The sequence below is a fragment of the Mercenaria mercenaria genome, unplaced genomic scaffold (assembly GCF_021730395.1).
Source record: "Mercenaria mercenaria strain notata unplaced genomic scaffold, MADL_Memer_1 contig_2187, whole genome shotgun sequence".
Taxonomy (NCBI): domain Eukaryota; kingdom Metazoa; phylum Mollusca; class Bivalvia; order Venerida; family Veneridae; genus Mercenaria; species Mercenaria mercenaria.
Window position 1 is genome coordinate 5276 of NW_026460228.1, and position 61925 is coordinate 67200.

General features: G+C 33.2%; 4 protein-coding genes across 5 annotated transcripts in view; 2 read left to right on the forward strand and 2 right to left on the reverse strand.

Annotated features, from left to right (window-relative positions):
- The window catches only part of LOC128552231 (vesicle-trafficking protein SEC22b-like), an 11762-nt gene extending 3905 nt beyond the window's left edge, over positions 1-7857 (forward strand). Inside the window, exons 3-5 of the mRNA XM_053533262.1 lie at positions 3281-3441; positions 4390-4536; positions 6106-7857. Coding sequence (XP_053389237.1) covers positions 3281-3441; positions 4390-4536; positions 6106-6260 — 463 coding nt within the window. The 3' untranslated portion in view covers positions 6261-7857. The remainder of the gene's footprint in view (positions 1-3280; positions 3442-4389; positions 4537-6105) is intronic.
- Positions 7858-29904: 22047 nt separating this feature from the next.
- Positions 29905-33785, reverse strand: LOC128552233 (uncharacterized). Its single transcript, XM_053533264.1, has 6 exons — positions 33731-33785; positions 33500-33560; positions 32861-33010; positions 31677-31766; positions 30793-30976; positions 29905-30056 (listed from the first exon to the last, which is right to left on the reverse strand). Exons 2-6 carry the CDS (start codon positions 33557-33559, stop codon positions 29971-29973), a joined length of 570 nt encoding a protein of 189 aa, XP_053389239.1. The 5' UTR covers position 33560; positions 33731-33785; the 3' UTR covers positions 29905-29970.
- A 5364-nt stretch (positions 33786-39149) lies between these two features.
- Positions 39150-44206, reverse strand: LOC128552232 (uncharacterized). The gene is made up of 6 exons (XM_053533263.1): positions 44072-44206; positions 41866-41916; positions 40837-40988; positions 40066-40221; positions 39428-39477; positions 39150-39241 (listed from the first exon to the last, which is right to left on the reverse strand). The coding sequence occupies exons 2-6, from the start codon at positions 41907-41909 to the stop codon at positions 39206-39208; spliced, it is 438 nt and encodes a 145-aa protein (XP_053389238.1). The 5' UTR covers positions 41910-41916; positions 44072-44206; the 3' UTR covers positions 39150-39205.
- A 678-nt stretch (positions 44207-44884) lies between these two features.
- LOC128552234 (uncharacterized) lies at positions 44885-49592 on the forward strand. 2 transcript variants are annotated; one of them, XM_053533265.1, is made up of 6 exons: positions 44885-44972; positions 45221-45281; positions 46265-46414; positions 47106-47195; positions 48258-48441; positions 49295-49592. In XM_053533265.1, exons 1-6 carry the CDS (start codon positions 44965-44967, stop codon positions 49378-49380), a joined length of 579 nt encoding a protein of 192 aa, XP_053389240.1. In that variant the 5' UTR covers positions 44885-44964; the 3' UTR covers positions 49381-49592. The 2 variants fall into 2 exon arrangements, with proteins under 2 accessions (XP_053389240.1, XP_053389241.1); XM_053533266.1 differs by lacking the exon at positions 44885-44972 and adding an exon at positions 44983-45046.
- Positions 49593-61925: the final 12333 nt, after the last annotated feature.

Genomic DNA, 61925 nt, shown 5'->3' on the forward strand with positions numbered 1-61925 from the left:
AACATGCTTTTGTGATCATTCCCTGTCTAGCATCAATTTATCTACATTGTGTTCATCATCTTCTCAGAGACTAAGATTGTAGATTTGTCAAAAAAAAAAAAAAAAGCATGGCAGCTAGGTAGCATAATCATTCATATGTTTTACTGGAAACTTTTCTAGTCTGCATGCTTGATTTGGAAGTCTAATATGCTTGTCTCTGTTAAAACACTCTTACGCTAGAATGACGTCACGTTAACGTGCCGTGACGTCAGTGTTTTTGTTGCGACAAAGAAAGTGCTTTTATATTGTATCTGCTGTTTCAGATTAAGGGCATATTAGAATCGAAATAATTTATAGCACAAGCGTGTTTTAACACTATTTATACACTCGGGAGGTAATACGTTGTACAAATAATTTCATTCGGGCTGCGTCCTCGTGAAATTATTACGCCCGACGTATAACCGCCCATCATGCATAAATAGTGTTAAAGCACTCTTTTGCTGTAAATAATTTCTTAAATATTTTCACAGAAATGTTCCTGCTGTGAGTCCCTCTAACAAGATGTTCAAATTATTTCTGTATGTCAAGAAACATTGCTTGGAGGATTTGTAACATTTCTGTGTACATATACACAATTTACCTAAAACTATGCAGCACAAGTGATTTCTTCTGTAAAATCAGCGTTGTTAAAATGATAAAAATGCAAAGTATGCTTTATTTTATCTTTTGCAGATTATTGTACCCCCCGACAACAAAGTTGTAAGGGGGGGTATACTGGTGTCAGGTTGTCTGTCTGTCTGGCCGTCTGTCCGTAGATGCAATCTTGTGCGCACCATCTCTCATTATCCCCTTGACAGAATTTAATGAAACTTCACACAAGTGATCAGTACCAACAGTAGTTGTGCATGGGGCATGTTAGGTTCTTTTAGAAAAAAAATTTGCAGAGTTATGGGACTTTGTTTTTTTGTTACTATATTATATACAGAGACACAATCTTGTGCGCACCATCTCTCCTCATCCCCTTGACACAATTTAATGAAACTTCACACAAGTGATCAGTACCAACAGTAGTTGTGCATGGGGTATGTTAGGTTCTTTTAGAAAAAAAAATTTGCAGAGTTATGGGACTTTTGTTTTTTTGTTACTATACTATATACATAGACACAATCTTGTGCACACCATCTCTCCTCATCCCCTTGACACAATTTAATGAAACTTCACACAAGTGATCAGTAACAACAGTAGTTGTGCATGGGGCATGTTAGGTTCTTTCAGATAAAACATTTGCAGAGTTATGGGACTTTGTTTTTTTGTTACTATACTATATACATAGACACAATCTTGTGCGCACCATCTCTCCTCATCCCCTTGACACAATTTAATGAAACTTCACACAAGTGATCAGTAACAACAGTAGTTGTGCATGGGGCATGTTAGGTTCTTTCAGCAACAAAAATTGCAGAGTTATGGGACTTTGTTTCTTGTTAACATTCTATGTACATACATGTACAGTCTGCATATGCAATCTTGTGCGTGCCTAATCTGCCAAACCCTTACACACAATTTAATGAAACTTCACACAAGTGATCAGTACCAACCCTAGTTGTGCATGGTGCATGTTACATTCTTTTAGATAAATATTCTGCATAGTTATGGGACTTTGTTTTTTGTTACTATACTGTATACATATAGTCTATATACATACAGTCCACATAATTATGCAATCTTGTGTGTGTCAAATTGCAATGTACTGTGTCAGTGCATGCGGGGGGTACATTCATCACCTTTAGTGATAGCTCTAGTTTGTTATGACAGACATTGACAGAAATTATTATTATACTTGATATATGTGACCCGCCCGCTTAGCTCAGTAGGTAGAGCGTCGGTCTACGGATCGGGTGGTCACGAGTTCGATCCTCGGGCGGGGCGTATGTTCTCCGTGACTATTTGATAAACGACATTGTGTCTGAAATCATTAGTCCTCCACTTCTGATTCATGTGGGGAAGTTGGCAGTTACTTGCGGAGAACAGGTTTGTACTGGTACAGAATCCAGGAACACTGGTTAGGTTAACTGCCTGCCGTTACATGACTGAAATACTGTTGAAAAACGGCGTTAAACCCAAAACAAACAAACAAACTTGATATATGTAAAAGAAAGTAACGTATAAGTACTTTTTTCTGCAGGAACTTTATTTCTGCGTTTTCTGCGGAAGACAATAAGACCGTAGATATAAAATCCGCCAAAAATTTTGTCCTGACATGCCATGATACGACGATACAAGCCGCCATAATAATCCGGTTAAGTATAAGACAATGTCTGATAGCGTTATCGGCTTTTGTCCCACATGTAGCCGAATACCGACTAAGTAAGTTGAAAATTTAGTATTAATGGTAATATAATAATTTGCTGTTAAACCGTAATAAAAAACATTGAATTTGTTTTGATTTCCGTTCACAATTTAGCAGTCAGCTGTCAGTTTCATTTTCTTTAATTATGTGCATGACAAACACAATCCATTGTATCCTTTGTGTCTATTGTCAACCGATCTGTCTGGCGATGGTCATGTTTACCGTTATTTGTATGGGACTTGAAAAAAGCGTGATTAACAAAAATTATCAACAGTTACAATGCACAGATAGGAATGTTTGCAAAATATAGATTCAGGCATTTTTCGTGTCTGTTTGGCATGATCGTATTCATAAAATTCCTTGCATTTAATCATTAACATTATGTGATGATGAGGTTGTTTCATCAGTATCCGTCAACTATTCTTTTCAAACCGGAAGTCAAAATAACTGTCAAAATAACAACAAAATACGTACCTGTCTATTTGAAATTAATAAAACAACCGTAGAATACAGAACCGCAGAAATAAACCACTTCAACGTGAGAAGAAAGACACCGCAGAAATAATGTACGCAGAAATTTAATACCACCTCATTTTTTAAAAAAATTGCAGAATATTCAACCCGCAGAAATAAGTACCTATATGGTATGTGTACTATTACTGAGATTATTGTTATATATATTTGCTATATTTTCAGCTACTACATAGAGAGAGGAGTGTGTTATTTAGTGCTATGTTATATTTTCAGCTACTACATAGAGAGAGGAGTATGTTATTTAGTGCTATGTTATATTTTCAGCTACTACATAGAGAGAGGAATGTGTTATTTAGTGCTATGTTATATTTTCAGCTACTACATAGAGAGAGGAGTATGTTATTTAGTGCTATGTTATATTTTCAGCTACTACATAGAGAGAGGAGTGTGTTATTTAGTGCTATGTTATATTTTCAGCTACTACATAGAGAGAGGAGTGTGTTATTTAGTGCTATGTGATAAAACATTCTCAAAGAGACTTGCATACTCATTTCTCGAGGATCTTCAAACAGAATTTGCATCAAATTACGGTTTTAAGGTTGAAACTGTGTCTAGACCATACAGCTTTATAGAATTTGGTAAGTTTTTCTTCTTTGTAATATTTTACCTCAGTGATTTTTCTTTTGTTGAGATGATTACCATTTTAGCATCTCCCAAACCATAGGTTTAGGGTAAGCTGTTGTGATGGCACTCTATCTGTTGTCTGCTGTCAGAGTTCTGGTGTAAGCTTTTTACTTTAACCCTTACCCTGCTGAATTATTATAATGGACTTGTCCATCTTTCAATTTGGACAGTACTGTTAACTGTCAAAAGGGCTGTTTACCAAAAAGATACTGATTGAATGGCCAACAGTGCATATCATGAGCAGATTGCACAAATGTGCAGGCTGATCATGATCTACACTGGTAGCAAAGGCAGAATCAATTGTGTCCAGCATGATAAAGGTTAAGCTACTTTTTCTTATGAAGAACATGATGGATCATCACCAAACTCGGTCAGAAGCATCTTGGCATTGATCTCTCTCATTTTCATTCAGATGGTTCCACTTTGCCTGATTTAGGGCCTACTGGAGCTAAAAATAGAAGACCTTTAAAAAATCTTTTCTCATGAATCACTCAATGGATCTTTACCAAACCTAGTCTGTAATACTCTGGTAAGGTCCTCTCATAATTTTGTTCAAGTGATTCAACTTGTAGTTTTTAAGTTAACAATGGTTAAAAATAGAAAAAAAAGTCTTGTATTATGACACATAAAAAGTTCAACGATCACAATCAGAGTGAGTGACTTAGGGCCACCATGGCTGTCTTGATAGATATTTACACAAGCTCCTCTGTAATATCTGTACGTTATCATGTTCTAGTTACTTGTGTTTTTGAGTAATGAGTTTTGTCCTTTAAAAGTTTTCTTCTTGTTCATTTCAGCCTTTAAACTCTCTTTACGTATCTCCATATTTTGATTTTGACTTCACTGATCTACTGTTGAAAAATGTGACCATTGTGCATTAAATGGTGTATACATCATTACAGATACATACATACAAAAAGTTAGGAAGAACTACATGGACTCGAGAGCCAGGAAAAATCTTTCCTCGATAAACACAGAATTGCAGGATGTTCAGAGAATTATGGTACAGAATATAGACGATGTTTTACAGAGAGGAGATTCCCTGTCAGGTATGCTGTGATAACTTAATTTTAAGATTTAGCCTACCTGTTTAGCACAATATAGAACACAAATCTTTGGATCATGGGGTCTTAAATTTAATCACCAGGCAAGATGTATGTTCGCTATGATAATTTGATAGAAGACTGTATGTCTGAAATCATTGTTGCTCCACCTCTGATTATTGCCGATAAAATCACAGTTAATCATGGAGAACAGGTAAGTGATGGTACAAAATTCAGGAACATGGGTTACTTTGAATGCTTGTTACATGACAGAAATACTTGAATGTACTGTTGAAAAACTGGGTTATGGTATATTTTTGGTAACAACTTACATCTTTAGAAATGACGTCTGGCATCACAATCGTTATAGCATCTGTAATATATATTCCCTGGTCCTAGATCTTGCTGAAAATTGCCTTTACCATGAAACAAATCACGCCATGATATGGTTGATCCAAACTTTTAAAATGATTAATTTATTTCTATCCGCCTGCTGTTAAACTAATTTAGGTATCTTACAGTTAAAGGGGTAAGATCAGACTGATACAGAATTTGGGCAAAATTATATTCTTTAGGAGACCATTCAAACACATGTTTACCTTTAAGGTATTGGACCCCTTATAGTAATGTTTAAAAATGGTATTTGCTTGGTATATGCTTAAAGTTGACCATGTTTCGCACTGTATTGCAAATTTTAAACAACTTTTACTGTGCCATTCTTTGTAAATTTTGTATAATTTATGATATTTCCTCAAGCTCAAGTAAAGACAAAGTTCAGTGTGATGGCCACTATCTAAAACGTTTGCAGAGAATTCATTACAACATTAATTTTGTTAAAAGAAACATCAAACTATTGTCAACAAATTATAAAACACAAAATAAAACTGTAAATATCAGGTTTTTCTAGGGTGCCTCAAGTAAAAGATTTCATGAGACAGAATTCTAACTCCAACATCGAAAAATTAAGGTCGAATCCTGTGGGTCTGTTTTGAATTTTCCCCACTTCATTTTAAAATAACCTTGGGGCAGAAGTAAAACCTACCTGCATTTCTTCCACAATATGTAATGTAAAGAAGGCAAAATAGAAAACTTTTACCGCATGTACCGTAACTCAGTCTTGAAAGAAGTAAAAACTTATTAGAAAATGGAAAATATGGAAAAAATTATTTTGGTCCCAGTGGGGCTTGAACCTACGCCCCCCTGAAAATTGCAGTCAAAGTAGGATTATGGTAGGAATTGAATACTCTTCAAAAAGGAGGTACTCTATTACAGGTCCAATACCTTAAACTCATAGATATTGTAATGTAGTAGCAGTTTTGCCTATTGAACAGTTACAGTATTAGCTTTTAGCTTAATTTCATGTTATTGTTTAAGAATCAGAATCAGAATTAGTGTACAATGAAAAGTTTTTCAACAGTCACATCATGGAACATTTATTCAGGATATGACAACATCCCCATCTTTCAATAAAAGATTTTAATTCTCTATTTCTTCAGTTTTTACAGGTATCAGAAAAATGAGCACTTATAATTTAGCCATGTTTAGTAACATGGATATGTTATTTTTAAATTTCAGTATTGGACACCAAGGCCAGCAATTTATCTACGTTGTCATCAAAGTATAAAAAGGATGCCAAATATTTAAATTTACGTGCATCGTATGCTAAAATAGCTGCAATAGTTGCCGTGGTAGTTGTGTTCCTTCTATTTATTAGGTATTGGATTTTATGAATTGAAAAAACTATGTGAATTTTTGAAACTAGAACATAACTTTTTTTGTTAATGATGTACATATACATTGGACTGTCTGTCTGTGCTGAAGCTTTTTCAGTATGCAAGCCACATGTTTAATTTTAGGAGCTTCATACTGTATTGCAAGAAAAAGTGCTTGTTGCTAGAAAACAACAACTATTTTGCTTATCAGAAATAATTTTCCCGTAATTGAATTTTGAAATTTTAAGTTTTATCTGCTTTCAGTCCAAGGCATTTTATTTTTCATGGAAAAAATATGTAATTATTTTGATCACAGCATTTTTGATGAAAATAGTATGAGAAAGATCATCTATTTAGACATTAGGCATTTTTAGCTCGACTTTCCGAAGAAAAAGTAGAGCTATTGCACTTGCCCCTGCGTCAGCATTATCGTCGCTGTTTGTTAAAATTTTTGACAAAGTCTACACTAGGAGAAACAATCTCCATAACTCTGATTTGAATTTTGAGAGTTATGTCTCTTTTTAACTTAGAATTATCTGGTTAAAGTTTTATTAAGTTTTAACTGGCAGAGCTCTAATTCAGAGTCAAGCACCGAGAAAAGTCCAGCGTGCTGTCTTGTGGACAGCTCTTGTTTAACTGTACAGTTGTATAAGAAGATGTACATTTTAGCAAATTTATTACATGTAAATGTTAAAATTTCAGTTTATGAATACATTTCAAATATGTCTGTTAGAGAACATATCTTTCACAAAAATGAGAAAGAATCATACTTTACAGATTTACATTATTGCTCTTCAGATTTTGAAAATTGTATACTTCACTGAAAGATAAACGAGGACATTATGAACAAGAAGAGTTTTGAAACAGATATAAATTTTTTGAAAAGCAAAAAATTAATCAAACTATTTTTTTCTAGTCAGTTACATATATATATATAACAGTTTTAATATGGCCCCAAATTTGTTGTAATTGTAATCGTATTTAGACTCATTAAGCTGAAATGTAAAGCTCAGTATCCTTGAACTTCAGACGTAGTACAGGGGTTGTTGAAAATCCTGTAAAAATAGCAAAATTGATATACAAAGGTGTAACAAAGTGCTGATATTCTCATGTTTGCCAGGACTCCTTTGATGGAGAAAACTTTTATCATCAAGAAAGTTTCAGTATACATTGTACCATGGAAGGAATGCTTTTCATGTTTACTGGTAGCTTCTATGTCTGACCTTTACAGATGTTCGATGTTTATATTTCTGCGTTATTTTACTGGAATGAAAATCTTAAGGTAAGATGAGATGGCAGATAATTTTAGTGCCTGACAGGGGGAGATAACTCTTCATTATCTGATCATAAAGTTTGCAATATTTAATTGTTCATCGTTTCATAATAAACTGCTTCATAGAAACTTGCAGAAGACATGATTTCTTTGTTTACTTTGAATTTTGTTACTTTCGATAAAAGTTTCTGAAATAATCAGGAACTATAATTGTCCATTTTTAAGCTGTTTAAAACATTTTTGTCATGTGTAATGTAGTAAAGGCATTCTGTTAGAGAGCTCCATTCAAATGTAATATTAACATGCAAATATTTATTTGAAAATAAAAATGGATTATACATGTATTTTAGTTGTGTTTTCTTGCTGGACATAAAACATACAACAGTGTGATAGGAAGGGTTTTAATTAAGGTAGTGGTCTTTATACGCCTATCTCTTATAGAGTGGGGCGTATTATGTGAACACTCGTGGCAGCGGTGGTCGGGCAGCGTCCAAAGCATGTCTGCTATCTAAGTCGAACAGTTTCCATCCGATCAGACTTGCTGACAATGTTTGTGGGCATAATATCTAAGCCAAGTTCGATAACCAGCTAAATCGCCCAAGGCATTCTTGGATTATCGCCTTTGAATTACTCGAAAAACTGAATTTAGCCTTGTCCGCTCTCTAAGTCGAACAGTTTTCATCCGATCTTCACCAAACGTGCTGACAATATGTTTGTGGGCATAATATCTGGACCATGTTTGATAACCAGACAAATTGACCCAGACACTCTTGGATTATGGCTGTTGAATTACTCGAAAAACTGATTTTTGCCTTGTCGGCTCTCTAAGTGAAACAGTTTTCAACCGATCTTCACCAAACTTGTTGAAAATGTTTGTGGGCATAATATTTCGGCCAAGTTCAATATCCAGCAAAATCACCCTAGGCACTCTTGGATTATGGCCCTTGAATTAATTACTCAAAAAAGCGAATTTAGCCTTGTCCGCTCTATAAGTCGAACAGTTTTCACTGATCTTCACCAAACTTGCTGACAATGTATGTAGGCATAATATCTCGGCCAAGTTCGATAACCAGGCAAATCGCCCTAGGCACTCTTTGATTATGGTCCTTGTATTAGGCCAAGTTCGATGACGGGCGTATTTTGTGACAATCTGACACTCTTGTTGGACGTTGGTATTATTCATAACATAATTCTCCTCTATGCAGTCAGTTCAATCTGCATGCATAACTTTTGCCGTGTAAAAGTACTGAATAACCATATGAAAAACATCTATTTCACCATATGCGAATTAAATATGATGCACCTGAACATGATCAGCTGTCACTTGGTCTGTAGTATCATTATGAAGTCTCCAAATTCTTTTTTCAAATGGGGACAAGTGGTCCCATTTAGGGTTTGCTAAAGTTCTTCTCATGAACCACTTCGTGGATATGCTCGCCCGCTTAGCTCAAAATTGGCTCATGTTGAGCTTTAAGGCTTGTTGGGTGTCCGTCGTCCTGCTGCTGTCCACAATTTCTTCCAAGAACATCTAGTAAACCGCAAAAGCCAATTCCAACCAACTAGCACCCTTAGCTCAATAGGTTTAGCACTGGTTATGGATTGCATGGTGAGTTCAAACCGAATGCTTAAAACCTCTGATTCATGGGGAGAAGTTGGCAGTTATTTGCTGAGATCGGGTAGGTTCTGGTTCAGAATTAAAGAACTCTGGTTACGTTCACTGCTCGCCATAATAACTGAAATACTGTTGTGTTGAAAAACGGCGCTAAACCTAAGATAAACAAACAAAAATGACAGACTGATCCGCAACTGTTTACAAGTATCGCGGGTGGCTTTTATAGAAAGATATACTAAAACATGGAGTAGAGTGGAGTGTGATAGGACAAAGTAGCATATACTTAAAACCTTTGTGTTCTAGAGTTTGTTAAAGGAGATTTATATTCAAAGATGTTAATGACTAATATCGCTCTTATATCTTTTTATTTACAGTGTTATCGAGGACTTTCTTATAAATGCTGTGGTATGTGTCCTATATAGAATATGATGTTATATATTTTCTGCATTGCTTTCATGCTACAAGTAATTGATACCAGTGTGATAAGAGTATGTCTTGACACATTTCTCGGGGCCAAGTCTTCGAGTTCAAGATCACAGAGCCAAGTCCTGATTTTTTTTGTCTTGGTCATACATGCATCTTTGCCCAAGTCAGCATTTATGTTAGTAGTACTGGGGTCTCTTTGGGGCCAGGTATGCGCATGCGTGAGAATGGCCATTTTGAAATCTAGTTTTAGAATGACATCACCTTTCTATTTTAAGAATGACTTTACAATGTTATAGATAGAAACGACAGTAATAAACCTATTTTTCATACCAAAAATGACTTTACGTTCTATGAATAGAAATGACTCCCTAAAGTAGATAGAGCCGACTTATATACCTATCTAGGGCGTGTTCGCGCACATTAAGGGTCAGCCCTACACGTGGAGATAACACGAAAATAAAATATTACAAGAAAACCAAATAGAATATTAATTATATTTAACCATATAAATTCATCTCAGACCTAAATGAACAAATACATTTCTTTTAAATCAAAACAGATTATATTACAAAGTAAAGAAAGTAACTAATCTAAAACAAAATATTCATCACATTAAAACTAAACAGTTATAAAAAAAATTAAAAAATTTACTATTAGGCATTGTTTAAGATAAATACATGTTTAAAGAAGCAAGTTTACTGAAGATTACTTTTTTGTCCATGATGTGTACCCTTCGGCGTCCACTAAGTAAATGACTATGTATTCGTTTTAACAAGAGGTCTTCAAATGAACTTCATAGTCTAATTTTAGAATGAACTTACGGCGTCGGTGCAACTATTTTTAGGTATGTATGCTCATAGCGGTGGTCATTAATCAAACGAGTCTTTGATGATCAATCAGTTAAATGCCACGCGTTCTCTTCTGCATCTTACCGTCAAATGACAACGGTAATCAAAGTCTGAATACTGATCAGAGAATATAATATTTTTGACAGGCCTAAACCCGTACACCGCCGCTATAGTGTACAATACGATGATTTTAACAGCAGGATTCGATTATGGGCGCAATAATATAATTATAGAAATAATTACAATTTCTTTAATAAAACCCGATACGATATACAATAGAATAATTAACTAAATTATTCATACAACTTACCAGTCCGGACCAATTCGTCTAATGATCACTCTGTAGATGGTTGAATAGAAATATCGTTTCACTACCAACAGCCAATCGGAATGCAGTATTTTGACAAGCGGTAACACTTTTCCAATAAACCTGACAGGTTAAGACCCTTATCTCTTTCTCCGCGCTACATATATATTGATTTTTGAAGAGCGCCGTTAACGCTTTATGCATAAGTATAGAAATGATTATAGCAAAATGTTATTAATTTCCTTACTTTACCTGATACTAAAATGAAACAGAAATATTTAATTTAATCGTTCATACAGCATAAACCGTGATATACGCTCTACCAGACCCTTTAACCGAACGATATTTACCTGTAGAACTTCAGTATAGTATATAACACTTCGCTAACTACAACCAATCAGGAAGCAGAATTTTGACAAGCGATAGCACGTAGTTTAACATTTGTCCGCATTATTGAGCGCGTTTTATAATTTCAGTGTATAGCTTTTACCTCTTTCTTCTTTATAAATACCAACGGAATTAAAAAGCTTGATTATTGAGTTTATTTATTTCCTCTAGCGGTTTACAATATTTTTTAATGTAATAATAGAAAGGAATGTTTACTTTTCTTTAATACATATATGAATAACATAACTATTGGCACGGCAGTCAATTAAGCACGATGGTTGTCTTACCTTACCTATCTGTTAAAAAAAGTAAAGTACAATATTTCTCTATTATACTTGGAACGACTTTAGCAGTGTTTGGTATCAAATGAAAGGTTTTGACGAGGACTATTACGTTGTATACAGAATTTGAATGCGTGGTCACTCCTGCGTAAAATTGTATGCGTTATGGAAGAAGGCGTTACTGCATATACCGACAACACCTCTTCCTCCTCTCCTTCTCTGATAACTTAGGCATGTTGGGTATCTAACCGAATGTCTCGATAAGTACTATAAGGCAATAAACTTAAACCGGAAGTCAAATCACTCATGCGAGAAATACGCCAAGTAACTTACACTTTGATATCCAAAATGGCAGTGAATGAATTTACAGGCGAAGTATAATAAATAGAGCCAAAGCAACGTTCTGATTAGTCAGTATAGCTTAGCAATGCTCTGATTGACTAGTGATACGACGCATTCTGATTGGTTTATTCCTCAAGGAAAGGCTGGCTTACATGATAAAACTTATCATTTATACGTTAGTTTGGTTCAAAGCTGTTCCAAACTGGAATTTCAATGAAATCACTCCCCTTTTTACATAAGCCTTGCTTTGAAAACTAGCCCTTCGAAACGTGTATATTAGAGCACGCTTTTAGTTATCAAATCAGTCTGACTTTATAACGTCAAAGCTTACAGTATGGAAAACTCTCGCCATTCAAATGTCATCATCAAAACGACAAAAAGCAATCATCATAGGCCCCGTTATACTTATTGTTATATTTACCTTGCCTTTCGCTTTAGCGTTTGCGACTAGGAATTCAACTACATACGTAGATTATGATATTAAAGTGAATGAAAACAAGACTGCCTGCCACTATATAAAACATTCGAGATACAGCAAAACGTATATATTACCGTCTGCAACAAGATAGTGAAATCCTAGTGAATTTGAGACGTTTCATAAATCACACCGCAAGTATCAGCAGAAATACCTAATTTAATCGTTCATAACAACTTACCTGTCCGGATAAATTCGCCTAATGAATCAAATCTTTAGATGGTGAATAGAAATATCGTTTCACTACCACAGCCAATCAGAATGCAGTATTTTGACAAGCGGTAACGTTTTTCCAATACACCTGACAGGTTAAGACCCGTATCGCTTTGCGTCTACTCCACACTATAGTGTACATATTTATTGATTTTAAACAGCGCGTTAACGCTTCATACATAATTTAGAATGATTAAAGCAAAATGTCTTTAATAAACCCGATACGAAAAATGAAATAGAAATATACCTAATTTAATCGTTCATACAGCATAAACCGCGATGCGCTTTACTAGATCCTCTAATCGAATGATATTTACCTGTAGAACTCCGTATAAAACACATCACAACCATCAGCCAATCGGAATGCAGTATTTTGACAAGCGGTAACACGTTTCCAATACACCTGGCAGGTTAAAAATACGTCTACTCCACGCTATAGTGTACATATATATTGATTTTAAACAGCGCGTTAACGCTTTATGCATAAGTATAGAAATGATTATAGCAAAATGTCATTAATTTACCCGATACGAAAAAATGAAATAGAAATACCTAATTTAATCGTTCATACAACATAAACCGCTGTGTGCATTGTACCTGGATCCTTTAATCGAATGATATTTACCTGTAGAACTCCAGTATATAACACTTCGTTAACTACAACCAATCAGGAAGCAGAATTTTGACAAGCGATAACACGGATCGACTTTGTTTCCAATACTGAGATAAACCGCAGGGAAAGTTTTAATGTTTGTCCTTTAAATAAGAATTATTGAAAATAAGTGCCTCTTGTCTGGTTTTTTACCGGTTTAATTCAGTATTACTATTTTAATTGACCAATCAGAATTGAGATAAATGCCGTTTCTTACTACAAATACAAGCCTCCTTTTGAAATCGAGGCTTTGTGGCGAGTATATAATAGCGCTTTCATCAGACAAATCATTCAGAAGTCAAATCATGGAAATAGCTCGGAAGTATTCCAGAATATGATGAATTCCTTCGCTGCTGACCTAAAGGAAGTGTGTCCAGTACATCACAAAGTATGGCTTTACGAAGCGCATTACAGTAAAGTACATTTTGGGTTTTCGGAAGACATTTGGGTAGAATTATTGACAAGCTATATAAGAACAGGACGAATTTGAATGTAGACTTCTCCATCATCCACACTGGTGATCCGTATAGGACATGGAGATTAATTTGCCTGACGGACATTATTGGTAGACATAGAGTGTGCTTATAGGCGATTTTCTGGAAGCGAAGGATGTCTCTATGTTCAGTACAGACATAACAAAAACGAGAATAGAGTTCGATATGAATTACTCTACATGGGTATATATGCTCCGACAATACATGAGCAAATTATCATCCGAAAATAGAACTCAAGTGGTGCGAACATAGCTTGCAACCAAATTCCTATTGCCCCTGTAACATTAGTACGGAACCCGAAGGACCCGGAAATATCTACATAGATGTACTAACTATGCTCTGTGATCATCATGCAAACAGAAATTGGTAGAAAAGAGCATTTTAAGCGTTGAACTAGTTGCTGAATTGTATTGATCAATTACACGAAATTTGTATGAAAGACAGGCTAAAGAGGCAGTTTTAAATAGTGTAAGTGATGGATGTGTTACCATCGGATCTCTGTAGAAAACTATTTTCCGGCTGTGTAGAAAGACCGTATATACCGTTATGTTACATGGGCCGTATAGAATGGCTCTCAGATGAATTTCAATATTGGGGCGATCAGTGACTGGATGACTTATATTCCTGAGAACGAGGAAATAGCGCTTTATGTTAAGATGTGATACGATGGGGTGGCTAAGAATTTCAATACGATTGGTTTCCAGTCCGAGAAAGATAATAAACATGATTTTATTTTACTGTAGATATCATTGATGCAGTTCTTCATTTAGAATTGCGAGAGGCGCTTATTAAAAAGCATATATATGGATTTGTGAAACGAATAAAATACAATAAACGAATATGTCGTTTTATTTGTGTACACCTACCGACGCTTCATCTTTCCGTTAAATCAAATTCGAATTTATAGGTTATAAATAACAAAGACATATTGTTCTTTTAATTTTTATTGCCAAGCTTGTATTACTAAAACAGGCTACATGTATCAACTAAAATAGAAACAATAAATTCATCATTCGACTTCTTGCGATACACATCAAACGGTTTTAAAAATGTCCTTCATTTTTCGTCCGGAACATCGGTTCGTAATGTAATATAACGCAATACAGTCCGCATATGTTTGAATCGTATCTTGTATTTGACTGAAGTTCATCCAATAACGCTTCTTTAACGCTAGCTCAAAATGAACTTTGTAGTGCTCCGGTCTATTACCTAGTGAATCGAAAAATTCGTTGGGCCCTCTTTTTGGAAAATAAAAGACCACCCAATGTTTTCCTGATCCCTGGCTCGTGTCTGTATTCGAAATGACGTATTGTCCTCTACGTATTTGAAGTTGGTCCGCGGCGCAAATTGTCACAGGGTACTCTTTTAACATTTCCCCGAGTTCAGAGTTATTCATTTTAAAACGTATAGGTGTTCCAATCTATAGTATCTTGGGTCATGCTTTCGCGATATTTCTTACGTCTTGGGCTGTCTAAATCGCGACTCAAAGGTGTGTCCATTTTATCCCTATGTCGATTCAGATCACTATGCTTTCGTGACCGTCTTATTTCCGACCTAGCAATATCAACCGCTTGGGCTACGGGTGTCACAAGTTTTACTACGGGGAGTACAAGTTTTACTACGGGGAGATCTTCCCCTTTTTGTTCTTGTTTCATTGCTTCCCTTTCTCGTTTCTTTTTTAATTCAGCCATTTTTTTCGATCTGCACCGCTTCCTACAAAGTAACGGCCCTCTCTGACGTTTTGTGTCAGAATGAGAATATAGATATCACACTATTTCAGAATCTCAGCTAACTCCTGATTGGTTTTAAATATGCACGTGGTCACGTGTCTATTCTCTATATAATGAGTCCTCTGACAATGCTAATAAAATCTGGATAATAGATCCCTCGAAGCACCGAAAACAAGGCAAAAAGTGAAAATTGCAGACTCGGTTTGATTGAGTCTGTCAAGCCTTTTTATGTCTTTTCAATTAGTAGTCAAACGAATCTGATTTATAAATTGTATATGGTCACGTGTTTATTCAGTCGACGTCCAGAAACAAAGTGAAGATTTAATGTAATAGACTTGTTCTTACGCAGTTTCAATATCAATACATGTACATGCTTTCGATAGTTCAGCCTATTCAAGTCATGAAAATAAAAGTTAAATGTTTTACGCCTAACTATTCTTACGCGCTTTCAATATCAATATGAGCTTCTGAATGGTTAATATTTTCAAATAATAGAATTGAAAGAATGTGTAGAATTGAAACGCGCATTAACTAGAGCTTCCCATGTTAGACATTGAGGCCATAATCTAATCTCTCTCTCACCTAAAACACGTCATCAAGGACTCAGTATACAGATCGAGAATGGTATGACCCTAGTTAGCTTTGCTTCAGTTCATTTTCGTCACGGAAGAGCTTACTTTCCTAGTACAGTAGCCGTGACACTCAAATTCTGTACTAAGATGATCTTAACGACATCAGTTTCAGCTCCAGCACTTTGTATACTAGTTAAATATGATCATATATCAAATATGAAATGTAATAAAAGATATAACTTGTTCTATCAGTTAAAAGCTACGTGTCCTCTTCTGCATCTTACGTCAAATGACAGTAAGTAATCATAGTCTGAATAATTATCAGAGCGTAAAATATTTTGACACGGCTTAAACCTGTACACCATGCTATAGCGTACAAATATGATGATTTTACATAGCGCAGTATGCGATTAATTAATAAATATAGAATTGATTACCTAAGTATATTAACGGATTTAAAAAGCGATATCCCTTGTTTATAGAAATACTGATGTTTTTAACCACATTTTTAATGTAGTGCAGATACACTGTCTCAAAAGTTCATATTTAAGTAACAACTCTACACAAATCAGTGTGATTTATTAGTTAGATATAGTGTCAATATGAAATGTAATAAAACATTAACTTATTCTATCAGTTTAACGCGATGTATTCTCTCTATAACGTACGGTCAAATGATATTATTGTTCAATTTATTTGACCTGTCGAAAAGTGGACCCGACTTTTACTATATTCTGTTTGAGCCTATATAAGATTAACATGAAAGCCGGGAACATGTTTTGACAGGTCAATTAAAATAAACATTAATCAGCCAGTAAATAACTACTAGTGTGACTAATTATTAGAGCACTTTGACAAGCCATAACACGGATCTATTTTTCCAATACTAAGATAAACAACAAGCTGTAAAGCTTAATTAATATTGCAGTGATACAATCAAACGCTATAGTGTTAAATCTACTGACAATTTTGTTTTGAAATTAATGATTTCAGACGATACAAATATTGAGATAACATTATAATAGTAATCGGTAAATTAATTAATTGTCGTGCAAAAAACATGTCGTAATATTGAGTAGATATACTCTCAACCGTTCATATAGTTTCAGTGTGACGCGTTCATCCCGCAAAAGTGCTGAAGTGTATCGAGGGCTATAATCAAGTACAATTGCTAAATCCACTCAAAAAGACTGAACTTGTCCGCACGCTTATGAAGTAAACATCGGGTATACATATTGTCACTGAATGAGAAATCCGATACCCGCTGTATTTTTTATAATTCAAAGCACGTACGTAATAGAACGCATGTCCACGTGATTGAAAATATAATACGTTAATTTGTGTTTATTTAACTAATTAAATGAATGGTTTTAACCTAACCATTCAGACTTTATTTTTTGTCGATATCTGTCGGAGATGGATGGAAATATGCGTATTGTAAAATGTATTAGCGGTATATTGGTTATTACGGATATATTGTTATGAAATTCATGCCACATTTTCTCCGTGAAATACATTTTCGCTACAGATTTTTGATGTATGTAAAATGAATCACTATTTCAATGGCCGTTTAACGTAGAAGGTGTAATGTAAATCTCTTTCTGAAAAGCGAATACAAATTTAATGATTACTTATTACAGTGTCGATGGCATTTAAAATTTCAGAATTTTCCATAGTGTCCGTTTACGTTTTGTCAATGCTGTTATAAAAATGTTAAAGTTGTTTTATAAAAATGTTACGGGCGTTTAGATATTTGTCGAATGTGATTCGATTTTGCACTTTAATATGTAATTTTTCCATAGGGTCCGTTTACGTTTTTGTCAATGCTGTTTCAAAAAGTATAACAGCTGTTTTAAAATGTTACGGGCGTTCAGATATTTGTCAAAGGTGATTCGATTTTTGCACTTTAATATGTAGTTTTCCATAGGGTCCGTTTACGTTTTTGTCAATGCTGTTTTAAAAAAATGTAACAGCCGTTTTAAAAAAATGTTACGGGCGTTCAGATATTTTTCAAAGGTGATTCGATTTTTGCACTTTAATATGTAATTTTCCATAGGGTCCGTTTAAAAAAACGTAAACGGACCCTATGGAAAATTACATAAAAACGTAAACGGACCCTATGGAAAATTACATATTAAAGTGCAAAAATCGAATCACCTTTGAAAAATATCTGAACGCCCGTAACATTTTTTTGAAACGGCTGTTACATTTTTTTAAAACAGCATTGACAAAAACGTAAACGGACCCTATGGAAAACTACATATTAAAGTGCAAAAATCGAATCACCTTTGACAAATATCTGAACGCCCGTAACATTTTTTAAAACAGCTGTTACACTTTTTGAAACAGCATTGACAAAAACGTAAACGGACCCTATGGAAAATTACATATTAAAGTGCAAAAATCGAATCACATTCGACAAATATCTAAACGCCCGTAACATTTTTTAAAACAACTTTAACATTTTTATAAACAGCATTGACAAAAACGTAAACGGACACTATGGAAAATTCTGAAATTTTAAATGCCATCGACACTGTAATAAAGTAATCATTAAATTTTGTATTCGCTTTTCAGAAAGAAGATATTTTACATACACCTTCTACGTTAAACGGCCATTGAAATAGTGATTCATTTTTACATACATCAAAAATCTGTAGCGAAAATGTATTTCACGGAGAAAATGTGGCATGAATTTCATAACAAATATATCCGTAATAACCAATATACCGCTAATACATTTTACAATACGCATATATTCCATACATCTCCGACAGATATCGACAAAAAATAAAGTCTGAATGGTTGGTTAAAACCATTCATTTAATTAGTTAAATAAACACAAATTAACGCATTATATTTCCAATCACGTGACATGCGTTCTATTACGTACGTGCTTTGAATTATAAAAAATACAGCGGTATCGGATTTCCTCATTCAGTGACAATATGTATACCCGATGTTTACTTCATAAGCGTGCGGACAAGTTCAGTCTTTTTTGAGTGGATTTAGCAATTGTACTTGATTATAGCCCTCGATACACTTCAGCACTTTTGCGGGATGAACGCGTCACACTAGAAACTATATGAACGGTTGATGAGTATATCTACTCAATATTACGACATGTTTTTTGCACGACAATTAATTAATTTACCGATTACTATTATATGTTATCTCAATATTTGTATCGTCTGAAATCATTAATTTCAAAACAAAATTGTCAGTAGATTTAACACTATAGCGTTTGATTGTATCACTGCAATATTAATTAAGCTTTACAGCTTGTTGTTTATCTTAGTATTGGAAAAATAGATCCGTGTTATGGCTTGTCAAAGTGCTCTAATAATTAGTCACACTAGTTTATTTACTGCTGATTAATGTTTATTTTAATTGACCTGTCAAAACATGTTCCCGGCTTTCATGTTAATCTTATATAGGCTCAAACAGAATATAGTAAAAGTCGGGTCCACTTTTCGACAGGTCAAATAAATTGAACAATAATATCATTTGACCGTACGTTATAGAGAGAATACATCGCGTTAAACTGATAGAATAAGTTAATGTTTTATTACATTTCATATTGACACTATATCTAACTAATAAATCACACTGATTTGTGTAGAGTTGTTACTTAAATATGAACTTTTGAGACAGTGTATCTGCATACATTAAAAATGTGGTTATAAAACATCAGTATTTCTATAAACAAGGGATATCGCTTTTTAAATCCGTTAATATACTTAGGTAATCAATTCTATAATTATATTAAATTAATCGCATACTGCGCTATGTAAAATCATCATATTTGTACGCTATAGCATGGTGTACAGGTTTAAGCCGGTCAAAATATTTACGCTCTGATAATTATTCAGACTATGATTACTTACTGTCATTGACGGTAAGATGCAGAAAGGACACGTAGCTTTTAACTGATAGAACAAGTTAATATCTTTTATTACATTTCATATTTGATATATGATCATATTTAACTAGTATACAAAGTGGCTGGAGCTGAAACTAGGATGTCGTTAAGATCATCTTAGTACAAGAATTTGAGTGTCACGGCTAACTGTACTAGGAAAGTAAGCTCTTCCGTGACGAAAATGAACTGAAGCAAAGCTAACTAGGGTCATACCATCTCTCGATCTGTAGTACTGAGTCCTTGATGTACGTGTTTTAGGTGAGAGAGAGATTAGATTATGGCTCAATGTCTAACATTGGGAAGCTCTAGTTAATGCGCTGTTCAATTCTACACATTCTTTCAATTCTATTATTTGAAAATATTAACCATTCAGAAGCTCATATTGATATTGAAAGCGCGTAAGAATAGTTAGGCGTAAAACATTTAACTTTTATTTTCATGACTTGAATAGGCTGAACTATCGAAAGCATGTACATGTATTGATATTGAAACTGCGTAAGAACAAGTCTATTACATTAAATCTTCACTTTGTTTCTGGACGTCGACTGAATAAACACGTGACCATATACAATTTATAATCAGATTCGTTTGACTACTAATTGAAAAGACATAAAAAGGCTTGAACAGACTCAATCAAACCGAGTCTGCAATTTCACTTTTTGCCTTGTTTTCGGTGCTTCCGAGGGATCTATTATCCAGATTTTATTTAGCATTGTCAGAGGACTCATTATATAGAGAATAGACACGTGAACCACGTGCATATTATAAACCAATCAGGAGTTAGCTGAGATTCTGAAAATAGTGTGATATACTATATTCTCATTCTGACACAAAACGTCAGAGAGGGGCGTTACTTTGTAGGAAGCGGTGCAGATCGAAAAAAAATGGCTGAATTAAAAAAGAAACGAGAAAGGGAAGCAATGAAACAAGAACAAAAAGGGGAAGATCTCCCCGTAGTAAAACTTGTTACTCCCCGTAGTAAAACTTGTGACACCCGTAGCCCAAGCGGTTGATATTGCTAGGTCGGAAATAGACGGTCACGAAAGCATAGTGATCTGAATCGACATAGGGATAAAATGGACACACTTTGAGTCGCGATTTAGACAGCCCAAGACGTAAGAAATATCGCGAAAGCATGACCCAAGATACTATAGATTGGAACACCTATACGTTTTAAAATGAATAACTCTGAACTCGGGGAAATGTTTAAAAGAGTACCCTGTGACAATTTGCGCGCGGACCAACTTCAAATACGTAGAGGACAATACGTCATTTCGAATACAGACACGAGCCAGGGATCAGGAAAACATTGGGTGGTCTTTTATTTTCCAAAAGAGGGCCAACGAATTTTTCGATTCACTAGGTAATAGACCGGAGCACTACAAAGTTCATTTTGAGCTAGCGTTAAAGAAGCGTTATTGGATGAACTTCAGTCAAATACAAGATACGGATTCAAACATATGCGGACTGTATTGCGTATATTACATTACGAACCGATGTTCCGGACGAAAAATGAAGGACATTTTAAACCGTTTGATGTGTATCGCAAGAAGTCGAATGATGAATTTATTGTTTCTTATTTTAGTTGATACATGTAGCCTGTTTTAGTAATACAAGCTTTGGCAATAAAAAATTAAAGAACATATGTCTTTGTTATTTATAACCTATAAATTCGAATTTGATTTAACGGAAAAGATGAAGCGTCGGTAGGTGTACACAAATAAAACGACATATTCGTTTTATTGTATTTTATTACGTTTCACAAATCCATATTATGCTTTTTAATAAGCGCCTCTCGCTAATTCTAAATGAAGAACTGCATCAATGATATCTACAGTAAATAAAATCATGTTTATTATTCTTTTCTCGGACTGGAAACCAATCGTATTGAAATTCTTAGCCACCCCATCGTATCACATCTTTAACATAAAGCGCTATTTCCTCGTTTCTCAGGAATATAAGTCATCCAGTCACTGATCGCCCAATATTGAAATTCATCTGAGAGCCATTCTATACGGCCCATGTAACATAACGGTATATACGGTCTTTCTACACAGCCGAAAATAGTTTTCTACAGAGATCCGATGGTAACACATCCATCACTTACACTATTTAAAACTGCCTCTTTAGCTGTCTTTCATACAAATTTCGTGTAATTGATCAATACAATTCAGCAACTAGTTCAACGCTTTAAAATGCTCTTTTCTACCAATTTCTGTTTGCATGATGATCACAGAGCATAGTTAGTACATCTATGTAGATATTTCCGGGTCCTTCGGGTTCCGTACTAATGTTACAGGGGCAATAGGAATTTGGTTGCAAGCTATGTTCGCACCACTTGAGTTCTATTTTCGGATGATATTTGCTCATGTATTGTCGGAGCATATATACCCATGTAGAGTAATTCATATCGAACTCTATTCTCGTTTTTGTTATGTCTTGTACTGAACATAGAGACATCCCTTCGCTTCCAGAAAATCGCCTAAAGCACACTCTATGTCTACCAAATAATGTCCGTCAGGCAAATTAATCTCCATGTCCGTATACGGATCACCAGTGTGGATGATGGAGAAGTCTACATTCAAATTCGTCCTGTTTCTTATATAGCTTGTCAATAATTCTACCCAAATGTCTTCCGAAACCCAAATGTAACTTTACTGTAATGCGCTTCGTAAAGCCATACTTTGTGATGTACTGGACACACTTCCTTTAGGTCAGCAGCGAAGGAATTCATCATATTCTGGAATACTTCCGAGCTATTTTCCATGATTTGACTTCTGAATGATTTTGTCTGATGAAAGCGCTATATATACTCGCCCAAAGCCTCGATTTCAAAGGAGGCTTGTAATTTGTAGTAAGAACGGCATTTATTCTCAATTCTGATTGGTCAATTAAAATAGTAATACTGGATTAAACCGGTAAAAACCAGACAAGAGGCACTTATTTTCAATAATTCTTATTTAAAGGACAAATATTAAACTTTCCCTGCGGTTTTATCTCAGTATTGGAAACAAAGTCGATCCGTGTTATCGCTTGTCAAAATTCTGCTTCCTGATTGGTTGTAGTTAACGAAGTGTTATATACTGGAGTTCTACAGGTAAATATCATTCGATTAAAGGATCTCAGGTACAATGCACACAGCGGTTTATGTTGTATGAACGATTAAATTAGGTATTTCTATTTCATTTTTCGTATCGGGTAAATTAATGACATTTTGCTATAATCATTTCTATACTTATGCATAAGCGTTAACGCGCTGTTTAAAATCAATATATATGTACACTATAGCGTGGAGTAGACGTATTTTTAACCTGCCAGGTGTATTGGAAACGTGTTACCGCTTGTCAAAATACTGCATTCCGATTGGCTGATGGTAGTGATTGTTATTATACTGGAGTTCTACAGGTAAATTCATTCGATTAGAGGATCTAGTAAAGCGCACATCGCGGTTTATCTGTATGAACGATTAAATTAGTATTTCTATTTCATTTTTCGTATCGGGTTTATTAAAGACATTTTGCTTTAATCATTTCTATAATTATGTTGATAGCGTTAACGCGCTGTTTAAAATCAATAAATATGTACACTATAGTGTGGAGTAGACGCAAAGCGATACGGGTCTTAACCTGTCAGGTGTATTGGAAAAACGTTACCGCTTGTCAAAATACTGCATTCTGATTGGCTGTTGGTAGTGAAACGATATTTCTATTCAACCATCTAAAGATTTGATTCATTAGGCGAATTTATCCGGACAGGTCAGTTGTATGAACGATTAATTAGTATTTCTGCTGATCTTGCGGTGTGATTTATGAAACGTCTCAAATTCACTAGGATTTCACTATCTCTGTTGCAGACGGTAATATATACGTTTTTGCTGATTCTCGAACTGTTTTATATAGTGGCAGGCAGTCTTGTTTTCATTCACTTTAATATCATAATCTACGTATGTAGTTGAATTCCTAGTCGCAAACGCTAAAGCGAAAGGCAAGGTAAATATAACAATAAGTATAACGGGGCCTATGATGATTGCTTTTTGTCGTTTGATGATGACATTTGAATGGCGAGAGTTTTCCATACTGTAAGCTTTGACGTAAAAAGTCAGACTGATTTGACTAACTAAAAGCGTGCTCAATATACACGTTTCGAAGGGGCTAGTTTTCAAAGCAAGGCTTATGTAAAAAGGGGAGTGATTTCATTGAAATTCCAGTTTGGAACAGCTTTGAACCAACAACGTATAAATGATAAGTTTTATCATGTAAGCCAGCCTTTCCTTGAGGAATAAACCAATCAGAATGCGTCGTACACTAGTCAATCAGAGCATTGCTAAGCTATACTGACTAATCAGAACGTTGCTTTGGCTCTATTTATTATACTTCGCCTGTAAATTCATTCACTGCCATTTTGGATATCAAAGTGTAAGTTACTTTGGCGTATTTCTCGCATGAGTGATTTGACTTCCGGTTTAAGTTTATTGCCTTATAGTACTTATCGAGACATTCGGTTAGATACCAACATGCCTAAGTTATCAGAGAAGGAGAGGAGGAAGAGGTGTTGTCGGTATATGCAGTAACGCCTTCTTCCATAACGCATACAATTTTACGCAGGAGTGACCACGCATTCAATTCTGTATACAACGCAATAGTCCCTCGTCAAAACCTTTCATTTGATACCAAACACTGCTAAAGTCGTTCCAAGTATAATAGAGAAATATTGTACTTTACTTTTTTTTTAACAGATAGGTAAGGTAAGACAACCATCGTGCTTAATTGACTGCCGTGCCATATTATGTTATTCAATATATGTATTAAAGAAAAGTAAACATTCCTTTCTATATTACATTAAAAATATTGTAAACCGCTAGAGAAATAAATAAACTCAATAATCAAGCTTTTTAATTCCGTTGGTATTTATAAAGAAGAAAGAGGTAAAAGCTATACCTGAAATTATAAAACGCGCTCAATAATGCGGACAAATGTTAAACTACGTGCTATCGCTATGTCAAATTCTGCTTCCTGATTGGTTGTAGTTAGCGAAGTGTTATATACTATACTGAAGTTCTACAGGTAAATATCGTTCGTTAAAGGGTCTGGTAGAGCGTTATAACACGTTTATGCTGTATGAACGATTAAATAAATATTTCTGTTTCATTTTAGTATCAGGTAAAGTAAGGAAATTAATAACATTTTGCTATAATCATTTCTATACTTATGCATAAAGCGTTAACGGCGCTCTTCAAAATCAATATATATGTAGCGCGGAGTAAAGAGTAAGGGTCTTAACCTGTCAGGTTTATGGAAAAGTGTTACCGCTTGTCAAAATACTGCATTCCGATTGGCTGTTGGTAGTGAAACGATATTTCTATTCAACCATCTACAGTGTGATTCATTAGACGAATTGGTCCGGACATGGTAAGTTGTATGAATAATTTAGTCTATTGTATATCGTAACGGGTTTATTAAAGAAATTGTAATTATTTCTATAATTATATTATTGCGCCCATAATCGAATCCTGCGTTAAAATCATCGTATTTGTACACTATAGCGCGGTGTACGGGTTTAGGCCTGTCAAAAATATTTTATTCTCTGATCAGTATTCAGACTTTGATTACCGTTGTCATTTGACGGTAAGATGCAGAAGAAACGCGTGGCATTAACTGATTGATCATCAAAGACTCGTTTGATTAATGACCACCGCTATGAGCATACATACCTAAAAATAGTTGCACCGACGCCGTAAGTTCATTCTAAAATTAGACTATGAGTTCAATTTGAATGACCTCTTGTTAAAACGAATACATAGTCATTTACTTAGTGGACGCCGAAAGGGTACACATCATGGACAAAAAAGTAATCTTCAGTAAACTTGCTTCTTTAAACATGTATTTATCTTAAACAATGCCTAATAGTAAATTTTTTAATTTTTTTTATAACTGTTTAGTTTTAATGTGATGAATATTTTGTTTTAGATTAGTTACTTTCTTTACTTTGTAATATAATCTGTTTTGATTTAAAAGAAATGTATTTGTTCATTTAGGTCTGAGATGAATTTATATGGTTAAATATAATTAATATTCTATTTGGTTTCTTGTAATATTTTATTTTCGTGTTATCTCCACGTGTAGGGCTGACCCTTAATGTGCGCGAACACGCCCTAGATAGGTATATAAGTCGGCTCTATCTACTTTAGGGAGTCATTTCTATTCATAGAACGTAAAGTCATTTTTGGTATGAAAAATAGGTTTATTACTGTCGTGTCTATCTATAACATTGTAAAGTCATTCTTAAAATAGAAAGGTGATGTCATTCTAAAACTAGATTTCAAAATGGCCATTCTCACGCATGCGCATACCTGGCCCCAAAGAGACCCCAGTACTACTTATGTTTTTCATTCTGAACACAACATTCGCGACAGAGTGTGTCGTACATATACTCAAGGCGTTGTAGCCAAGGTCAGGTGATTGACCTAGGGCCATTACGACTCTCATGTTTTTAATTCCCCGTAACGTGGACACATGAGCTAAAAATAGAAACAATCCATTCTCCTAAATCTTGTCCTGAAATAATTCCACAGAGATGATTCTTTGTTGAGGATGGGTGGGGGTGGGGGCGGTCGTCCGAGATAGTTTATATTATTTTGATAGTTTAAAAACATGGTCATCAGATTTAGAAGGAGAAATTGAAAACTTCAATTGTCATTGTCTCGTATGCCCAATATCAAAGTAATAAACACAAATGTCTCTTAACCAAAATGATTCAAGTCGGCTATGAAACAAGGGTGAGCTATTGTGTCCCATAAAATGAGTTCTAGAAAAGCTTTGTTTAAACAACATTTACAACTTGATCATCATAAATTCTTTTCAGAGAGTATGTCTGTATAAAATTTAGGTCAAGTTCAAAAGTGGGGTACATGAAGTCAAAAACTATGTCACTATGTTAAAACATTAAACAGCTTGGATAATGATCTACCTGATAGGTTGAAATAGGTACAATGTCATCTGTGGTAACAAGTGTGTCATATTCTTGAGCGATACAGGGCCTTCAGGGCCCTCTTGTTATATTAAGTTTCCCCTCGCTCGGAGTCTTATTCCGGAAGAAGTGAAGAGATTTTAATAAACATTGGTTTATAAAATGATATCAATGAGAGGCAGTTAAAACTTTGTAAATTATCTCCCTTTATGTACTTAGTTTTATATATTACCCCAAAAGTACTGTACTAAAGAGAATTCCAAAACAGAAATTTCAGATACAGATAGATGTAAATGAAAGGGAGTGCAGTGGTTATGAAATACAACTTATGTTCAGTTTTACATGCTTGCGTTTTATACATCATAAGAGTCTTGTTTGTTTGTTTGTTTTGGGTTTAACGCAGTTTTTCGACAGTATTTCAGTCATGTAACGGCGGGCAGTTAACCTAACCAGTGTTCCTGAATTCTGTACCAGTACAAACCTGTTCTCCGCAAGTAACTGCCAACTTCCTCACATGAATCAGAGGTGAAGGACTAATGATTTCAGACACAATGTCGTTCATCAAATAGTCACGGAGAACATATGCCCAGCCTGAGGATCGAACTCGCGACAAAGCGATCCGTAGACCAACGCTCTTACCTACTGAGCTAAGCGGGAGGGCACATAAGAGTCTTGTAGATTTAATTGAAAAAAAAACAGACAAAATACAGCAATATTGTGTCAGAAGAATGTAAACTGAATAACTTGCACAAATACGTATTCTAATAGATTGTTTATTACTTTGATATTAGACCCTTTCTAAGGGACACATTATATCAAATACGGTCCAATTTGTTTCTGGAATATCATGTAGTTTGCTTTTTCAAGTTAATGCACGGAACACGACAACAACACTAATTTCAACGTTTAGCAACACAGTATTTGTCTAATATGATATGTATGCCAATTAATGAAAACATATTTAGCATTTGTACGCAATAATGAGAAATGTATAGCAATGGAATATTTGTCTAATAGCAACAACAACAACAACAACAACAACAAACTTTATTAGCAATATCGACATAACATGTCTTTGGCTAATGAACAGATATAACTATAATAAATAGCAATGCTTTGGTTTATATGAGAATTTATGAAAATGTATTTCTAAGCAATAATGAGATATGTCTATCAATGTAGTATTTCTAAGCAATAATTAGATATGTTTATCAATGTAGTATTTGTCTAATAGCAATGATGAGAGACATATGGCATTTTATAACAATTGAATCTGTATGTAATATAATGAGAATTATATAACAATGTGGTATTTGTCTCACGGCAATACTGTGTTATGTATGACAATTTATGGAACTGTAGTATGTATAAGCAATACGGATACATACATATAGCAATGAAGTACGTATTAGCCTTACAGCAGTCATGTGACAATTTATGGAAATGCAGCATTTGTACGCAATAATGAGATACGCTTGGAAATGTAGTATTTTTCTCATAGCAATGATGTGATACGTACGACAAGTGTCAACCGCGCAACTCCATATAGCAATCCAAGTGGTGTGGCTTCCGGTCATATGGTCAGAAAGTTTTGCTTAGGCCCCCTGTGACCCTTCCCCAACCCCCACCCACCACTGTTGTTGTTTATACGAAGGTATGCAATATTGCATTTAGCATACAACTTTGTTTTTCGGACTTGGAGTGTCAGTATTGAAAGTAAATTGTCGTAGAATTTTTTTTATATTTTGTATTACTTAAAATCTTCCATTGCCAACAACTAGATGGGGTGTTTATTCTTTTTTAAAATACATAATGGCAAATGGATACGAAAACCGTAAATTCTAAAGATCGGAAAATAAATTCTGTTTGCCGGTTTTCTTAGATTACACCAGGAGTATCATTATAAAATTGAGTAACAGAAGATATATTTTTCATCCAAATCCTTCTTTACGGCAATATAGGTCTGCCATGACCAACAGTACAACCAAAGCTCCTACAGCAAGAGAAAAAAAACAACAAAAAAAAAAAATGTATAGATATCCAACAGCAAAAGCTACGTTCCAACAACGCAGCCTTCTAATACTGCAATTCACAACTACGCACGCATGGACGCGCGCGTGCACACACACACAACGAGCACGCACTTATAAGCACGCAATCATACAGACGATGGAACAGATAGTTAAGGAACAAAATAAGGCACTACCTATCAACACTGCTTCTTATATGCCACTGTTGCCCTTCAGAATCACCTGCTTTAACATGCCGTAAATCAGTCTACGTTGTAAGGCTTCAATGCTGTTCTGGCTAACGACCATTCATTCTTGACACCAAGAACAATACCCCACTGAAATCACTAGTATACTTTTCTGGATTGAAGCAATTAAGAATGATGATGTTTAGGAACAAGAAGCAGATGATGACGCTCAAATATCAGTGCTTAACAGGAGCAAGTATGTAAGCAATTTGCGTTTAATTAACAGCAGTGATTGACCGTGTCATTTCATGTGTTTAACTGCCTGATCCTTTATTTCATTTCATAATGCGCACTCACCCACCAACTTGACACACACGGTTCAGAAATGAAACCAATATATTAAGAAGAATGTTCATATGTTAACAGACTCAAGTTTGGGAAACACAATAATTATTTATAATTTTGTTCAATACATGTTACTGAACATTGCTTTGGCAGAAAAAAAAGATATTTTGCCATATTAAGGACATGTTTTTACTTTTAATGCAAAATAATGTTCTTTATTATACACCTATTTAAAGTTTTGCGCGCCCCATATGATCCGAACTGGCAAAATCCACCCGAGCCGAATACCACATCCCAGAACATCAAGCTATTGTTATAGTAACCTTATTTTACTATATACCTAATGCATTTTCTGTCTTAAATACATCGTGTATTTTACTGACGAATACAAACCTTGTATTCAACTCACAAACGGCTTATCAGTTTGTTTTTATCTTTTTACAAACGACAATTAAAGTTCAGAAATTTTGCCAAAATCAACCAAATACTTGCTGTTTTATAAAGATAACCTTTACTGAGATCGATAACGCGAGAGTTTTTACTTCAACAGAAACCCCATATTCTGTGCCTTTTTATCCCACTTAGAAACAATATAGTATTGAAAAGCGTGAACATATACATAATAATTTAAATAATTTGAGTTTAATTGATAAATAACAATGACACAAGCAATTCAGGTTATCTGTTTAGCCGATTATATCCACTGGAGGTGATTCTTTATATTCCGGAGCAAGTTCCACAATGCAAATTCCACAGCCTGCTATACACGGTTCTGAAACAAACGCATATGATATAAATGAATACATTTCTGACGTCTGAGATAACAATTTGTAAGAAACCGGAATGGTTACTTATATTAATCACTACCCGCTTTCGTTGATTTGTTTCACACTTTAACTGATCAATCTGTGTTCATGTTTATTAGACGATAACACAGTAATGCGACAAAGCTGCAAACATTTTAAAAATATGTTATCGAGTCTTGATAATGTCCTTAATGCTGAAAGGTATTTCTTTGCCATCTTTGCAGAACGCTGTCACATGACAATTTTTGGCAATTCGAACGACAATTTAAGCATTTTTACTTCGAAATATTGAGGTACCATATCCAATTTGTGAAATTCCTTTCGTTTTTTCGGTCAGAATGTCACGAAGTTCAAGAAATTAAAAAGTACGTCTTCCGCCTTGCATTGGTAAACGGTGTCTAGAATTGTCACGTCGTTGTCATTAATTCGTTTAATGTTTCAACTGAACAATTACTATTCTACTATATGGACGTTAGTGAAACAAATTTTAATTTACCACGAATACATTATCTGAGGGATTCGCTCAGACAGTGTCTAATAGCATAATGACTGCGGATTGGGTTCGAAGTACCGATTTTGAGAAACAGCCTCTTACGAGAAAAGTGTATTTTTAAATTAACGGCAATGACGTGACATTTGTATTATATCTAAGATAAAAGGTTTTCTCCTGCTTTTAAAGTCCTTCCATTTTTGTGAACTTACCAGGTTCATCAGCCTCTCTCTTTATTGGCTCATTGTTGTGTTTAGGTGTGAGGTCCATCCAAAATGTTTTGTAGTCCTGGCAGAAGTCGCTGATTTTCTCTCCAGCTTTCTCTTTTACCTCTTCATTATCTAATTGCTTGTTGTTCACGTTTGACTTGAAGGTCAGTGTAACATCTGTTCTTTTCTGAAACAGACAACTCTAATTAATTGATGTTAGATAATAGACTTACAGACAGGATATTTGTTTGTTTCAGAGTGAAACTGAAATATCTGTCATGGATGAACACCAAATTCAATAACTTCACGAGTGGCATAGCCGCAAGTGAAATTGTGAGATATGGAGTTCATGTTAGAAAGATAGTTTGACCTTACATGTTAAACAAGAAAGAATATCCAACAGGGAAAGCCACGCTCCAAAAACGCAGCCTCCCCAAAAACACACACGAACAACACTCGCACACCACACACACAAACATATTTTCTTTTTATTTCATGTTTTGGCTAAATTGACCCATTATGTAGTTTCTTACCAGTGAAAAATATATTTGATATTTTCACTGTAAAAATTGCAGATATAATTCACTTAAAACATGTATTAAATACTTTTATAACATTTAACTTAGTAGTATGTGTCTTTCTGAAAACAATAATCAGTTCTTCCTTCCTTTAGACTTCTTACTTTCGTCAAACAACTATGTTCTTTGACAAAATGCATAGAATATCTTTCGAATTTAATTTCAATGTGTGAAAACTCCTATTTAATAAATACAGAATTAGTTTCTATTAATGAACAGACACAATCAAGCCGAGTCAGCTGTTATTCTGCTTGGTTGCATTCTACGCTCCCAAAGGACCTTTCTACAGATTTAATTGTATTGGCTTACCAGTTTATAGACGTTTGGTGTTGCAAAGGGAATTGGTGGGTGTGTGAGCAGACATGTGCCTCTTTCAATGTCTTTAAACACCACATAGTTCTAAAAATGAAATACATATTTTGATCGGAATACTATAAAATGTATTCCATATTTCTCAGAATCATTTAATAATGGATAAAATTCAAATAATATGTATTGTTAATATTATAGTAAATGAAAAAGTAGAACGTTTTACACGCCAAGTTAACATGGAAATTTTGTTTAATCAATGTACATATTACCATAATACATTCATGCATTATCATACTAAATACACATGAAATATCCTTAATATACGTCCTCTGAGACTGAATGAACTTGGACCCAATCCATTTGTTTTAGCTTTGATCTGCACTAAAATATACCGTGATGTATTTTAGATATATACTTTCAAGCTGTAAATATAAAACATTTGTGTTGTTGGTACATCATGCTATGCTTTAGTACAGGAGAGAAATTTACAAAAATCTCTTGACTTCCTACTAAATCCTGATGATATTTTTACGTTTTTGTAATCAAATATTTACATTTATTACACACCTACGGATGTTCAGCCTGTATTTCACCGTTTCACCAATGAAAACAAAACCCTATATCTAATTTTCATCGGATATGGAAATATGTTCAAAGGTGGGGCTACTTGTTTTTGTTGCTGCGGTTCATGCGTCAACGTCAAAAAGTTCACACTTAACAACGATATTTCAGCCTTGTTTCGGCTGATATAACACTAGGAATAGGTATTTATATAAGAGTATCTAAGAGTATCTAAGAGTATATGTGTAATCGAGCAGAATACAACATTGCAGATCAAGATGCTGTTAATAAAACCAGATTGTTTATATCATACTGAAATAAAACAGTGCTTAAAATTAAATACGATTAAGATAACATTACACGTAGAATGTTAATTACTGATTTTATTTGAGTTCAGCTGTCTTTCCGGAAAGGACCATTTCAGAGGTGGCAGGTTCCGAATTACATGGTGTCAAACACTGCTTTCTCCTATGATTTATTTCGGGAGATTCTATTTACAGGCGATAGTCAGTCACAAATGTTAGAGCGGCGGGGGTTAACGAACTACAGTTTATTACTAAACTGCTTTTTTAAATGCGTTTTATCGCACCGTCAAATGTTAAGTACTTGAAAAAACATACCGTATTGAAGTCATGGAAGTTGACAGTAGGAACAAATTTTTCCAGAGCAGGTGTTTGGCTGACTGTTATGGCTACTGTATTCTCCTCTACGTCATGCACTATGTCCTGTGCTATATCCGCTTCGTCGTATATCTTTACAAGACGATGTGTCTGAAAAATTATATATAAACATGGTATTGGGTGCTTAGCCTGAAACTGCATTTTGTTGTATTAACACATTTATAGGGGCGTTTTACCTTTACATTTTTCATCCATTCATACTGGGCCATGTAGGAGAATTTCCTTCATGCTATTTTTGGATGTATTATAACAGTAATAATACCATTCACCTACAACATAATTTTACATCAAAATGTTTCTTTGTAAAGAAAACATGGATTTTATTATGAGTTTGGGCTTGCAATGATCAGTATAAGATGTAGAATGAATGTCATCTCAGTTGCACTGACTTCATGTGAACTGGGTATGATTTTTCCTTTGTGCTAGCTTTTCCTTATTATTTTTTGCAAAACTTTCGACCGAAATCGGCATTCGTTTCTCCTAATCTGCTAATGACGAGCAAAGAAGAATGGAGAAACAGCCACAAAAAGCAATGAGAAAAGTTCTTTTATTTGAAATACAAATAATCTGATAACTCACCTGTGTTTCCCCAGACACAGCCAATATATACACTCCAGTCAACTGTAAAATAAGTAGCATCCTGAAATTTGAAAATGATACAATGGAACTTGAATAGATAAAAGTAATAGGTCTGCTGTATTTTCTAAATGATAGAAACACAATCCAGTCTTAGCAATTCGATGCTTTTAGAACATAATAATAATAATGGAATAAAAGAAGCAATGTAAATGAAGACAAGGCAATTATAACCTGGTGAAATATTGATAAATTATAAACGTGCCTCTCAGCGCCTTTTATAGAGAATATAGAACATTTTAACATGGCGTACATTGTGGGAAGTTGACATCTTGTAAATCTTATCTAATTGTGTCGTCAATTTTCTGTAACAATAATATTTACGCTATTTTCTCGTTATAGAACACATAAACGAAATCAACTTTAACCTGATATTATCTAAAATACGGACACACCGTGATCGAGTGGTGAACATGAAGTGATGAAGGTCATGTGCCTTCTAGCCGCGCCGAGTTCTTCTACCTTCGTGCTCTCTAAAACATACAAAGACGCAAACATAAACCTATCCAATAGCTTTCAATCTCTCTTTACGTTTAAGATACTTCTTATATATGACAAGGATATCTTTCTCTAGAACCTAATTAGAGTGGCATTTGAAATATATTTTCTTTTCGGGTAAGGACTTCAATAGTATCACCTGTGGGATGGGATCACCCCCTCCAACACTCTCAACCATCTTGCATCTTCCCCCTACTTTAAAAACGCCCGAAACTCCAAGTCAAGTGTTTCGTGTACAAGAGACATATCTTGCGTAGTATAATTATATTAAAATTTGCTTAAAACTTTTCTGTCGAATAACACAGATAAATACGAATGCTTTCTTATGAACTTCTTCTATCTGTTATATTTAGACTAAAGAAAGGACAATTCTGTTTCGTTTACCGAAAATCAATTGAAGAATCAAAATGAATAAAAACAAGGACAAATGTCTAACAAGAAAAGCGATATTAAAGATAGTCATCCACACAGCAGTCCATATGGAAGTAGGGGTACTGACTGAGCACACGAATAGATGAACACAAATTAATGCAACAGAAAAAACACTGAAGTAACAAACAGACAGAAGCTTACACGAAGAAGGGGCACAGCAGGACGCCGTCCTGAAACGGTCAGTAGAAAAACACTCGCTGGGATGTGCAACTAATTTACTGGTGGCAAACCAGAATCGAAAATATTAATGGTGCGCACCTAACCTCACTCATACCCTCATCATGATCCAAGTTCACAGGGCAGTGTAAATAAAAGTAAACTACGCCTGATGAATCCCTAACACACATAACGGTAACTGAATGCATGCCATGTAAAACAAAAAAAATGCTCTTTTAAATTTATATAAAAACTTAAAAAGCAAACATTAAGCATAAAGCATCAAGAGAAACACTCTAAAGGGTCCAACGAAACAGGACAGAAACAGATATTAAAACAGCTTAGTCCCATCGGAATTTAAAAACTGTCTATCATAGAGTCATCTGCTTTTCTATTAGACACAATAAAACGTAGCGTCCAACTGTTAAAGGGTTGAACACTTAACATGCAGCGTGTCTAAAAACGCATTGGTCATAACTTCTTATAATTAAACGTTTTTTAACTTTACCAAATACAATAGGAAAATTACCATGACCCAAGATCTTACGAAGTTTGTTAATAAGATCCCCATGAAAATCAGGTTTAAATGTATATAGTCTGAAGAGCGTATTTAAATTACTATTAGGTTTTATAACCATATCTGAATCACGATAATAACCCTTCTTCAGACTAAAAGTAAGGCAAAAGCTTTTGGATCCTTCACGACATCGCTAGGAACTATATTCAGTAGAAAAAATCGACAATAATTTCTTTAGCAGACATAATTTGATTTGTCTAAAAATACAAAATATCACCACTTTTTTTCGAGTTATTCTCACAAATCACGACCTGTAATCACCAGCTCCACCTCATTTTGGAGCGCTATAATTACCGGAACTATAGGAGCTCTAAATGTAAGCAAGGAAAGAGGTTGTATTATTCTTTCATTATTATGGCTTCATGTGCTACATATGCTATCAAACATGCTCAACAAATCAAACCTGGAGAGACGTACGAAAAGACACAAAGACAAAATTCTCCAGTGTAACAGATGTAAAAAGTTTCCAGTGTAACAGAAAAAATAAATCGTTCTACTGTGCTGGTGAGCTGATGTAAACCTTCATGGAACAGGGAACCCAAGTGGAACGCTTTTTTATTACAATGTATACCTTAAGAATCAGTACTGATTTCAAGTTCTTAGATAAATTGGAGCTATCCGGTTTGTTCATCTATTCAATGTTCATATACTTCTATCTAGTAGCCATATATGGTGACGTTACTCTTACCAGAATGGAGCATTAAACATCTTTTTGATCATGTTGTCCTTTGGGTTGCCACTACTTACCAGTTTCGATAGATCAGTTAAGTGAATAAGGGTATGTTTCCCTTAGAAATTGATGACAACGAACATAGAAGAAAACTCCGAAGCTCCTATGTTACTGCATTTTGCAATCACTGATCCTGTGTCTCCTGCGTTACTGACCAGCACGGTCATGAATCGCCTCATATTGGTCTTCCTAGAAATTTAGTTAGTCATTTATGATAAACATGTTACAGGAATTTGCATGATGGGCGTGGTAATTTAGTGTGTTTTTTCCGAATTATAGCACTGTTTACCTGCTATTTTCGCATGGTTTTCCGAAATAATTCAGAAAAGTGCTTAGATTTGCTGGAAAACGAATAGCAAAATGTTCAGAGTACATTTGCGCTGTATGCCGTCTCTGACAATAATTTCTAAATAACTGAAAAAGACAATTTTCTTACCAAAAACCGTTCCATTTGATCCGAGATAATACGTTACTCATCCGGTTTTTGAAAGTTACGATTGAACACTGTTAGTAAGCTAATGTTCTTTTTATTTTGTCATCTGATTTATAATTATTTTAAAATCAAACTTACCCACAAAAATGTTGCCAACTATGTATGTGTCTGTCTTAAACAACAGTGTACAAATTAAAGCGTCGCTTAAGTATACTGTCAATGCATATCCATGTTTGATACTTGAAACAACTCTTTAGAGTTCCTAGCATTATACAATAATAAATAGATCTTCGATTTCTTGCAGTTTATTATCTTGAATTTTGGATAGATGTAAATAAGGGAAATTAAATCATCTCCATTTATTATTCAGTCAAATGAATCATTGTTTTATCTTTGTTGGTTCTAACGTCGCACCGACACAATTATAGGTCATATGGCGACTTTGTAGCTAATTTGATTGTGAAGGAAAACCCAAGGTGCCCCTCCGTGTATTATTTCATCACGGGCTGACACCTTGGTAGAACCACCGACCTTCCGTTTCCAGCTGGATGGCTTCCTTAGATGAAAAATTCAACGCCCTGGGTAAGGCTAGAGGCCCCATCGGTAAGGGACAAATGATTTGAAATCAGCGGCCTTAAACACTCGGTCAGGAGGCCCCTTGTTTTTATTATGTCCTTTTTGATAGCTGTGAAGAAACTTCATGCGGGAGAAAGTTAGGTACTCCATGCATCATGTCTTTCCAAAATCCAGATGAGGATAGGGTCTAAAAAACTGAAAATGTTTTGTTTTGTAATTACTTATAACGTTTTCAGCCTGGTTGTCAGAGTAGCGATGTCGTTGGGAGGGAGATGTTTGAGGGCGTTGAGTTTTTCATTTCCGTTCCATAACTTAAGTTTGAATTGAGATATTGAATGAAACTTGATCTATAAGCAATCATAGTAAGGTTATTCTAAGGTTGAGATTTGGTTTTGTGGAATCATAGTCATAGTCATTGTAACTAAAAATTGAGAAGAAGAACAGTTTTCGCTCAGTAACCTTAGTTTTGATTGATATATTAATCATTAAAAAAACCAAGATTGCATACAAAGTTAGTGGGATCAAGTGTAAGGCCAGCATAACTCAGTTAATCTGTATGCTTTCAAAAATTCCACCACGGGCAGTGGCATAAAGCGATGATCCTTTTTAGCTTTTAGAATCTAGAAAGTTTTGGAGGGCAGTTGACGAATGGTGGTTCTAATTCCGGTCCGGACTTTTAACATGTTTCATTTTTAGTAATGAAAAAATACTCATTTAATGAGGATGGATATGCTGTCACCAAAGTTGTTGTGTAGCAGGTTTATATGACCAACAATTCGGTCTGCTGTAACTAGAAAAAAAACCCGATTTCCGAAGAATACAAATTGACTACCGACAAGTCAGTGCGCTTCAATATTTGTAAGTGGTTGCACATAGGGAAATGAAAATGAAAGAAAACATTAGATATTACATACTATTTAACTTTCGAGTTTAGTGTATGTAACTGAAGAGTTTGGTGTACTATTTGGAATTATTAGGAAACATTTTATTTTACTATGAGTTGATGGGTAGATGTGTGCGTTCGGGGATATAGATATGGGGATACTAGGATTCAAATCGTTTTTGATATATTTACGCCATTAAATGCGTATTTGCTAAGAAACGTCATTTTATGCAAATACATGTGTACACAGCGTAACTATTGTGACGTCATCAATTTTGATTTAAGTTTGCTTTGAAAATATTAATGAAATAGCGTTCTTTTATAACCTAGCTGAAACATCATTACTATGAAATTAGTAAAAAGGAAATATTGAAAATTTTGGGACGGTTTTAGAGCATATATCTAAATGTGTACTTAAATGCTATTGTCTTGTAGATTGGTCTCTTCTTTGTTGGTCATGTACTGTCCTTCTATTTCTGAGTTTATCTCTTGTTTGGCCGATATAAAATTCATTACATCCATTACAAACCAGTACATATAGTACATTTTGACAGTACAGTCCATACTTTCTTTAACACGAAATGTTTTATTCTGCAGCCTAAGTGCTTATAAATCACATAATTGTTGAAACATACTTTTTAAATATTGGTTATTGAGTTTCGCTCTAAAATACATGAACATATGTATATAATGCAGATAAAAGCATCATTGTACACAGAACTAAACATAAAGGCTTAAACCCAAACTGAAGTTAACAATTAATTTTTGGTTGCGGGTTTATCCCGCTACCAAAGTTAAAGTGTATTTCTGACAATCATAGCATCATTATTGGATTCCGAATCACATCCAAAGGATGTTCATGTGCTACACAAAATAGTCCCATTCATTAACAATGCGAATGAACAATCAATGAACAAGCAGTTCTTATTCAGTCTGTATCCACTCGCACTGACCATTTGGATTATATAAGATCTATCAATGGTAAGGTATTCCAGCCCATGGTTATATCACAAGCTGGGTCAGGCAGAGTTCATCTTAGATACGAGACCAATTAAATTTGTATTTGTTTTACATTCATGTATATTCATAGACTGGCATTTAAACATAAAATAAATCTACCAAAAACCCGCAACCATTAGACATTTCAATGTGTTTATCCTGTTATATTGTATTAGGTGTTACTACTGAGCCTATAATGTATCACTTAAAGTCATATGGTTACGATATTCATGTGAAATGATATTTGGACAACTGCAATAAAGTCTGTATACGATAAAACAAAATTGTGTGACGAGGACAAACGAAAAGGTACACGTTTTTAGATATGATAATTTATTTATAATAAGTATTTATCCATGTAAAAGTCAAGGCTTCATTGGTAGTCCCATCTTTTTGTATAACTGTAAGAAACAGAAAACGCACACTCATAAACGTTGCTGACGAACAATAAATGTGTATGTAGGAGAGTAAGTACACTTTTTTAATGTTATTATAACGTCGAAAAATGAAGGTCAATGCCATTTAATCTGAATTTTCTAATATAACAGCAAGATAATTGTTTGTCGAAAGATTTAAACAAACCATACCTTATCATAGTACACTTCAAATTCCGCCAGTGTAAACACCGAGTCTTTCGCTGTAAATTTACAGAAGTAGATCACGTCACATAAAACAAACACGATAAAAACATATATAAATGCAACACTTTCAAACTGAAACATAGATGAACAAATACAGGGCCACGATCTCCGGTTGCCCACATGACCGTTTGGCCTGAATTATATGCCATGATAAAAGTTTCATCATTCTAGTTAGCTAATCTGAATTGTTCTATGATTTGACAGTAGGACATAGATGTTACCTAGACTGTTTCATGACAAACATTTTCTATGTTTCGTGTAACTCCAGTATATAAATATAGTATCTGCAGTATTTATGTTTCATTATTGGTAATCGGTACTTACATCTGTAGTGTCTTCAATTCAAGTTATTACTTTAAGTTACAGACATATCTCACACTAATATAAATTTCAAAATATACAGACATACCCCACACTTATATAAATTTCAAAATATACCATATCAGATTTGTTTAATGTTGTTAAATGCATTGACATTGCAGACGATGGCTATTCAAACATTATAGCTTTAGATATTCATGTATTTAATTCATGTGTGTCAGTTTTCTAATAACTAAGCAATTGCAAGTAGCAAGCATACATACGATTTAAGTCAATTTCATCGAACTCTTGAATCTCGTCCCAGGACGCAAGACAGTCATCATCATTATGGTCGAAATGATTGAAAAGGGTCCAAGAAAACATGAGAGTATCGTGAATACGATTCTTCATAAATTCAACGAATGTTATACATCCATCATCTGAAATGGCAAATAGTTATATCCATGTTGCTCATGGCAGACCAGTAGTGGTCTTCTGCGCAAGACCGGAAGTGAATTTCAATTGGAACGCATGGCAAAAATACGTAAATTATTCATGTCCACACGCATTTAGTAAATAATATGTATTATATATTGACTAAAGGCTGGTATTACCATGGTTACAATATACATACATTTAAGATACTTTTCAGTCTGTAATTAATACAGGCGCTCCAGGTCAGCATTGATTCACATGTCATAGTATATACCCATGATTTTCACCGCAAGCTTAAAATTGTCATAATTTATCTTACTATTTCAGCATGAATTTTACAAATAGCGAAAAGTCTTACTTAGCACGATATCTATCTGTTGCTTAAATTTGATGTTTTACATAACAATCAGTAAATAAGGTCAAGTTATGCAACTGATATCTCATCTGGTGGTTGAATTTTAATCAGTTCCACCCTGTTGTGCAAAAGTTTCGAATATCTACCAATATAATTAGATTTTGATAATACATGAAATACCAGGCACTTAAACTTGGCAATGCAAACAACAAGTGAAAGAATGCTATAATTCACTGTTTACGAAACAAGTATGCAATTTTCATACTGTTATAGTCTTGCTGTAGCACATATGTTTCCATTTCTCTTTCACTGACGACGTTGTCTTTATCAGTATCCATAGCAGCGAATTCAGCTTCGAGTTCATGGTTGAACTCATTCATATTCAATGGCGGGTCAAAACCTTTTGCAAGCCAAAATCTATTCAAAAACAATATTCAGTAGTTTAGTTTTCAGCATCTTTATCTAAATCGTCGGTCCATAGTCTGTACTGTATGACCGGTATATATACATAACATGTTAACTTGGCTCATCAGTCAAAAACTTAAAGATAAAACTGTTAAAGTTAATTTCTGATGACATGTAATGATACACTTATTGAATGGTTTGCCGGAAAATAATCACAATTATTTCATAATCCGTTATATAAAAACCGTTTGTCTTTTTAGATTGTGCTATATTACAATTCTATATTTGATATATGTCCACTTAGCTAAAAACGTGTGAATCTGTAATAAATGCATATCGAATTGCTTGCTGGTCAGTAGTAATCCATTTATGTAGTTTTGTCTGCTGACCGCAAGTAATACGCTTATGGGTATTTTTGTTTTGTTATAACAACTTCATTCAGTCAAACATTCGTAGATGCGATGGAATCATTTACCTACGTTACTATGAACTTAATTTTGGTCTATTTCTAGACGGAAATTAACAACATTTGGTCTCTGCAGACGCAAAAATGCCCTTGAGAAACTTGCTTCAAAACTATAGCTTGTTTCAGAGAATAATGATAAATGATTCCAATATCCAGATAGAACAACCAAAAGTTGTAAATCACCTTCCGAAATAATCAATAAAAAAATTGAGATTTATTTATATTGTAACGTTGATTTTGTAATTTTTGCTGACGATTTTCGGTGCAATCTTACTCGTGCCCCAAAGTTCCTTTTCTTTTTTGTTGTTGTTGTTTCTTTCATTACAAACAAAAACCATAGTGATTGCAAATATAACTTTCGCCGCTTAGTAAAATTAGCTTACAAGTGAATAATATTTGTCGATAAAATGTTACTTAACATACTGGCTTGTCACAAGAATGAAAACCGTAGTATAGACATATACCATCTCGAACCTGAAAAGAGTAAGTAGGATATTATCAATTTCGTTTATTTTGTCAACCAAAAATAGAGGAAAAACGGAACAGTTTCGCAAATATAACTGTAAAGAAACGTCTGTAAAATCCATTCAATTAAAACATGTAAGTCTGCAGTTTATTAACATTATTCATTGAATATTTTATATGTTTGTAGCTTTATGATAATACGGTTATGTTTTCTGTGCTTATATTTAACACATATAAATACTGGAATTTTTGAACAGCCCCGCGAACCTTATTAGTTTTAAAGTAACTTATGATATTGCAAACTGACTGTATAAATTGATGTGTTAAACTGGTTCATAATTTTGCGATAGTTATTGTGATGAGTGTATTGTTTATGTTTACACTACTATAATGCCTATTATATCAAAGGAATATTGTAGTTAATGCAGTTAGTATCTGGATATAAAATACACTGAGCTTTTTTCAGTGTTTCCCGTGTTCGAAAGCCTTATATTTATAGTTCTAATTTCTCTTACTGTTACTTATTTATAAAGCAGTTACTCTTTGAAACGACAAAATTGTCAACTAACGACGTCTGTTGGAAAAGTAAACATTCTGATACATGTATAAAGGCCATGAATGTTTTAATGAATAATATTAACAAATATGATATAACTCCGTTCATATCGCTTCAACTGTTTGACTTGTTTGTGGGTTCTACTTTAAATTATGCATGTCCGGTATAGGGTTTCTCAAAGTCTAAAGATCTTGAAAGAGTTTATCTTAGCTTTTGTAAAACCATACTTGGCGTGAAACAGAATACATGTAACGCTGCAACATATGGTGAGGTTGGGCGTTATACCCTGTATATAAATAGATATGTCCATATTATTAAGTATTGGTTTAAGTTATTAAATACAGATAATGTTATTTTAAAAGGTATTTATCAAAATGCTTTAGAACAGTGTAATCATAATGGTGTAAAAAATTGGGCATACCATGTGAAATGCCTTCTTAACGAGCATGGTTTTTCTGATGTTTGGAATTTACCAAGTCAATTTGAAGCCAAAACATTTGTACCCATTTTTAAACAAAGAATTATAAATTGTTTTAGGCAAAAATGGTGTGCTGACATTGCTGCAAATAATGTTTTAAGCACTTTATATTCACATGTTAAAACAAATTTTTGTATTGAAAATTATTTGAATATACATTTTTGTATTATTATGTAAAACATCACATAGTTGTTTAACGAAACTCCGTATATCTGCACATAAGTTACGTATAGAGTCTGCCAGGTACGGCAGAGACAGGTTAGAAAGACACGAACGAATTTGTCAATTATGTGATCTAAATGAGATTGAAGATGAATTTCATTTTGTTCTTAAATGCAGAGTTTATAAAGAATTACGTAAAAAAATCATCAAACGTTATTTATATATTCATACAAGTATGTATAAATTCTTAGAATTGCTACAATCAAGTAATAAATCTATTCTAGTTAATTTGTGTAAGTATATAACATTAGCTAAAAACAAGAGAAATTAATTATTGCAAGGAATTTAAACTCGTGTCTTGGAAATGCTTGTGAGTTTGTTTGTGTTGACATTAATTATTATATAACATATACTGCCATTCAAATGATCACAAAGTATTAAACCACCTATACTCCTTGAGTACGCAAAGCATATTATTTATTAGCATTAATGTTTGTATACGTTAATAAAATATCTGTTCCGTTCTGTTCTGTTCTATAAAACTGCGTTTAAACATATAATAACAATCAGAAAGCATGAGCTGCACATATATGTAGTTTTATCTAAGAAAACGCATTTAAAATGAAACTAATGCAATTTGGTAGATTGTTTTATTAAAATGAATAAATTTAAGATGAAAGGATTAGTCGCGTATCGTAGATTTTGGCACAAGCTTTGCTATCAGATAAAAGAAATGCTATTTTGCCATTCTATGACTGTAGCCCAAATGAATTATTGTGCGCAGCGTATAACTGGTTTGTAATGTTAATCTAATAACAATAAAACATGGAGTTGCTATAAATTATTTTAATTTAAGCATTATCTTTCATATATTATCATATTACCGAACCAGAGTACTAAGCTTTATTAGAAATGTTTCTGCTAATCCAGAGGTTTTTCTATAACTATATATAATACAGGATTATTACCTGTAGAGCAGCTCAATCCTACTGTTGACTTAATGATGCTAGAGACGGTTGCACTGGCTTGATTTCAGTCTGTTGGTCGACTGTTATCACGACACTAGTCGTTGTGTCACCTGCTTTTTTCACACAAGTAGTATTGTCTGATCACTTAAGTTGACCGTGATTAAATATAGAAAGTGTCCTTATAATCATTGACAAAGAAGTTGGCCTTAGTCCTTCGTAACAGATATTTTTCACTCCCTAACTCTTTTACAAACTAAACGTCTCCTGTTGTAAAGACCCACCTGCATACCGAGATTACAGCTTATTTAGTGTTTATTAACTTTCAAAAGAAAGGAAAGAACCCTAAGTCGATTTCCTCATGCTGTTAATTGCATAAAGCTCTTTAATGAAATAATCTCTTCAGTCAGTCCATATTCTCACAGGATAGTTGCAATGTTCAACAGTCAAATATTTAGGAATAGAATTTTATTTATTGGCAATTCTAAATCAGTCATTCATACATATATAAGCCTGTGATACGGAGCATGAGAGATGTTGCTTTTTATCGCCTCTCTTGAAAAGAATTAATCAAACAGAGTCTGCTATTAGTATGCATGGTTGTATACAATATTTCAAAGTGATTTTCTTAGAGATTTATTTTATTATTTCTATTAAAGACATTGCTGTTTGCTGTTTCAAGTTCATATCTTAATACGCAATTATCTGTTCGTTCTTTACCTTGCCAAAAATAGAATGTTTTGAACATGGTTGAACTGCGTGACTCGTTTCTCCAGACACCTGTTGTATACGGCCAATGTTCCGTTTTGGTACGTACTTGCTTGAACTGACAATAACATAATTGTTTTTACTAAACCTCACGTACGTATCTAAACTGGAGAAAACAGGATAGGAATATGTTCAGGTATAAAAGGGAATTATCACAAATACATAACATTGTATCTCTTTCAATAGTTCTGTTATTATATATATAATGAGGTATAATTAGTATCATTATTATCATTATTATTACTATCATTTATCATCACCGTCATCATCATCATCAACATCATTTAAGTAATATCGCTGTTATGTTTCAGATTTGTTTTTTTCAAATTCGTATTATCTAAAATATAAATAAATGATTATATGATATTTTGTATATCATTTCAGAATACTTTGTATCACACAGATTATAGCAATTTTTGCTTTGACTGCATCTTGGGCACTTGAGGTAAGTTCATTGACGACTTATTATGCTAGGCTTCCTAGATTACTAGGTACTGGAACCACACTGCTATGAATAGAGAGATCTAAAACTTGAATTTCGGTCTGGGGCAACAAAATCTCGGCGGTAATTTCAGAATAATTCAAAGTAATTTGAACGTTATATTAAGATTTTACGGTGGTTAAACAGATTTTCATAAAGTAAGGGATTTGTTGGAAAGTTTAACAAAGGCTCGCTCGTTTACACTTATTTGTGTTCACTGGGTGTTTGATACATGATAGATTTTCAAAAAGGTCGATATATCTATTTAATAATTTGATTCTCTTATCCTAGCTGGGCAATAGAGGTATCCCAGCAGATGTATAAATCTAATAAATATGCTTTGCCTAAGACATCATATGAACATAAGAATTTCTATATTACAGTTGTCAAATTTAAATTCAGCCACAAATCAAAAGATAAGCAAATGTGTAAAGTTATTATTACCTCTTTCTACCAGTCTTGGTTGCACAACCAGGGTAGACGAGAAATAAACGAATTCGGAAGCTACACCACCGTTTTAAAACTTGCCTTTGTTCAGATTGTTGAAATATTCCAATATCTATCAAATGCAGTTAAGAAAATTTAAATGAAATTACACGGAAATTAAAAGGAATAGTCCACTTTTTGAATACTTCCTAATTAAAAGGGCGTAATCACAAAATGTTATGAAAATAATAAAACACACAGTTAATTAAAACAGGGATGTAACTCTATGTAAGGGGTCTCGATGTTTACTAAATTAATCTCTAACAGAATAACTAAAAATGAAAAATGTCATAAAATGGTGCTTAAATGTGATTGACCGCCTTTAAAAATACCAATTCCTTTGTCTACTACAGTTACTGCCAGGTTAGTTTTAAGCCCTGTTAAAATATAAACCAGCTTGTTATAAGATATATCTTTATATCTATATTAATAATTGCATTATGTTACCAACCAATTTTCAGACCCATCGTCTAATCAAACGACATGATGGAGCAGATATAGCACAAGACATTGTGCATGATATTGAGGAAAATACAGTGGCCATAACAGTCAGCCAAACACCTGCGCATGAATACCTTGTTCCCACAGTCAACTTTCATGATTTCAATACGGTATGTCTAGTTTTTCTTTACCTAATGCTTAAAATGACTTGAAGGGAGGAGAGAAACCTTTATCAAAGCGGTCCGAAATACCGAAAAACAGATTAAAGTCTCCAAAGTGGTGGCTTTGCCAGCTGTGTCCTGTTGTCTTCCATGTCCATGTATGTTTGTGCCTATATATTACTTCTACGTTTATATCAGACTTGTTTTTATTTCCTTTTTCTGTTAGACTTTCGTCCCGGCTTTTGTAACACAGAAACTGAAAAACAATTTTAAAATTGTTCAAAATAAGGTTATAAGGTTACTTTAAGTTGTTGTTCTAGTGTAAATATGAAACGTACAAATGCATTTTAGGAAAACTTGATATGACTTATGGAAGTGCTAAAATATGTAATTGGTATCGCGCTAGTCTTTTTTCGTTATGAATTTGATAACATCTGAAATATAGTAAAAACTGAAAAGATTAGAAGCTAGATTCTTATATGCTAAGTAGCCATGTAATTTTGTTATGTTTCTCCTTAACGTTTTTCACCAGCCACCTTTCAGTTAATGTTTTTTGAACCGAAAGGTTGGTCATGAGCGAATTTCATAACATCTAAGCTGTATTTGTTGATTTGAAGTGTTCTTGTGCATTTGTTTTTGTAATAAACAAGCAAACTGTTGTTCATGATTAGCATGAATATAAATGTATTTCATTTTACAGAAATATGTCGTGTTTAAGGATATTGAACACGAAGTGTGTCTCCTTACCTACGCACCAGTACCATTTGCTACTCCTAGTATATACAAACTTGTAAGTTGAATAATTGATATATTATACATATATTGTAGAAATATGATATGTCATGCATTCAATAATATCTGGATTTAATATGTTGCTAGAAGAGATTATTTGTAGTTATTTCAAAATTAATATGATCATCTGGAAGCATGCATATAGAAACCAAGAATTAATTTAATTGATAATTTGGGTTGTCAAGCCTTTGTCAAACTCGGCCATACCAGAGAGGCGTTTCAATAGTTTTCAAACATCTCGTAATACATGCCGGAATATAAAATTACTCTCGCACTGCGAATTGCATTATTTATTACATACATATTTATAATACCATTTATGAATGAATGCGTCATTTAAAAATCAAGACGTTTATTCATTCACAACTGTATGAAAGAGAAAAAATGATTTTCTATGTCGGCGACCTTTTGCAGATTAATGATAATTATGCAAGAAAAATCTATCATCACTGTCTAAACAGCCGAGTCGCTTACAATAACACTTTTACCATTGAACGTCAAGTAGACAGTCAAAACAGTATTTAGACATAAAAACTCACACAAGATGTTCCATATAGACTATCTATTTAACTATGGTCCATTCCTTGTAAGATGACCAAATCCATTAGAACACATAGCATGTAAGATGTCCCAGTGTAATGAAACACATAGCTTGCAAGATATCAAAATACACTGGCTGGAACAATTATCTTGTAACATTGAAAACAATTAGCTCGTAAGATGCCTAATGTACAGAATTACAAAAATAGCTTTTAAGTTATTATACCAGATTTATATCTGGTATAGTTTGTCCCAATCCATTGGAACAGTTAGCTCGTAAGATGCCCAAATCCACTGGAACAAAAAGCTTGTTAATTGTTCCAATGCACTGGAACACATAGCGTGTAAGATGGGACGGCTGCTTACAGCTGAATAACCGACAACAGGAAGAATACTGTGCTTCACTAATCTTAAACTATGTCGTTTTAAACCCTAGCAATGTAGGTTTTATATCTCATTCAACCATTTGAAATCTTAAAAGTAGCAAAACAAAAATCAGCTAGGCATACGTCTCTTTCAGGGGAAAACAGACTTGACATTAACGTACACAGCAGAAGTGCAAAATAAAATTCTTAGCAATGACGAAATCCGTTTGAGAGCTGGTTCTAACATTGGCGATTTCTGTGCAGACTACAAGACATTATGGATGGATCTTATACCAAAACATGACAACAAACTGGCCAAAAGAGGAGAGAATGAACCAGGTAGGGGCAATAACAATAAACATCAGGCAGCCGTTCTCAATACAGAAATACATTTGCATTTGTAGCCACAAGTACAATGATTCCATTTCTTAAACATTTTCTGAATCAGTTTTCCCTCTGTGTTTTATTAATCTCTGACTTGTAGTCTCATGACTCATATTGTATTATATACCTATGTTAAAACACGCACTTAAAGAATTCAAAACCCGTATCACAAAATATGAAAATTAGATTCCGTGTTACTGCCCTCATTAGTATTTAGTGCACGATAATTAAATAGTTCTGTGTTTCATAATTTGTAATCACTTTTGGCACCAAAACTGAAAGCAAACAACAATTGGAAGTATATGATAAGGGGGTCATTTTAACTGTAGCGCTTGATCAAGGAATGTATACGTCTCTTGTTATCCAGCCCCAAGGGCCAAATACAATAACACATATCAATTTATTGTTAGAATAATCTTATTATATAACTGACTTTGTTATTGACCAATCAGAATGTATAATTCTTTCACTGGGCTAGTCACACCCGTACCCGAATTATTGTCTACAGCATAAATGCATTGACATAACAAGTCAGTAATGTCATATATTAAAACAAAACTAAAACTGCCTCCGAAAAGGAAATCCTACGGCAGTGTATGTATGAACGTGTAAGTCTTAAATATATAGGTATAATATAGCAACGGACAAAACAGAGGGGAACCACCTCGGAATTGTCTAAACGGTTAATAGTGCGCACCAAGTCCCTCTCTTAACCACATCCATGACCCAAGACTACAGGATAGTGTGGATTCATGTAAATAGCATAATTTTATGCTTGTATTACTGACATTTCGTAATTTTCTTTCAGAACCTTGCGCTCTTGCTTGCGGAATATGTATAGTAGAGGCAGACAAAGGATACCAAACAGTTGGAGCTGCAAATGTGCTTGGTTGAAATATACGCCTATTTTAAACAGGAGAATAAAGACTATCTAAGTCTGATTTTACGATAAATACACCCTTATAAGTTAAATTCATGAATAACAAATTATTATACCACATTTATAAATAACACTCTTTTCATACACGTGAACACGTTCAAATGTGCTTTACATGTCTTGACATAACTTCCAAAAATACAAATGATAATGAATTCAAAAGAAACAATGGAAGTAGCCTATTTTATTAATAAATCATGAAAAAATATAAAAAGTACAAAAAAAAACAAACAAACAAGGCAAACATATATAACAAATTAAAACTTACCTGACCTTTGGATGAAATACTGTTCTACGCTTTATTATGAAAAAAAATATATCTATATGCTGTACAATGAATTGGGATTTAAGCAGGTTTTTAAAAGCAACCAGTGCGTCAGCTTCCATAATCTTGACGTGACCAAAGCTCGGGAGTAGTGAACGAAAAGCCCTGATTGTCATACATCACGACTCTAGATTTTACCACAAACAATGACAGCGTGTCTTGTCATCTTAGGTTTCTGACAGTCTATACACTTCATACGTAGGGGATTTATCATGTAAAGTCGTAAGGGTTTCGGTCAGAAATTTGTACCGTACTGTATATTTCACGGGTAACCAGATGCGTTCCTTCAGTACGGGTATGATACGACTGTGACAGGACGTCCTGGTGACAACGCAAACTGCCGTCTTCTAGACATGTTGCAATTTATCTAGTGTGGTGTTTGAAATACCACTCAACAAGGCACGAGACAGTAGTCTAATCATGAGGTAACCAGGCGAATGACAAGGGAATTTATAGTATCATCGGTAAGATTCCGTCGGATGTTACATATCCTGTGTATAGAAAGACTCGAGGTATCAATGAAACATTTCAAAGCATAACAAAGATTGTTTCCAGATTGACCAAATGTACAGTTTGTATTTAATTAAAAGCCATAAGATATGTGTGTAGTTTCTACCTATGTTTACTGAAAACCATTGTCCAAGCCCTGACTCTATTAAATATAGAGACACGTCTCAGAATGCTAGTTTACCATTGGTTAAATTTATGAATATGCTAAAAGGACAGCCAGTCTGGTGCTAGAGGCAGGTTTCAAAATTAATTATCATAACCTGTTTGGTCAAGTTTATACAAACATTTACATGTAATCTCCACAAAAACTTATATTTTGCGCCAAAGATCATTTTTACCAAAATCAAGCAGCAAGAACTCTGTCGATTTTAAAACATCGACGTGTTAATATAAACATATTTTTGCGAACAGTAATATTTTAAAAGAATTGTTAGAGTTTTATAGTTTCTTTTCATCAATGTTCCTGGTTCCACTTTCTTTAAAGACTTGTGAGTGAAAGAGGTATTTGTCTGCTTAAACACCCGCCAATACCCTTCGCAACACCAAATATCTATAAATTGTTAAGCAAATACAAAACAATAATACACACAAACTTTTCATACATACCATTGATTGGATTTTTTTGCAAAAAGAATGTTGTTTAATTGTTGTGAAAGGTGACTGATTATAAATATTATTACGTATTATAAACAAACGCGGTAGAGTTTGAGGGAGAAACGGAAATGTGTTCTGTTTCAGGAAGACACACACTTCAAAGGCAAAAGTCACAAAAGTATCTCATTCGCCGAAAAAAAGTATTTAGCCACTAAATTAAGTATTTCAGAAAAGGACAAACGCTACACTGGCCTTCAAGTAAAACGTGAACAGAAATCAATTACATACTGATGAGTCAAAACAGGAAACATGAGGGAAGATAAGTACTACAAACTAGTTTGGCTGGACCTCACAGTGGCCAAATAAAGAGAGAGGCAGATGAATTTTGTCGGGAATATAACAAAATTTAAAAACAGAAAAGGCGACGTGGATTGAACGCCCAACGAATGTTTCTCTGTGGCATTATCACCGATCATAACATTTTCATATGATTGCATCATGATTGTTATTACTATTCATCATACATTATTACATCTTTATTCGACAAATCATGTCCGCTTCGGGTGCGAGAGTTCGTGGTATGCTCTCTTGTCGCTATATACAAGCTAAAGACGTGATAAATGGTATTAATATCTTCCTCGTTTGGCACTAAGCATTACACATATAGTTCTAGGACTATTCAGTATAACGTGTCTATACAGTGTTACGTTACAACGGCGTGATATCCCAGTTAGGCAGCAGAAGTTAGGCATTGCGCATTGTGCTCTACAAGCAGACACCCAGTTTACGGACTATACCCACAGAGAGAGTAGAAACAACTCGCAAGCTAGGTGACTCCAATTACATGGTAATTGTTTACCAGCATACTGTCAATAAAAAGCAATAAATCACATGTTACAGTGCTGATAAAATAAGGACAGATTTTCTTTGATGCAAGAATTAATAAATTACAGATATTAAATTATAGTTTGCTGTTTATAGAAGGAATGAGCATATGTGTGCATTATTAAAACTGACTATGTAAAGATTTGGACAAAAAGATGTTCCATTTGTATAGGAAAGTTCCAAACAACATTTTACATATTAGTCTGCCAATATATCCGAAAAAGAGGCCTAGAAATTGCCTTTGATGGCATTTTTTGTTAATGCCCGACAGCCATGTTCATTGTTAACTTTTAAAAAATGGAAAACCTTCAGGGTGGGGTGGGGGCTGTCGCCTTCTAAGGGTCGTATTAAGGTCACAGCACAAGGTCAGAGCAAAGTCAATAAGTGCATTTTTGTTATAAACGTCAGATTTTCGCCATTTTGCTACTTTTTAATATAAACTTGTACTTTTTTGGTGATAATTATGAAACTGATAAGTAAAACAAATTACGTCGTGTACATTTATTAAATTTGAGACTGGCAAATTCAAAAAGACTAAAGTTATTTCTATAGAATGAGCTAAATTTTTCGTACGCTCTGATATTTTGTTCATTTATGAAAGCTAACTCTCTCATGTTTCTAAAACTTCCATTTTCAGGCTAAAAATAATAAAAAGGCTTGTTGTCTTTATTAACAGTACCGGGGGAAAAAGACTAAGACAGTCAAATGTCGTTTGCTTGAACTCGTATTTTCCACTCACTAATCTTGGCTCTAACTCATCGTCAGGTCCAGGCATAATATCTATATAATATATATTTTACGTGACTCGTACTACTGATATTTCGAACAAATTTTGCTTGTCCCGTCGAGTTCTAGCGAATATAGTTCGACTGTACTAACTGACAGATCTAAAACATCGGACGCAATGACGTCAAAATAGCAAATTCGGTTTGACTAAGTCTGTTCATGAAATAGTATTGAATGTGCAAATTCTCTCTAAGATGACCTTATGCTGTCAATTAAATCTCTATTCCACTGATTTACGCATGTGCTGTAGTAATTTCAGGAATGTGTGGGCGTTAAGAAATACATGTACTATCAATGTACAAAAAATCATGCGATATCAAAGTTTAAATATAGATATTAGGTAACTGCAAATGTTATGTTTTTTTAAGTCTATTAGCATGAAAATGATACTCTTCATATCTTTGAATAAACTCAAACAACTTCTTCGCCCATTAACATAAGGCTATTATAAGAACCGGTATAACACTAGGCTATTAAAAGAGCTGGTAACCGCTCTTCAAGTGTGTTTACATCTACAATTTTGTAACTAATTGTTTATGGTGGTTCTATGGATGCCATAACTTAAAAGAGGCTTAATAGATGTGAATTGTATAGTACATCGAATATTAATACCAGTAGTAAAGTAATTGTTTGTGCGAAAACAGTATAACCTCATTTGACCTTTTGACCCTTGGTCAGGACTGGTCAATGCCGGACAATTTTAAAATCACAGGTTTAAACCCAGAAAAAACCTCTGATTTAACTAAAGATGATTTAACTAAAGATGTTTTAAAAAAATAAAGAAAACACATGTTTTATTTAAAAATATTTCCACACTACACCAGAGACAAATGTAGAATAAGTTGGCCTAATATAACATACAGGAAGTAAAATATAAAGTGGTTGAATTTAGACCACAATTTATTTTCTGTTTAAATTACTCTTTTACTTCCTTGGTTTTGTAATCCTTCTACATAGATAAAAACAACTGTTAAAGACATTAAAATGACACAAAATGTACACAATCCCAAATAAAACATTAATAATTATCCATGAAACAAGAAAATTTCAAACTAAAATAACACAGACCGGGAAAACCCAAATGCTAAATATAACAAATATAACAGGTCAGGTTATTTATAAATCTATCCCCTTTTTAATAATTAAAAATTAAAAAAAAAACAAGTAATATCTCCCTTTGATAATAAAATTCATACAAATTATTTTAATTAATATTGGAAAAATTAAAATTACTTTGGAGTTTTTTATTTAAAAACAAAAGTAATTGAATAAATGATAACACATGAAAATAAAATTATGTAATTTCAAAACCATAACACTATTATAATAAAGAATATACACTATATAAACCGGGTTTCAACTTTTATATCATTGAGTCGTGTTGTGTTAGGGCTTATTTCCGGAATCGATCTGACGCTTCCTTGTCTGTTTAAAGGTAGCTTGCAGTAGGGTTTTGTGTACTGGTCGCCTTGTCTGTTAACGGTTACAGCCTGCTGTTATGACATTGACTGGTTGTGACATAAAGAATTCTTCCGTCAATGTTGTAATAGCACTAAATTTGCCTTACTTCGTTCTTGTCTCTAGTTTCAAAGGTTTCGGGAGGCAACGAACAATGGGGTGAAGGTGATTCTGGCTGCAAAACCGGGCAGTTTGATGATTGGAAAAACCAGCTGTAGGGTTTGACCCTACAGATGGTCTCTTAGGAAAGACTAATGGTTCACCCCGGCGTCGGGTGTGCCGTAATAAATTCTACGGGCGTCGGGGTTAAAATAAATGTACAGAACACGGCTTTTGCATTTTTTAACAACTATTAAACAAGTATTAAAAGAATTTTAGTACAAACAACTGAAATCACTCAACCGTTTGGTATGCTGTAGGTATACAAATGATTGAATATCATAATACTTTTATGTTATGAAAATCACTCAATCGTTTGAGTATGCCATAGGCATAGCATGATTGAACATACGCTTTCTTTTTATATTATTAAATATTCCCATTATTTTTATTATTCCAGTTAAAAAAAAACACATTAATTAATTAAAGTTTTAATTTAATTTTTTTAACTTAAAATTTTGTTTACGAATTGAGGTTCATTAAATATATGTTCATCCGATATGTAGAATCTGATGTAACTATCCATCATAAGCGTAAATGTTACTTCTGTAGATATTGAATCGTTATAACGATGAATGTCAAACATTGTCCCTTGGGGTTAAATAAATTTTAATTTTTTTCTTATACATAGATTTTTAATGATCAGTGTCATAGTCCTCAGCTGCTATATTTACGTATTGATAATTGTACTAAAATTAGATCATCATCTTTAAATTCCACCACTAAATATAAAATGTGATATTGGGCTTTTGTCGGTTTATACGGTTCACCTATAGGGCTCGAACCCGTTAATAAATCTTAATATTATTATATAAATTCCGGTTTTTTTTCGACCACAAACACACCCCCAAAAGCACATCTGGTACAACTATTTTATTTTTTTGGGTTTTTATTTGAATAAAATTTTATAATCTACAAAATTCCAGGTTTTAATTCAAATGCATTTAATAGTTCAGACCGATCAGATTTTCATATGTTGAATATATCCAAGCACCATGACGGTTAAAATATTTTTTTCATTTTTATGTAAGCATAAAAAACTGTTATTTAGTATTCGAAGAAAAACACTTCATGCCCCACTTCCTCTAATCTTTTTTCTATTTTTGTCTTTCTTTTTAAGTTGAAATTATTTCAGCTAAATCATCAAGTCGTTTTGTTGTAGCAACTTCAGAAGCAGATAAATTGTCAACAAAGCCTTTTGTTCTAGCTAATTGTGTTTCTTGTTTTAGAAAATAAATTTTTTACTTTTGTAATTTCTTGGGTATTAGTAGAAATTACTTGGGTATTAGCAGTGATTGATTCTCCTTGTTTAGCTGATATTTCAACGACAGAGTCCAGTCAGTTATTATTTTTTTAATTGATCATTAAATTTATCTTTAAATTCATTAATATCTTTTTGTAATAAACCTGAAGTGACTTAATTCCGGGGTACTTTAAATTGTGGCGTGGTGTCAACAGTACTAATCAAGTTCCGAAGTTGTTTCTTAAAATTTTCCAGCTGATCATTAATTGTGTTAATTGCTTTTAGTATTAGCAGTGATTGATTCTCCTTGTTTAATGATTTTTCAACTACAAAGTCATTTCATTTTATGTTTTTCAACTTTAGCTTTAAAATTTCATTAATATCTTCTTGTAATTTTTTTGAAATATTACTTAAGTCTGCATACTTTAAATTATGACGGTTGTCAACAATACTAATCCAATTTTCGAATTTGTTTTTAAAGTCTCTATTTTAGAATTGAGCCCTTTTTAAGGTTATCTAATGCTGTTCATGATCATCACCTCTTTGTGAAGCTGCCTTTTCCAGTTCAGATTTAATTCTGCAAGTTTATTTGAAATTAATTCTAAAAAATTTTTATTCTTATTTCAGTTTCAGTATTTAGTTTATTTATTTCTGTCTGATTTCTAACTGATACATATTTGTAACTTTTTCAGCCTCAATAATCTTGTCTTTTATTTCTTCATGTTTAATCATACTATTTTTTAAAATTCTTGAACTTGATTGTATAACTTTTCAAAATTGGTTTAAATACTTTTTTTATGTTATCATCTGTCAAATCAGATTTCTCTTAAAGTTCTTTAATAGAATCAACCATAGCTTTCATTTCTTTTTCAATTTTATCTTGTAATTCAACTATTAATAATGAATTGTTTTTTAAGTCTTTTGTTATTCTTCAATATTCTTACTTCTGCTTCTAGTGTTTGTTTTTACTTTTGACATCTTCAAGATTATAGTCATTTTTACACTTTGAACTTTTTAACATAAAACCGTCTTGAAACCCCATCTTTGGGGTTTTATCTGGGTCCCCTAGGTTTATAAGGTTATTACCTCCCATATCTAATGCTCTGTTCATTGTTTTATCAAGTTCCTTATTTTTGTGAAGATACGATTCCTTTTTCCTTTTAAGTTTTTTAAATTGTTTTTTAGTAGCATAATCACTTAAATCAATATCAAATTTAACTTTTTATACTGTCAGGTTCATTTTTTGTTCAATATTATTAAAAACTCCCATTATATAATTATTATATATTACCAGAAAGTTTTTTTCTAAAAAACTTCCTTGGTTTGTCAATATAAAAGAAATCATATTTTTGATTTGTTGCATTGGGCAAAAGATTTAGGGTTAAAAATTTTGTTCATTCAAATCATATCATTTTCTCGTTTACCTGGACTTTCAAATAAAATATAATGTGAACAGTTAAAAACGAATATCTTTGGTGTTTTATAGTAAGACTGGCTTAAATAAATAACACAAACAGTTTTTGTGACGTCCTTGAATAAAGTATTTTGATATTTCATTTTGAACCTTTTTATCTTCCCCATACAAATCATCAAATATTACTACTTTTTGTTTTTCTGATTCAAGATTCTCACAAGGTTCAATTTGGTTGGAATCAGTGAATATTCAAGTATTTCATTTGGATCTACTTTAATTTTTTTTTGAAATTTGACTTAATTGGTTAAATTTAAATCTTGATATTTAGATTGTTCTAGGTTTTAGCATATAAGTAAAATTTTAAATCATAATATATAAGAGGTTTTCGAAGTATATGCTTAATGTATTGTTTTTCCAGATCCGAAGACCCACATATTAACATTCTAAAACATGAATCGGGCATAAAAGGGATAACTGTTTAAAGTTATTGGATTTATCACTTTTTGTATCATAATTTGGAATTTCCATTTATATAATATTACATTATTTTACATTATTTTACAATATCTTACATTATCTTACTTTTTTTTACATTATCTTATTTTTAATATATAAATACAATCAAAACTTAATGAATGATAATAAAAAAAAATTAGTCGGGAAAAAGATGAGAGATCTTAGAGAAAAAAATAAGAGATAGAAAATTAAGAAAGCTACAAATCGAGATATGTACACTAAAATTTTAACCAAATTACTGAAAAAATAGAAAGTCAAAAAGAACAATTATCAAGTCATTTAAAAAGCATTACCTGGAATTAAGGAGCAATTAGCGCTACTTCCAAAAAGTATATCAGAAGATCTGCACAAGGTATTGCTGAATTAACTAAAGGAATGCAAATGAATCTAAAAGCAACAAGTTTAAAACCCGGGTTTTCATCGATAGATTGGGGAATGAATTTCGGGAATTAGAAGATTAGGGAAGAAAAAGATGGGAAAATAACTGAAACAACTGATGATACAACTGAAGAATCAGAAGAATTGGGAGCAAGACCAAAGAAAAGAAAATAACTCCCAGTAGATTTAGATGCTTTTCTGGATGATAATGTTTTAAATAAATATGGATATTACAAACGTCTGAAACGTTTGCCCTTTAAATGCAAATAAACTTGAATCTAAAAAAATAAAATAAAAAGATCTTGAAGGTATAATAAATGGTGTTACTGAAGATTTTAAAAAAATTAAATGGTCCAATAATGGCAAATCAAGATCAAAGATTCAGATAAACAAAAAGAAGCAAAAGAATTAAAATATGAACAAGGCGAATTATTAAAGTACAAGAAGGGTTTAAATCATTTCTTGGGTTTTGTCTTCTACATATGGACAAGGAATAAGATATCATAACCCATATAAAGTTTCACCAAATGGACAATAGGGTAATTTAATTATTAACTTAAATAAACTTTAGGTCAAAACAAATTAATTGCTAAGGATCAAAGAACTGGAAAAGAATTAATTTAAAATATGAAGTAGATGATGATTTATTGATTTGATTAATAAAGATATAACAATAAAAAAACCTTCAATTCATTCTGGGAAAATATTTAAAGAATTAACAGAAAAGTCGGATTACCTATCAATAAAAGATCTATGAAATTTAAAAAAGAAATTAGAGGAAAAGGTTATGACGTTTGTCCATGAAATCCAGAAGAATTGTTTAAATGACTTGGATTTAAATTTTGTAGTTCAATTAATGCTGGAAATAATAATGAAGAACTAAAAATGAAGGTATTAGCATAATGATAAAACTATTAAAAATAAATTCACTCTTACCAAAAGAACATGAAATGTTATATAAAATATTTTTCTTGAATTAAATTTTAGTTAAATATACAAGGACAAAAAAATAGTATTAAGTTCTGAAACAGTTAAAGATGATAACAAAAATACTCCGAGTGATTTTACAATTAGATTTAGTCGTTCTTTAATTTTAGATGAACACAAAACTTATGTTGTTGGTTTGGATAGTATTAACACTATGACCTACTTTTGGGCCCTAATATTATGATGAAAGTAATAAAAAAATTTTCGTTATAAAAATGGTAAGGATGGAAAGATATCTTTAAAATGGTTCTTACAGTTACACAGATATTAATAATTATATTAGGGAAAATAATAAGAAAATGATGATTATGAATTTGATAAATCAGACATTGCCCCAATAATTTTGGAATTTAAATTTAAGATTTTTAAAGATTTTGATTTCAATTAAAGATAATTTTATGTTGGATTTAGGAATGTCCAATTTTTCATACTTTGGGCTTAAATTTGAGAAAAAAAAAAATTGGAAAATACTGAATGGGGAACTACAACACCAAATATAACAACTCTGTGGATACAATTTACATTCATTGTGATCTTATTGATAATTCACTTGTAGATGGTATTTTCAGTGATTTATTATGCTTTAAGTACTGCAGATTTAAACAGAGCTTATCCATTTACAAAAGAACCACAAAGAGTTGGATATTTCTGAAATTAATAAATATATTAAAAATTCAATTAAAATATATATTACAGATGTATTTGGTAGAATAATTAATTTTAATGGGTTGAAACAAGTTTTACACTATTTTAAAGAAATTAATTAATTATGAAATTATAAATTTTAGTTTTTATAATGTACAAAAAAGTTTATGACAAAAATAAAGGAATTTATTTATGTTGATGCTCAGCCCGAAGAAGAAATCATACACGGAACAGGTAATCTTTGACACTTTAACGAAATTGTTTTAAAGCGGAGTTGCATCTTCAATTAGCACAGCTGGAAAAAAGCATTAGAAACAGCGGGGAAAAGCCGCACTAGAAAGTGGAACAAAAAAGGTTTGGGAACAGAAGTTGGAAATTTAGCTGTAAATAAAATTTTGAAAAATTTAAAAAAAAACCCTGCCTCCGGCTGTTGGTAATTTAATTGCTAAGGAATTACAAGAAAAGAATAACAGTAAAAAAATAAAAAAAATAATAAGGAGTAGGAGGAGGATATTAATATAAGACAAATAGATTATTGTCAGGATCGGGGACGCGTAACGTATTAACAGATTAATTTATAAAAACTAAAGTTTTAACTTTAATAAAACAAAAGTTTTAACTTTAATAAAAACTAAAGTTTTAACTTTAATAAAAAATAAAATAATATATAATATAACTGTTTAGAACAAAACAAAATTGTGAAAGATATGAATTAACTCCTATTCAATTAGATACAGCTTTAATATCGGGTCTTGGGAAATAATGTTAAGCAACAAAAAAACGGATATCACTTTACAATTAATGATAGAAGTTCAATTTTGTTTGGGTTTAATGGTTATTTTGAAGAAAGTTTTAAAAGTAAATAAGCTTGCTAATGGTAATAATTATGTGGTGGAGATCAAATTGCCCTAATTAATAATGCAGCTTCTTAATTGATCAGTTAGTGGTTAAACAAAATGGAAAAATTGTTTATGATTGTAATAATTTTTTATAAGGTATTAAATGCAAGAGTTTGGTTGAACTATCTGAAGATTATGCAAAACAACGGGAAACAAATGAATTTATCTCTTTAAGATACTTCTACTGTTGCCGAGAGCAGGAATGATCAAGCTGGATATAATAAGGTTTTTGCTAACTGGGAAGTTTTTAATCGAAGGTGGTCTGAGGTAAACTAAAATTCCTTTAAAAATAATTATCATTTTTTCAGGGTTTAGAAACTAATATTTTACCTCCAGTCAAATTCAAATAACACTACAGCTGACAGATGATGATGAATTAATTTTTAGAGCTAATGCGCTGATCCAGGTAGGGTAATTGTAACAAAATTAATTCTATGGTGCACGTTTGGTTTTTAATGAATTTGGACTTAATTTAATTTCTGAAAGATTTACAAAAAGCAAGATGATCATACTTGGGGAAAATGATGATGCAATCAAGTGACAACAAACAAGATTAATACAACTTTAAAATTTAACGGCTGGTGTAAAAAAACCACAACATGTATTTGTTTTTTACAACGACCTGATAAAAGTAATGCAAAAATACATAATCCACATTTATTAGATACATTTAAAACTTAATGCAGCAAATGATGATTTTAATTGCACTTTGAGCCCCTGTCGTCTTAAATTTGGTAATGGTGTTTTTTATCCAGAAAACAGAATATAACAGTATATCAAGAATATATGATGATGTAATTAATTATTATATAAACAAAAAAAACAACTACTGGAATTCTCTTAATAGATTTAATTTTCAAAGTTTGTATAGATTTGTTCTTTTTAAAACTTGGAATTAAAAAGGAAGTAACTACAGAAGATCTAAGCAGATTACATTAACAATTAAGTTAACTACACTTCCCACTGCAAGATATCGTATTTACGCAATTGTATTATATGAGGAAACAGTTGAAATAAATACTATTGGAAATAAACTTTTTTATTGTTTAAATAAAATAAATATAAATTATATATAATGGTATCAAATTATATTGAATATAAAGTTAACCTTACAGATGGACAAAGAAAAATTTAGCACAAGCTTATAATAATAAAATTCCACATACTTTTAGATTAAACAGAACAATTACATGGAAATTTTCCTTTACTTTTAACAAAACACAAATTAATCAAATTAAAAAGCTGTTGCAAATAAAAGGGGATTAGAAATTAAAATTTCAAAAAAACAAATGTCCAGGCAAGGTCAAAATGGGGGATTTTTAGGAGCTTTGGGGGTTTGTTAGGAAAAACAATTTTTCCCAAATGGCAGCGAAATATCTCCAAAAATATTACCCTCTAGGCATTGGAGCCTTTTGGATGGCTAGTACTGGTGTCAGTAAGTTATTTGGGAATGGTAGATCGGACCCAATGGGTCCTCTCTTCTCCCGGGGGGAAGAATTTCAGTAGCTAAGATAAGAGAAATATGTATCACCATATCTTACCCCTATCAAAGAAAGCAACTAGTAGGATCTGGAGTGATTAAATTAACACAAAAACAAAACAAAATGGCGGCTTTTTAGGTATGTTGGTTGCTAGTCTAGGGATACCTTTGATTACATCTTTGTTAAGTGGTAAGGGACATGGCCAGGGCATACAGATTGATT

Coding starts and splice junctions, on each gene's coding strand:
- LOC128552233 (XM_053533264.1), bottom strand. CDS start 33,559: ATGCTACTTATTTTACAGTTGACTGGAGTGTATATATTGGCTGTGTCT. Junction 33,011..33,499: donor CTGTGTCTGGGGAAACACAG/GTGAGTTATCAG, acceptor ATAATTTTTCAG/ACACATCGTCTTGTAAAGAT. Junction 30,977..31,676: donor CACCAAACGTCTATAAACTG/GTAAGCCAATAC, acceptor TGTCTGTTTCAG/AAAAGAACAGATGTTACACT.
- LOC128552232 (XM_053533263.1), bottom strand. CDS start 41,909: ATGGTATATGTCTATACTACGGTTTTCATTCTTGTGACAAGCCA. Junction 40,989..41,865: donor TTCATTCTTGTGACAAGCCA/GTATGTTAAGTA, acceptor GTTTTTGAATAG/ATTTTGGCTTGCAAAAGGTT. Junction 39,242..39,427: donor TTGAAGTGTACTATGATAAG/GTATGGTTTGTT, acceptor TGTTTCTTACAG/TTATACAAAAAGATGGGACT.
- LOC128552234 (XM_053533265.1), top strand. Junction 45,282..46,264: donor CTGCATCTTGGGCACTTGAG/GTAAGTTCATTG, acceptor ACCAATTTTCAG/ACCCATCGTCTAATCAAACG. Junction 47,196..48,257: donor CTCCTAGTATATACAAACTT/GTAAGTTGAATA, acceptor CGTCTCTTTCAG/GGGAAAACAGACTTGACATT.